We start from the raw sequence: 72,089 nt of genomic DNA, 5'->3' as shown, positions 1-72,089 counted from the left end.
CTAAAGCATAGTTCTACATATCTTTACCTCATCAGCAATGCCTTGGTAAGGGCCATCCACTTTCAAGTCTTTTGGCTTTGCAAACTCTCCTTTATCAAAGGGCTTTTTCCCTTTGTAGTTAGGATTATAACTGCTGCTACTCGGATTTCTGTTGCGGAAGTCAGGCATTTTAGTAGCAGGGGTATAAAGGTCTGCTATTTTCTTTTTATTACTTTGTCCAAGATGACCATCCTTGTTTAGTTCATAAGCTGCAGGGGCCCTAGCCGCCAGTTCTTTAAAACCCACCCCCTTGATTTACTGGACCCATGGACAATCTTAAGACTGGTAAAAGCCCTTGCATATAGATTTCCCTGAACTCTGGTGTGTTATGCATGGCAATCCTGTTTACCACAGGGGAAAGTCCTATTAACCAATATAGGAGTCTTTTCCTGCATAAGTATATTTCTGGGCATTCAGAAGGCTTCTGCTGCTCTGAATACAACTCCCCCATTAGATTTTCATTACATCATTACAGCTTAATGATACCCATATGGATATCCACCATTTCTGCCACATTACCCATTGGGATTTCATTTGGTAATGCATTGAAATCTGTACCAGTACCCTCTTTAACCACCATAATAATATCTTCCTTGCTAAGCCCAGGAGAGCTGCCAGTCAAGTGGGTTTTCTCTATTGAGAGGGCCCATTTGCTTTCCGACAGCTCTTGCCTGCTCAGGTGTCAACATTTTAATCTCATACCTGGTCTCAGGTGGCCGATTTGGGCCATACTGCACTACAGTGGTAGTGATTGGGACAAATGGGGGGCATTGCCTTCCCTCCAGGCTCTCCTCGTGGCTAACAGGGGCCGATGGTATAGAGCCAATACCACTGACACGTGGAGAACAGCCAGGTGGTGATGTGGTTTTTCACCCTGGGAGCCTTCCCCTTCTGACTCCGACCCATCAGTAGTAAATCCAGCTAGAAGAATAGCTTTGATTGCATGGATGACTCCTTGAGACCTTTGAAGCTGATCTTTGAGCTTCTTTAACCTTTTTAAACAGGGGTCATGATTTACAATATCTTCCCCAGACAGTTTGGCTTCTTTAACCAGCTGACACACAGCAGCCTGTGATTCCTTCAGCTTTTTACTGAGGTTAAATCCTTCCCTTTCTGATGTTACCAGTCTTTTGTTTAAATCCCTCAGCTGTTCTTCAAGCTGAGTCAACTGCAGAGTTTGCTTAGTGACCTGTGCAGCAGCTGCACTGTGTTTAAGTGACAGCTGTTCTAGTTCAAGATCTTTTTCCTTTGCTTGGGCTTGGCCAGCTGCCTCTTTTTGCAACTTAACCTGCCTATCAAGTTCTTTCCTCACCATAGCCAGCCCATACAACAGTGCTCTCTTTTGTGCCTCTCTCTTGGGCAGCGGCTTGCACATCATATACTGCTCCTAAGTATGTCCAAGCTTTTGGAGGGCATCCTCCCTCGAGAACAACCCCTCCTCCCATGGGTTATGTCCTTTCCCAAATAAGGAGACACTATACTCCAGGGAAGTTTTACTGAGCTGCTGTGTCCATCCTGAGATCCTGAACACCTTCTCCATGTAGATGGTCACCTTACCACCAACCAGTACAAGGTACTAACCGGTAACTCCAAGACACTCGGGCCTACCTGATCCCACCAGACTCTTACAGCTGGGGCACTTACTGCCAACCCCCAGCCCCTATTGGAGAACTTTGGTCTGCAGTCCCCTGGGCCAGGACGCTTCACAACAGCACTGCAGTGGGAGTCTCACCCAACCTGCATCATGGCTCACCAAGCTCCTATGGGCAGTCAGGCTGGCCAAGCCTACTCCCTAGGACCCAAGCCTGTCCAAATCCAAATTGGCCAACACCCGCCAGCTACTACCAATACGAGCCTGTCAGCTACCAAGGCTGATGGGACTGTCCCCCAGCAACCTCAAGGGGTGACCAGATCCAATTGCGTATCCAGTAGGAGAATGGCAACTACCTGGAGGTTCACCGCAACTGCCAACCCTACCATGGTTTCCCTCCCTGAGTTGTTGGACTACATGCAACCACAAAGCAGACAATAAGGTACAGAAAAAACAAAATAAAAACAAGCAGACTGGCAGATACTTGGATAATGCCGGAGCTTACTCCTCTGCCAGTCCTGCTGTGGTTGCCACAACTGTTACATGCTCTTCGGTAACAGGGACAGGTTCTTGGACTGGCAAACCAGTATTTCTACCACCTAGGGAATAAGTAACCAATAATCCTCCCACCGCCCACCAGGTAAGTAACAGAAGACTAGACAGAATGATGTACTTCGAAAACAAAACTGGGGCTTATTGAGGGAATGTTAACAATATAAGGAGGGGATGGAAAAGCAGATAAACAGTAAAACAACTTTGTGGCTGCCCCAAAATGGGCTTGAAACCTGGTCCCCAAACGACCTTTGGCAAATACAAAGTAATACCCTAAAACTGTATTTGTAGGTCTCCTCTGGATCCTTGAGGGATGAATGGATTAACTGGATATGAACACAGCTTCTGATGGTAAGTAACTGTCTGTCCTTTTGCTGCTAGGGTGCATTAAATCCTGGACCTGCAACTGCCTTCCAGCGGCTGCTGGGGAAAGGAGGAACACAGGATCTTCACATCTGGAACCAGGAATTGATGATATAGGCAAGTTTCTGGAATCAGGAACTGGTAAGTAGACTCAGGTGTTAGATGTCTCGATTGATGATATGGATCAGGTGGCCGGTGAAGGAATCTCTGACACCCACGCCAAGTGACAGTTACTGGCTGCCTATCTGACGGACAGCCTGACTGAGAGGGTGTGCAGTCCTTTTGTAGCCTCTATGGTGTGAAAGTTCCAAATCCAACTGGTTTGAACCAGTCTTCTCAAAGACAGTCTCTGCTTTCCACCAAAAGAAAAAGTGTGAAAGTCTGTGAAGGAGGGTAGTAAAGATGGAGGCTATATTATTATTCACTCCTTCAAGCCAGACACCATCTTGGAAAATGGAGTCCATTAACCACAACATGTTACAACCAACTACATTATTACAAACAACACTATAAAACACAGTAAATTCAATGTAAGCCAAGACACAAACATGAATAGGCATACATATAGGGAAAACTTCCCTACAGTGTGATCATGCTGGGTTCATCCATACCATTATATAACAGTATAAAACAGTTTATATCCAGCAGTTTTGCACACTCATCAAAATTCCACTCATTAAAGTGAAATTTGGCTAAGCATCCAATTCTAAGACAATTATGTTCAATCACTGTATTCAATGTTTATGTTTTATTGCTTTAAATCTACTAAACTGTTTTTCTTCAAACTTGGCTTGTTTTAAATATCTCATTGAGACTTAAAAGCAAATATGTCTACAAGATTTATTTGCTGCAATGGTTGCTGACTGTATAAGGCTTTATAAGAAAGTCCCATTTCTATTATATACTATATTAATTGATAAATTTAGAATGATTGTCATATTTTAAAGTATATACCAATGTATGATGTTGAGGATGACTGTTTAAGAATTTCAGATGTTTTTCCCAACTCTTGCGTGTGTTTGGGTTCTCATTTTTAATGTAGCATTAATGCTGGTATTTTTACAGGGTGCATATGGTTATAAAACTATAGTTTGGTCGCTTCAAAGGCCACATTTTGCTCTAATATGCCATGGAAACACATTGCAGTCAGACTGAATAAAGTGTAAGTGAAGTCATGATTTGGCCCTAAATCAATTTATTACAGAAACTTAAAATCAGCAACTGGGATTGTACCCCAAACAATCAGATTAGCATAGCAACATGTAAATAGACTACACTGATGCCTATTTACCACAGAAGTCTTTTCTGTGCTTGTTAAAAGAAATTAATCATAAACCTGAATGAGTTTGAGTACTTATTACAGCCTTAGATAATAATTTCTGACAGTTAATCAAATATAAGAACTTTAGCTACTAAATAAAGTAAGGAAAATAAGCCTTGGTATAAACACATCAGACTATGAGCAAATCAAGTCAGGTCATAAAAACAAGATTTGTAGAGTTAGTGAGGAAGTAGTTTTGGAGCAAATCCTCTTTTCTATCATTCTGAATATCCTGCTTATCATGTATATTGTTATTGCACTGCTAGCTACCTTAAGGGAAAGGCCTGAAGGATATAATTGCTTGAGGAATTATTGTGATTACATATTTACCGTGTCATTCTTAGCTCTGACCAAAAAAAGAAATTTTATTAAACATTATTGTTTTTATTATTAATAATATTATTATTATTATATTATTTTATTAATATTTTCCTGGAATCATCCAGACCAAGAGATAAGAGAAAGCCCAACTATGCCCAGTGTGGTCAAGTGGAACAGGATTTGCCTCACCATGCAAACTTTATTTATTTTAAGATACAGGTTGACAAAGCAGTACTTTTGAATTCAGATAAGCTGGGAGTCAAGTTCCAGAGAAAAAAAATTGTATATCCAAAGGTATTACAATTTGTGCTATATTTGGTTTGAATATGATATTTCATGCACTAACTTGTGTATTGATTAAGACACAAGACTTTAGAACACAGTTGTCTCAGGATACAGTTTGTCTCAGTTTGATAACTTCTCCATATTATCATTGTTAAAATAATGATTTTGAAATGTAGTCTGATTATTTGCATTCTGTTGTGTCTGTTATATTTCAAATTGATTCCCTTTTAATATCCATATTTCTCCAGCTCTCCCTACTTTACAAAAGCTATGTCAAGGTGATTTTAATTATGTTCAGTTTGGCCCTACAGTTATCATATCACCTCCCACATCCCTCTCCATCTTTTTTTTTTTTTTAATTGGATCCCCCAGTTCGCACTTATCTGTTCTAATTTTAAGGAATTTAATTTATTACATTGACCTGAGCCTTAATGAGGGACTAGAGCTTTATGAATAAAATTATTACTAATAGTAGTACAATATTTATCGAGGACTGGTTTTACACATATAGACATCACAATGTTGGCATTAATGGTGTAAGGTACATAAGCAGAAGAGGTTAAACAGTTGTCGCTGTTAGCTATTAGAAAACAATAGATCATTTTTTATCACTATGTTATTCAGGCATACAAAAAGCCACGTTTTACGAAGTAATTCTATCAGAAAAAACTACATGCATCCTACAGGCCTGATCTTGAGGGGTGCTGTCACAGCCTCTTGAAAGGTTCTGGACAATTTTAGCCCCAGTGACTCACTGGGAGATGTGGATGTTAAGCATTTCTGAAGAACAGGCCAAAGGATTGTGAAATGTCAGTGGGAGTGGAGGGATTTAGGGTTCTTGGAATTTCATAAGATAATGCTCTGACAATGCCAATCAAGAAATATGGACCAGGTTTTGCTCTTTAAATTGGGAACCATTGTCAATAAAATTACACCAGTGTAAAACTGGTGCAAATGAGAAATCAGGCCCATACACATGCATGCTGTGGCTAATTGCTGTATCGGAGGTGGGTCTAAGCCTATGCCTTTTTGGGGATGGGGGAAGAGGATTCTTTGGGTTTTTGTTGTTAATTTGATGTTACTGGTTTGATTAAGTTAAATTCTTTAAAATGCTTAATTTCCAGGGCTCTAATGTTTATATATTATTTACTTAGTTTAGCCATAGATCCCCTACTGAAGAATATTCAGTTGGGCTCACTGTATAGATTTCCATTAAAAATGTATTATTAACCTCTCTCAAAAAACACCCCCTTCACTGGCTGCACTGTAGAAAGTGACCTGCTTTCTGTGCTATAAAAAGCAACTATGAATATGATTGTAGTGCAAACAACCATTGTATCATAAAGTGCTAGAGATGTGCCCAGTGATTCTAAAGTACTGCAATTTAGGCAGAAGTCAGTGTTCAGGGATTATGGAGAAGCGCGGTCATGATTTCCAGTGCTCTTTTTTCCATTCGCTTGACAAATTCAGAGAACACTATGACCAATTTCCTATAACAGCCAAAAAAGCTGTTGGAGCAAATATACGTAGGGGACCCCACAGTTCCGAGAGCTATTATATAGAGTCTCATACAACTAGTAGAAACCCATTTTCTTGTAGTGATTTTATTGGAGCTTGGCAAACATGAAATGCCCATCATATTGAGGCATCAGGGGAACAGAGAACACAGACTATAAAATGACAAAATGTTTGACTTTTTTGAGTATTTTGGATATTGACTGTGTGTTCAGATCTTCCATTGATGCCGACAAGAGTTTTAAATGTGCAACAATTGCAGGACCTGGGTTTGTTTAGTTTTCTCCCAGGGCCAAAATGGGTCATCTCATATGTGTTTTTTCCAGGTGTCCTGGCTATATATTTATTTCCACACTAAACTTCCTATTTATAAACAAAAATTTTGATATGGTCACCAGCAATTCAAACACATTGCCTCAGGAGATCATTGAGGCTAACAGCTTAGTGGAATTCATAAAAGGACAGGATGTTTATATGGATATCAAGCATATCTTAAATTGTAATAGCAAAGATTAAAAATAAAAACCCTCAGGCTTCAGAGCATAAGCAAGCCTCTATGGAGGTTAGGAAGTAACATTTGGTTTAGTTTAATTTTAGATAACCTTTGCCTAGCATTCTTCTTTCCACGTAGATGTCACGTCTGTCTGTGGTTAATTTGTTCACTCTCCACAGTCAAGAGATCCAATATGAGTGTTTGTAAGCCCCAGGAACAGTTATGTTGTAGTGTGTATTAAATATCTATAATTCTGTGTTGGAGCTACAACTTCAACATTAGATTTTGGGGAAAATGCAAATTATTTAAGCTTCATTCTTATTTTGACACTGAATCTCCATAATAGACATAATTTATAGTTGCTTGCAGTATACGATCATGTGGATAACTAAGAGGGAAGACAAAATGAAATTATAGTCCTGCTCCTTCGGTCTGGCCAAGCAGGACTTGTCATAGGACCTAAGGCAGTAGTAGAGATGGCTCTACACCACCTTTATGCACTCCTGGCCTTGAGGCAAGCCAGTTTAGCCCCCCAGCAGAAGTTAAAGCAACTTACTGATAGTTGTAATTTAAACCAATCCGTAACGGGTGACAAGGGGCTGTTACAAGGCCAAAGATCATGCTAATGAAACATGCCAATCTTGCCTTCTTCCTGATCATACTGACCTTATGTTGAGGGCTACCAAGGCAGGGGGAGGAGGGAGGGAGGGGACAGCTATGCTAGTTATATACCACTGCTACATAGGTGGAATCCTCATCTTCCTGTTTAGGGCTCCTTTATGGCCCCTTGTGGTGCTGGAGTGTTGCAAGTGGGTGGAGCGAGCCTAACATCTGGTACCATATGTGTTCTTATTTTTCCTGTAATATAATGAAAAAGGTTCCAATTCTCCCCTTGCACCACTAACCCTAGCACTAATCAGATCCAAAATGGGGATGGATCATGGAAATAACAGCCAGAACAGAACTCATGTAGTCTCAGCTCAGTACAACAAAATATGACATGTAACTGACATGTTTTCATGATGTGTGCTATAAGTGTTACATAGCTCAAGGATTGTTTTCCAAAATAGCATAACATGGAAAATATTTACATACTAAATGAAATTGGGCATACCAGTATCACAACCCATATAGATAAAGGGTTTCAATTTCCCAAGTTGTCAAATTAACGCTTTTGAAAACAATATGGTAGATAATTACCTGCATAGTGAAATCTTAGTAAATCTATTTTTACAAATAAATTGGTATTGAACATACAGTCGATTTCATCCTTTTTATTTCATCCTTACTTTACATTCAGACCTCAGTGGCCCAGAAGCCAAATTAGCAATTACATTATCCATAAGAGCCACAGTTGTGTGAATTAATTATTTCATTGAGGTTCACTGGGGTTTCATTTTTTATTAATTAATTATTTCATTAAGGTTGAGAAAGAAATAAGAGACAGACTTGTTGAAAGTCTCTGGGTAAGGATAAAAAGGGTAAAAAACAAGATTAAACTAGCTAGGGACATAAAGGGTAACAAGAAAACATTCTACAAATGCATTAGAAGCAAAAGGAAGACCAAGGACAGGGGAAAGACAATAACAGAAACTGTGGAAATGGCAGAGGTGTTAAGGACTTATTTGTTTTGGTTTTCACCAAGAAGGTTGGTGGTGATTGCACATCTAACATAGTGAATGCCAGTGAAAATGAGGTAGGATCAGAGTCTAAAATAGGGAAAGAAAAAGTCAAAAATTATTTAGACAAGTTAGATGTCTTCAGATCACCAGGGCGTGATGAAATGCATCCTAGAATCCTCAAGGAGCTAACTGAGGAGATATCTGAGCCATTAGCAATTATCTTTGAAAAGTCATGGAGGACTGGAAAAGGGAAATATAGTGCCCATCTATAAAAAGGGAAATAAGGACAACCTGGGGAATTACAGACCAGTCAGCTTAACTTCTGTATCCAGAAAGATAATGGAGCAAATAATTAAGAAATCAATTTGCAAACACCAAGAAGATAATGATGTGATAAGCAACAGTCAGCATGGATTTGTCAGGAACAAATCATGTCAAACCAACATGATAGTTTTCTTTGACAGGGTAAGAAGCCTTGTGGATGGGGGGAAGCGGTAGATGTGGTATATCTTGACTTTAGTAAGGCTTTTGATACTGTCTTGCATGACCTTCTCATAAACAAACTAGGGAAATACAAACTAATAGAGCTACTATCAGCTGGGTTCATAACTAGCTGGAAAACCATTCCCAGAGAGTAGTTATTAGCGGTTCAGAGTCATGCTGGAAGGGCATAATGAGTGGGGTCCCACAGGGATCGGTTCTGGGTCCGGTTCTGTTCAACATCTTCATCAGTGATTTAGATAATGGCATAGAGAGTATACTTATAAAGTTTGTGGACAATACCAATCTGAGAGGGGTTGCAAGTGCTTTGGAGGATAGGATTAAAATTCAAAATGATCTGGACAAACTATATAAATGGTCTGAAGTAAATAGGATGAAAATCAATAGGGAAAAATGCAAAAGTACTCCACTTAGGAAGGAAGAATCAGTTGCATACATACAAAATAGGAAATGACTGCCTAGGAAGGAGTACTGCAGGAAGGGATCTGGGGGTCATAGTGGATCACAAGCTAAATATGAGTCAACAGTGTAACACTGTTACCAAAAAAAACAAAGATCATTCTGGGATGTATTAGTGAGAGTATTGTAAGCAAGACACGAGAAATAATTCTTCCGCTCTACTCCATGCTGATTAGGCCTTAACTGGAGTATTGTGTCCAGTTCTGGGTGCCACATTTCAGAAAAGATATGGAAAAATTGGAGAAAGTCCAGAGACGAGCAACAAAAATGATTAAAGGTCTAGAAAACATGACCTATGAGGAAAGATTGAAAAAAATGGTTTTTTTCTAGTCTGGAGAAGAGAAGACTGAGAGGGCACATGACAACAATTTTCAAGTACATAAAAGGTTGTTACAAGGAGGAGGGAGAAAATGTTGTTCTTAATCTCTGAGGATAGGACAAGAAGCAATGGGCTTAAATTGCAGCAAGGGTGGTGTAGATTGGATATTACGAAAAATTTCCTAACTGGAATAAATTCCCTGGGGAGGTTATGGACTCTCCATCATTCGAGATTTTTAAAAGCAGGTTAGACAAACACCTATGATTTACTATAGTACTACATATTCATATTCAAACAGTATGATGGGGAAATATTTATATTATATATTATTCTCATAGAAAAATTATTGACTAAGTATTTTTATTTTATCAGCTACAATTGGTTAACATAATAAAAGCATCCTGACTGGTTAATAATTAAACACGGTGTTTTAATATTATGCTCAGCAAAGAACCACAGAAGACACAGCATAGAGCTAATTGCCACTCCTGAGCCTCAGTGTAAGTATCACTATTGTACAATTAATAAAATAAACCCCTTACACTCCACTTTAAACTACCCCCCCACCCCCGCCCAGCAGCCTCCAGACCCTGTCCATGTCCCTGGTGGAAGCCACAGGACGGGAAGGCCTGCCTCCTCAGCAGCCTCATGACCCCATCCCTGGCAGAAGCTGCGAGATGGAGAAGCTCCTCCACAGTGGTCCCCGTAAGTAACCCTGCACCCGTAAGCAACAACAGCCCGACGCTATTGCAACCAGACTGCAATATCCCTGCGTCCATCAGCAGCCCCACAACAACAAACCAGGGTGCACAGAGCAGTGCTTCATCTCTACAATCACAGAGGGACAAGGGGAATTCCCTGTCTGCAACAGACTAGGGACCCAACCCCGAGGGACGGGGAAGCCTCCCTTACCCCAGCAGCCCCTGACCCCATCCCGAGCTGTGGAGTGGCAGGGCAAGCCCCCGCACCCAACCCCACTCTCCAGTAGATGCACCAGGCAGGTGTGGCAGGGGAAGCCCAACACCTGGACCCCCACTGCAGCCCTGGGACTAGAGGAGCTGTCTCTCTCTGCTGTGTCCTGGGGCCATGGCATGGGGACAGAGCATCTCTGGTCTTGGGGTCACACTGTGTGAGAGAGGCAGAAAGGAGCAAAAGGAGCTGCAAGGCTGCGGTGGGGGGGCAGAATAGGGGAAGCTGGGTGGAAAAGGGGCAGGCCCCAGGGAAGGGGCAGAAAGGAGTGGGGCTGCGGAAGGACCATGGGAAAAAAGGGCGGAATGGGGATGGGGCTGCAGATGGAAGGGCTGGGAATGGGGGCCCCATTTGCTCTGACCCAGGGCCCCAGGAAACCTTAATCTGCCTCTGCTCACAGCAGTCTTCAAAGTATAACTAAGCAAAAAATTCTGTGGTAAACTACTAATGTATGGAGACTGGTCTTTTAGGCCTTTCCCTGCATCTATGCCTCTTACTGCCACAATCTCAGATCCCAGTCTTTCAATCTGAAGTGCGTGGGACCATACACAGGTATCAATTTGCAAAATTAGGACCAATAAGACAATGCTCAGAATTCCATATTACCACTGCAGTGAATGCAGGCCGTGGAGGGCACCTTTGTCCATTATAATCTTCTGTTACAATAACTTGAAACAAACAAGATCTAAGCCAGTGGGTACACTTCCAAAAAAACCAAAAAACAAACACCACATTCTAAAAACTTTTTTACTGATGTCTGCTAGTACTACTGTAGTTTAAAAATGATCAAAAGTTTCCCAGAGGTACATTAGCAAAGACCTGGTTCCAATGTATTTTGATGGACCCATTTCGGCTTACTAGCACATTTGAGGCACATCTTTTGTTCAATACTCATTCTTCCCTGCCTTACTGTGCTTGTTGCTCATCAATTTGTTTTCAGGCTGAGATACAGACACGCTTATTCATTGCTCCAGTCAGATAGCACAGTCTGTGTTTCCAAGCTGCATAAAACTGCAGTGATCTAAACTGATTTTATAGAAAGAATGATAATTTTACTGCATACCATTCACCCATGTTATATTCACAGTTAGATGAACTGTAGCAAGCAGAGATGGTTACTTTAACTACTAAGACCAACTTTTATTTTGTGTATATATATATGTAATCTGTGTGCTTTATTTTTACTTACCCTCTATTCACTTGTTAATCTGCTCTAAAAGTTCACTGCCCTCCCCTACTAGAATCTCCCCTCCTAATTCCACAACCCTGGTTGACAGTTGCTGCCTCTTCCCTCCACAAATGCACCAGAGGACTGCTCTTTCCAGAGTCAATATTTGGAGGGGTTGAGCTGATAAGTGCAGAGTTCATCATAAACTGTCCCTGCTCCCCCTGCCTCTTACCTTTCCCTCCCCAACCCTCTCTCACTGATAGCAGCTCTTGGCCTCAGTGTGCTCCTGTGGCAATGAGCTTTATGGTGTATACTTTTGACCATAGTCGCTCTGTGCCTCAGTTCTCCATTGTAAAATGAGGTTAATATCCCTCCTCTGTCCCTCCTTCATCTGTTGTGAAAATAAATAAATGTTTGTGAAGCACTTGGATGACATCACTATATTGATGAGCACGATAGAAAAGTCCATGAGGAAATTTATTGTGTCTTCAGAGCAGGGTTTGAATAGCATGAAGTAAATAGGGCCCAGGGGCAAACACTGAACAAGGAGGAGAAAATAAATTATTGAACAGCTGCTCATAAGGTGAGCACTGTGTATCCTGTGCACGGAATGAGATGGGTCCAGTGGAATAAATAGTAAGTGATCGTGTAATTAAAAATTGTATCTTACTATGTACACCACAGAGATTGAATTAAAGTTGCAGAGGCAACCTCAGTTCTGGCATTTCCTAACATTTGAGTGCCTACTTTGCAGCCTTAATGTTCTTTGAAAGTCATTTTGTGTGGTGAGGAACATCACAGAAAATGCTGTTCAGGATGTCATCAAGATGCAAAATGACAGGACCCTCTCCAACCAAGATGTTGCCATCTTCCTGAGCTGCTTACTGGAAGGAGAATTTGGAAGAGGGGAAGAGGGTGAGACTTTGCTTTGCTCTGGATTTGTGCCCGCAATGCTATGCAACAACTGGAGAAGTGTATTGGCTGCTGCTGGATGTGGTGTGAGGAACACTAGGAGCTGGAAGTCCTGGTGCCATGGGTGAAGAATGCAGAGCACACACTCATCACTTTGAGAGCTCGAACCATGCTGGAGAGGACTCTGAAGGATGCCATCCACTGCTAATAAGTGGAGAATCTGAAATGGAAGCCGGACAGGGGCAAGGCGTTCGAGGTGATGTGCAAGTGGGACAGTAACCACTTCCTTCCTGGGGGTAGCTTCACACAATTTGCCAACTGGAGGTTCATCCCCAGGGCCCAGCTCAACTACATTCTGCTGAACAGAGCCATCCACCATGAAAATTGGGACAAGTGATGTAGGAAGTGCGGCTATGCCAATGTCCTGTGTAGCTGCAGGACTCATTCCAGATCCTGGCAGCTGCGACATAATGTCATCAAAGATCGCCTAGTCAGAGCCATCCTGCCACCTGTAGGCAAGGTGGCCATGAACTCCACCATCCCTGGAACTGACAGCCAACTATGACAGGCTAGTGAGGAGGGATAGCTCAGTGGTTTGAGCATTGGCCTGCTAAACCCAGGGTTGTGAGTTCAATCCTTGAGAGACCCATGTGGGAATTAGTCCCGCTTTGAGCAGGGGATTGGACTAGATGATCTCCTGAGGTCCCTTCCAACCTTAATATTCTATGACATAGGCATCACCAACAAGGCCCAGAAGAAGATCATGATGGTGGACATCACAGTGCCCTCCAATACTGTTTTACAAAAATCCTGGGTCCTATCCATCAGGTGGCTTCCAACACTACAGCAACATGTACTCACTTCAGCAAATGTTTCTGCCCTCCTCAAACAACATACTCCATATATTTTACATAACATCTTCTAAAGGCCTCTTTAACACTGACTAAATTCACACCTGAACAGCGTTTACTCAGAGCAGAAAAATGAAAAGCTTCTCTGTCCTGGAAATGCAACATTCTTGTCCTTTTTAACTAACTATTCATCCAAGGAGGAACATACAAATTTTGTCTCCCTCATTCCTTAGTGAAGAAAACAAAGGCAATATATGAGTAACATATGCCTTTACACCTGACATCCAATAAAAGCTCAAACCAATTAGAATTCAACTTTTAATAATGTTCAGAAACTTTCATCAAAATCGATGCTGAAACTCCAAAACAGCATATTAACATCAATAAATTAGTCAATTTGGCCCCACTTTCTCGAACACCCTCACAAATTTACATAATTTGGACCTATCGGTACCCATACATTGAAAGCCTTTAGCAGCATCACACTCTCATCCATGCTATTTAAAGGAGGATATATCAAAGCTAAAGCTGAGCCTTAAGGCCTAATCATCAAATTAGATTTTCTAGCTGATAAGGAGGAAGAAAAAACTAAGTGTCCATTTCTTGAAATAAAACTATTTCATGCTCTATTTGTGGACTTTTTTGAGCAATGGTTTCAGCTTTAGAGCAAGAGTTATTTCCTTGAAATAACTCTGAAGTTTTCCTGATAGAACATGCAATTAGTAGAATGCCTTTCCTTGATGCATTGTTTCTTTCTGCACCTGCATCATCTGGATGTCTCTGCAAACCCGAAGTGTAATCAAAACTGGAAACATTGCCTGGATGGTCAAGTTTTTTTTTCTCATCACTGTCTCCATATCTCCATGATTACCATTTTAATTAGTAATAGTTGTTTTTATAAATGTAAATGTAAAATAAATACAACTATCAAAATACAGAGCATAGTATACAAGGGAAAGCTTACTACAAAATACTTCATTCAGCCAAACTACTTCACATACTGTAACTCACAATATAACTTAACAAGCCCATTTAGCAATTTAAAGTCCATTTTTTATATATCTATATATATATATAAAAGAAAAAAACCTATAGGCTTTCTATGTAAATCTAACTCTTCAATGTAAAATATTAGAAGACTTAACATCAATTCTAATAAGTCAAACTAATAATCAATCTATAGATTTTATTTCTAGAACTTCCATAGTCACTTCTGGAACTGTTCAGAAAATGCAGTCTCCATCCTCTGAGAAATTCTGATATTATGAAAAAAAATTAATCCCCAAACAGGATAAGTTGAAATATCAACATTTTTCACAAAATAAGGAGTTCTGAAAAATTTGTATTTGGAAATATCAAGACTATTTTTTTGATTCTCAATCAAAATAAAATGTTCTCTTTTGAAATGTCATTTTAAAAAAAGTTAATTTTTCAATGAGAAAATTGTAAGACAATTTCATCAAAATCCACGATTTTTCCATGAAAATTTTTGATTTTCATCAGGAGAACTTCTCTTGAAAAATTTCCATCAGTTCCAGTCATTTGATTTTTCAGGTGCCCATCTAAGGGACTGTTTAAAGCATTAAGCTTTGTAAAGAATGCATTTGATATTGTGCTTTGTAAAACATGTTGTGTGGTAGAGTGTATGTTCTGTAAAAGGTGTATCAATCATACCTTATTTGCCTACAAGGCATAACTGGCTGTTTGTTCCATTGTTCTAGACTTTTCCTCAAGTTTAGTACTGCAGTTTGCATATTCTGTTCATCCCCTTGCTCTCTCTATATTTCTAATCGGAATAAATACGTTGGGAGTCATCTTTTAAAGGAAGGTTTTTATTATTTTCATTTTTGTTAGTGGAGGGACCTCTTCTGATTTTGACTAGCTGCTGGTTAGTCCAGTTAGTGGCATGAAACAATACATCATCTGCTTAGAACAAGGTAACATTTAGTTGCCTTTCATAGATATTGTCTTATGATCCAACCTGGTTATAGCGATAACAAGCATTAACTGTATTAATACAATTCAGCCAATGTACTATGTTTTAATACAGAATGTACTGATCAAAACCTGGCCCCTGAAATGTTTAAAATGATTGGGATGTGAGCAGCTACAGTACAATATAATATGAGACAATATAGTGTACGTATACTGTATACAAACAGAATGGCTTGCAATCACTATAGTGTCAATATCAGTGGTTTAATCACAAAGGCAAATAGCAAAGTTGATTGGGGACTCTTCCCTTTTACCAGTCTAATTCAAACTAGGTTACCAAATCCATATTTTGAAGGTGTTCAGTTTCAGAGCATTTGGTTTGGGCCCATCTCCAAAATGCCACTATAGGCAGGGGTGAGGTGTGGATGTGAGTATCTGAATCATGGAACAGGTGTAAATTAAGATATAACTGAAGATACACCAGCCCTGAGATGGTATGTAGCAAATGTTCAGTAGATAGAACAGTAAAAATGTATGACTGGAAGGGACCTTAAGAGATCATCTAGTCCTGCACTGAGGCAGGACCAAGTATACCTAGAGCATACCAGACAGGTTATTTGCCTAACCTCTTAAAAACTTGAAGTAACTTAAAAACTTGGAAACCTGCTTAACTACCCTTATAGTTAGAAAGCCTTTCCCAACATCTAACCTAAATCTCCCTTCCTGCAGGTTAAGCCCATTACTTCTTGTCCTACCTTCAGTGGACACAGAACAATTCTTTATAACAGCCCTTAATATAGCTGAAGACTCATCAGGTTCCCCCCCCTCATTCTTCTTTTCTCAAGACTAAACATGCCCAGTTTTTTTTTTAACCTTTCTTCATAGTTCTGGGTTTTCTAAACTTTAATTATTTTTGTTGCTCTTTTCTGGACTCTCTCCAATTTGTCCATATCGTTCCTAGGGAGTGGCAGCCAGAAATGGACACAGTACTTCAGCTGAGGCCTCACCAGTGCCGAGTAGAACAGGAAGATTACCTCCCATGTCTTACATACAACACTCTTGTATATTACAATGTCTTACATATGATACCCAGTACATTGGCCTTCTTCTCAACTGCATCACATTGTTAATTCATATTAAATTTGTGATCCATTATATCCCTCAGATCCTTTTCAGCAGTACTACTACCTAGCTGGTAATTCATGATGCACAAGAAGGAATATAGTCAAGCTCCCTCTTCCCCTACCATAATGCCTGTTCAGGGCTAATAGGATTTAAAAAAACATAGGAAAAGCTTATTTTTTCTCACTAAAGTCAGAAGTTAATCTATTGCCAGAGGTGCTGTTTTTAGACAGATACTTTTCAGAGTAGAACTATATTGAAATCGACTTGCACAAGGTCACACAGGAAGCTGGTGGCTGATCTGGGAAACATTCATTTTTCCTAATTCCCAGTTCTGCGTTTTAGGCATAAGAACATCCTCCCTCTCCTTGAGTGTCTCCCAAATGTATACCTATCAAATAGTTTAGAGAATGCCACTGCAAGTCAGGAAGTGGGCGGGGGGTCCACCATTACAACCTTACTGTGAAATAATATAGTGAGGGTAACTGCCTTTTAAAATCTGAGAGAGAATTTAAGAGCTATGGAGGATGAAAAGGAAACATTTGCAGATGAGATTTGAATACAGAGAAAGAGAGAGAGAGACAGCAGCGCATCAGAGCCCCAGGCATAGACCAGAGCTCACAATCTAAATAAATGGAGCTTCACTGACTTACACCAGCCTGGGATCTGGTGTCTGTATGTGGCACTCATACATACCCTATAGAATACAATGCAGCTTTAATTTGGACAACATCTGTCTATATGCCTGGGGCTCCGACGCACTGCTGAAATACTGATTTACGTCACTTCAGGATCTGCTCCCATATTAAGAAAAAGCTTTCAGAAAGAATTATTCTTGCATTGAACAACAGCAGCGGCTCCCTGATTTCCACTACCTATATGAAGACAAGTATCAGAGGGGTAGCCGTGTTAGTCTGGATCTGTAAAAGCAGCAAAGAATCCTGTGGCACCTCATAGACTAACAGACGTTTTGGAGCATGAGCTTTCGTGGGTGAATACCCACTTCGTCAGATGCAACAAGTGGGCATTCACCCACAAAAGCTCATGCTCCAAAACATCTGTTAGTCTATAAGGTGCCACAGGACTCTTTGCTGCTTTTATATGAAGACAGGGTCAGTGGTAAAAATTGTACCAAAAATAAGTTTTAAAAGCATACACTAGCTACAGGCTCCCAAAATAAGCTGCTTGCCAATATGATTCAGGTGAGTGAGACTTTCATAATGTACATTAGAAATGGGCAACATTGCAATATCATGCTCTTTGTCATTATCGTTATTTAAGAGCCAATCCTGCAGAAAAACATGCTTGGTTAGACAGTTATTTTCTTAGTAAGTAATATAATGAACACACGAAGGGAATTAGGAATACTGAAGATCTAAAATCATTAGATTTCAATACAGCTGAAGTATTTGCATAAATCTCATTTGGTGCCAAATAAGCAACTATATATTGATGCTGGTCTCTAGGGGCTGAGGGGATGCAGATAAATTGCTTTTAGCATGTGAAACTATTAGAAGGATCATCTTAGAGTGCCTAAATATGACTTGAAAACAGGCTGATACAACATTCATGAGGTTGCAGAACTGTATACTTCAGGGTTGAGGGATTTACAAATGTAAGATTGTTGCATTACTCATCATCCTTCGTGATCATCAAGCTAGTAAAATCAGAAGCAATTTAAAGTGAGAAGCAAGGCCACAAGTTTATGCAAACACCACTCTTGGGAGGAGTGCAAATACATCATTTAATAGGTAAAAGTTTCATTACAAGCTTCTCCCCTAACAAATGTTGGCTTGCTCTTGCAGCTAAAATCTCATGCATTATGTGAAAAGCTCCAAGAGCTCATTCAAGATTTGAATATATAACCATGCCCATTACAGCAACCTCAACTTTCTTGTGGGCACAATAAGTTGTCTTCTGGCACAAGAGCCTCATATGTTATTTTTCAATCTCATTACCTTAATAAAATTATATAAAACAAATACACATTTAAGTAGTCTGTTTGAATTATGATTCCTTACAAAAGCTACATTAAGTAAACGGTTAAGTAAGTACTCAGAATTCAGTAAATGCCAAAGTTAGGTTTGCATGAGCAACCTTAACTATGCCCCACAGTACCAGCAACCGCAGAAGCGTGGAGGAGAGGAGGTGTGAGGTTATGGGTAACCAACCCATCCCCCACACTGGACACAGCTGCAGGACAGCAGGCCATCTTGACCCCACCCACAGAGTCAAAAGGGGATGTAACTTTCTAACAGGCCTATAAAAAGGCCCAGAACCTCATATTCATGATTGAAGCAACTGAATTAAAAAGTAACCTTCAGACAATTCTGCCTCCTAGCTTTATGCCACAAATCTTTTCTTGGACTTTTTTATTTTAAGTCTATAAACTCTGATTTTTCCATGGTCTCTTTCCATCATCTCTTCCCTCCCTCAACATTGTCCTGCCTCCCATCTCTTTCTTGATCCTTTCCCTCCTTCCTTATTCCATCATTGTTAGTCTCTCCTCACCTCACCCATTTAACCCCATTATCCACTTACTTTCCCCTCTCCCTTCCAACCCCCCCACCAACAAGACATGTACATCACCTGAACCATTTTGCTACTTTGCTGTTTGATTATCTAGTCTATTTGAATTGAAATGTCTTTGGAGTATGTATTGTCCTGTCTTGTTTGTGTGGGGGAAAACTAACACATTTTAAGTTTAATGCAATACAGATAATAGGCCAGATACATTATGATAAAGTATATTATTAAGTGATCACATACATTGGATTATTTCAGAAATGGTAATATTATTCAGGTTTTTTTACAGACTTAGGTATGCATGATTATGTACCTTAGTGGGAAAAGTATCTTCATATTTCAAAGCTATTGTACCTTTTATCACTTTTATAAATGTCCCCTCAGATTACAGATTAATTCTTGCCACTTATCTAAAGCAAAAAAATGTATTTGTGTCTAAATCAAAATATTTCAAAAATAAAATTAGGTTACAATCATACCTGTGAATGGGCATATTAGAATAGGGTTATTCATTTAAACCAAACTCAGTGAGCAATAACTTAATCTGCCTCCTTAATTGAGGGCTTTTATGTTTGGTTTATGTGCAAAAACAAATTATCCAAGAAGGCCCATTCTTAACTTTAAACAGCTAGGTAAAGCTAGTCAAAAATTGGAATTTTCATTCCGCAGGAAATTCCAACATTTTGAAATTGGTTTTCCTTCCAAAATAGGAACAAAACCAAAAACATTTTAGAAATTTCCCACAAAATAAAAACGTAACACATCTCATTTCAGGTCAACTGAAACACTGTTCCAATTTTTATAAAAAAATTTAAAAAGTGATAAAAAAATTTAATTGAAAAGTTGTTACAAAATGAAAAACCTAAACATTTCATTCTAATAATGTTGATAATCATTATTTAAATACCTCACATTGATGATTTTCTATCAACAAAACAAAATTGTGTTGAAAATGGACACATTTCTGCACAACATTTCTATTTAAACAAAATGGCACTCTGAAAGAAAATGTTCCACAAGAAATTTTCTGACCAGTTCAACAGCTAAGCCTTTCCTAACACGACTATTTTATACATAATAGTACTCTAATATTGCATCTGTCATCTAAGGGTAATTAAAGCTCTATGAGCACTAACAACAACCCACTTATGAGGTGGATGAGTATCATTACCTTCATTTTACATATGGGAAAATTAAGGTACACTTCTTCACCGAGATCAGGATAGAACTTTAACTCAGTCCAATGCAGTGAACACTAGATCGGGCTCCTTTTCTTTTCCTCATATGAGGATATTATGGGCCAAACCATAGTGAAGTAATTTATAGTACCTGCATTGTCTTTGATAGAGGTGCACCAATTTACACCAGCTGATAACTTGGCCCAACATCTTTATATAGCTGAACTGTTCTTTCCTAGCCTGATTTCCTCAGCTGCCTCTCTGAAGATGATTTAGAGACAAAATGGAGCTACAAAATTCAAATGTAGGGAGTAGAGTTGGTCAGAATATTTTAGAGAGAGTTTCATTTTGCTGAAGCTGAAATGTTTTGGCTTTACAAAGTTTTTGGCCTAGCATTCTCTAGTCACTAAGAGTATCTATATCTGATCAGATAGCCCTGGACTCAAAAAACAATCCCAAATCGAAAAGCTTATGTTTTGAGCTAAAACTGACATTTCAAACATAAATCAGTTTTGGTGAGAAAGTTTTAAAGGTTTTGTTTTCATTCCAATGCCAAATGAAAACAAATATTAAATCCTAAAAAGTTGCAGAAGAATGGAATGGTCATTCCCTGGATGTCAGGTAGGGAAATGCTCTTGGGTGAGGTCCCCAGAAGCCTGTTGCTTGTGTGTCAGAGAAAGGGAAAGGATCATTGTGAGGTACCAGAGCCTATGGAGAAGGACAGGAGAGTTATGTAATGCGAAGAGCCTGCTGAGATATTTGGAGAATAGAGGCTTCAGCCAATACTCATTGAAGTCAATGGGAGGCCCTGTCTGAGTAAAGTGAAGTCTGTTGTGGGAAAATGGAAGACTTGTGGGGAGGAAGGATGACAGTGTATGAGGGTTTCATGTGGATAGAGCCTCAAAATATCTATGTCTTGTGTAAATATCTGATTGTGTTTTAGATGAATATTTAAGATTCTGAAGAGAGAGATATATAAAATGTTTATAACAGCATGAGATGAATATATAAATCATTAGATTTCTGAAGGGATAATTTCAGTTCTGTAGGTTCCAGATAAACTTTACACACCACCATTCTCCAGCTAGTGTCAATCTAGTGTGAGGACAAACACAAAGAGCCATGCTTTGAGCAGCAACTAGAGAACCTCCTGAGTGGGAAGTTCCTAAGTTCCCCACTGCAACTTCAGCACTGGCTACTCCTCTCTGGTAACTTGTGGCGGTCCAGGAACTCTGTAACCACTGCACAGCAAACTTATATATACAAAACTTCAGAACAGGATCTCAAGAGATCACCCAAACCAGAAAACATACAATTGGATTCTAGTATTTTCTAGGATTGTGATGCTGTGCTGGTGAACTTTAGGATATGATGCAGCAGATGCTCCAAAATAACTAGATTTTTAGTTTAAAGTCTTAATATCAATGGAAAATAAATTGACATAAGGATTTTAAACACATGGAGTTAAGTTGCTGAAAACCTGAGCTGTCTCTGCCTCTCAGAAAGACAGGCTTTCCCCTCATTCCTTAAAGATACTCCCTTAGAACCAGAGTCAGGTACCTTTATTCCTGTTGCATAGGACTGTACTCCATGACTGTTTCTTTTACTCACACCCTACACTTAAGTCTCCTATTTTAAGCCTGCTCACAGGTTTCTGGCAGTAACCTCCTCCATTTATAAAGCTTTTTCTCCTTGAGTATTACTCAGTTCCCTGATATTGGAAAGATGCACAAGAATGGAAGATCATCAGACAGGCAACAAGAAAGGCCTAGAGAAAAGTCAGTTAAAATGTAGCAGACGCAGTTCTTTAATCAGTTTAATTTAATCTTGCCCCTGTGGCTAATTCACCAATAAAAAGACTTATCTTTTTATAAAGAGTGGGGGAAACAGCCTTAATCTTTAATTCTTCAGTAAGAGTTAGTGCGGCCACCAAATTTTTTTAAAAAAGAAAAAACAGCACGCAATGAGATTCAAAATTGGGTTATTTTTAAGGTGATGAAAACTGTGCTTGTGTGACAAGTGTACACCACTAAGCAACATTTCAGTGATAAAGATGTAGTGGCTTTGATACAAGCAGGAGTAGACATTACAAAGAGGTATGAAAAGTTACTCTTCAGCATAAGATACTGGAAGACAGGCCTGCCTAATGTGTCTTCCATCCATTACTACTAGCTATGGAATCTCCACCAGCAAGCCACCTTACAAGTTACATTCAAGAGGTTTTCATTTTGAAATTAGTTTTAAAAGTTACATGCAGAGTTTATTGGTGTTTAATAATGAGTTTAAAATCTAGGATGTCACGGAGAACCAATGCATGAGGATTGTTTTATTTAGAGATATTTGGGATATACTTTCCCAGGAAAACAATTTATAAACTACAAATGAAATAATCAATTTTAATATTATTTGGTAATAATAATATTAAATAATAATATTTATGTGTTTTGATTTATACACTCATGCAGTTAAAAGGACTGCCTATCCTTTCCCCTTCAGTTTCCTTTATATAGTTTAAAAAATCCCCTTTGTTGCCTGCTGAATGTTTGGCTTTCCCCATGTCTTTATCTTCTTTATTCATTTGCTACTTTTCTGTACTTTACTCTCATTTTATTATTTTTCTCTTCCTCTTTTCTGTCTCTCTCTACATATTTCTGTCCCTTGAGGACCAACTCTTCATTTTATTTTTCCCTTTCCTCTTTTACACACTTCTCTCTGTCTGCCTCCATACCATCTTTTTTTCTTTTCTCCTCATGCTTACATCCAACAGAAAGCTTTGTATTCGTCCAATATCTGAAATGGATGGTTCCAAAGAGCATATTTGTTTGTTTACTGAAGGCCTGCTCTTTTCTTGTCCTGGCGTCTACATCATGATCTTTCCCCAAATCCTGGTTCTTCCAGCTTCATGATTTGCTGGAAGATCCACATGAATCCCAGGAAAAAATGTTGGTATTTGATACATGGCCACCCAAGTGCATTTCTGTTGATACAGCTGTATCTCTTCCCTCTCCCCTTCTTTCTTGATGTTACAGACTTACTATGCCAAACCTCTCTTCTTTCTCAGCAAGCCCTTTAAGTTTCCCAGGTCCAGCTCCACCTGAGCTGAACACAAATCTTCCAGAAAAAGTTCTCAAACATAAAAACCTAATAGCCAAAGTCCTCCCTCCCTGTGATTTTTGAGGTCGAGGGAGTTCCATCCCTCTTCCACAGCCTGGAAAGGAGAATCGGGTCACCCCTTTTCCTCCTGGAATTATGAAGATGCCCTGGTAAAGGCACAAATTCTCTAGGTCTCTCCCTGCCACACCTAGTGAAAGCAGGGAGCCCTTTGTGCTGTTCTTCGTTCTCTGCGGTGTATCTTGATTGTTTTGGTGAGTGAGTGATTGAGAAACCACAAGCCTTTTGTCCTGGGCCCTTAAAGAAATAGTAACCTGCTTTACTCCTAGGAACTAACTATCCCACCCTGGGACCAGTTCATCTCTCCCAGCAGCTGTCCCTGCTATTTTTAAGGCCCTCATCTTCACCAGAATTCCTGGAATAGGGTAGTCTGGCCTTAAAGGACCAGTATACCCCATTACACTCAACATTATGCATTTTTGATCATTTTCATCCTCATTGTATTCCTTGGCATCCATTTATGGGGCAATATGACCCAGTGTTCAGGACACAACACTGGGAGATAGAAGACTTGAGTTTAATTCCCAGCTCTGCCACTTACAGACTATATTACCTTGATCAAATTTTGCAGCCTATTTATGCCTCAGTTTCTCCATTTGCAGAATGAGGACAATGATACTAACCAATCTTTGAAAAGTCCTGTGGAATCGATCATTTGCCATTTTTCCATATTCCTCCTATTTCATTTCATTTTTCTGTAAGTTTCATTTTCTAGCCTACTGTCTCTCTTCTGCTTGTTTGATTTTTTTTCCTTTGTGCCTTTCCTTTACTGTCATTCTTTGTCATTACTTTGTTCATTTATCTGCTTCTCAAGTCTTCCATCTCCTATATCAAGGGTTAAAGCTTTCCACTTATATCCTAACAAAACCAGTTACGTACCCTGGATGAGAGTCAAACTTGAGAACTAGAATTATGTTCCAAACGAAAATTTTTGCTAGTCTCTCAGAGATCTTACAGATGTCCCAGCAGCTCAAGCTCAACATGATTAAAACCTCTTTAATCTTTCCCTCAAACCTTCCTCTCAACCTCCTTTCTCAGTTACCATGGACACCACCACCATCCTGTCTGTCACTGAGGCCTATAACCTGGGGTTATCTTTAACTCAGACCTCTTGCTAGATCCTCACATCCAGGCTGTCTCTCAATTTTGTTGATACTTTAGGCAGAATATCTCTAAGATACTGCCTTTTCTATCCATTATAACCCACATCTGTCTCGTCTCAGTTTCTTCCTCTCTTCCAGCACTGGCCTCTGCCACTTCCCAGGACCCCTCAATTACTGCAACATCTTTTTTCTCTTTCCACTCCTATTTGTTCAGAATGCTGCTGCAAAGATCATTCTCCTAGCCCATCACTTTGACCACGTCACCTGTCTTAGAATCCACTGGCTCTCCCTTCTGATCACTTCAGACATAAGCTGCTTGTTTTCACTTTCCAGGCTCAATCATCTCTCATTTGCTATTAAAATGTTAACTTTTCCTTTCAGTATGACCATGGTGCCAATCTCCGTCACTCACTTCTTACATTTTCAAGCAAGCATCTTCATGCTTTGTCTCACACTACCCATCACACTTGGGAAGAGCTCCCCATAAACATCTGGAAAGCCAGTTTATTTTTCGGCTCTAAATCCTTCCTTAAAACTTTCCTTTGCCTTTATGCCAACAAAAAAACATAACAGTCATGCCACTGGTGTGCTGATACCACAGCCTATCATGCTGACCAATATTGTTTCACTGTTTATTGGACTCTACTTTTGGTCAGTCTCCATTTATCTGTTCTCTCATCTTATATTTTGTTTTCTAGCTTTTTGTTCTGTTTGTACTGCACTTAGCACAAAGGGGATCCATCGCTGGGGCCTCTTGTTGCCACATTAACACAAATGAGTGAAATCTTTTGAAGCCAATGGGGCCAGGATTTCACCATCAATCCAATGCAGCTGTGACCATTTACATCAGCTAAGGTTCTGGCCCATGTATTTAGGATGCACTTCAGTTTAACAGATAATAATATGTTTCTCTCATTTAGTTAGAAATATTTATATTAAGTCATTGATTAATTGTATCATGATCCTATGTTCAATTGCCGTGTTCTATATATCATATTAGTGGTATATGCCAGGTGGTATCATCATAACATTAGCCATTAGATGCACAAAGAATCCACTCCCACAATGCAAACAGAAGGGAATGATTTCAGGAGATGGCAACATTTGTCAGTCTTTTACTGAGTTTAAATGAGGGACATATTCTTTGTTATGGCCTTGGCAATGATTTCCAGAATTTGCAATACCTACTTTAAGGAAGCATACGACATCTCTAACTGAAATACTTCAAAATACATGTGAGTATTTTAATTTAAAAGAAGTCAGTTCAGAAAGTACTTGGAGTCAGAAGTAAATGAAAAACAAGACACTACAAAGCCTAAATGTTGAATGAATTTTGTAGACTATGCATATAAAAATAATATCAGGTTTTCATCTGACAGAAAGATCCATACACAAAAAATTTTATACAAGCCAAAAGAAGATGGTGCGATGGTCCTCAAGGCACCCAACTCTGAGTTGCCTTGTTACACCTTCACCCCATCCCCGCCTCCAACATGAGGAAGGCTTGCTTGTGCTTATTGGGATGTCAGCTCCCTGACACCACCAGCCTGTCAGCCACACAAGCACTCTCTTTGGGCTATGCCAGCCCTTACTTTACCATGCAGGTTATCAATCAATGTACCTCAGACCCAGAGTCTCTGTGAAACATTACCCAATATCGTCCAGCCCCTTCTCCACTGAACTGTCAGACATATCAGATGTGTGGTCTCCAAGGGAACAGTGTTCACACCAGCTTGTAGGATTCAACTCAGGATCAGCCCCGTGTTTAATGACAGGACTGAGATATCTTTGTAGTGAGAACAAGTTTATTATCAAAGGTTCAAGATTCCAAAAATAGTGACTAAGAATAATGGAAACAAAAGGGTTTACATTAGAAAGCATGTTATGATTTTGCTTTTATGAGACTAATCTTAAGTATTAGGTTAATCTCCTGTCTAATGAAGTTTATCTCTCTCAAAGCCTTTTGCAGCACCATCACTCAAGGCTAGTTGTGATCCCATTTTAATGAATGGGAATACACTGTCCATTCACTTCCTAGACACAGGATGCTGGGAAGTCTTTTTTGTTCCCTAAACATATTCCAGCAAACCTTGAAGTGAATCCCAGATAAAAAAAGTTCTCTTCCCCCATAGTGTGCTCTCTCTTAGCGATCTCTGTTGACTTTGTATGTCAATGTGCCTCTCTCACACAGTTACATGGGTTTTACAGGGCAAAGAGGATTAAAAACAGTAAAAAGAAATACAAGAGAGAAAATCTGTCTAGGAAGAAGATGAACACAACCTCAGTTTACCTGATTTTAAACTTCTCTATGGTACTGGTGAACCTAAAATTGAAAATTCCATTCAGATATGCACCTAAGGATGGGATTATCAAAGCATTCAGTATAGGCCTACTTGTTCCCACTGAATGATAGTTTCTTAAGCTAAGAACATTTGAAAAAATGAATAAATATTAAATTATCTAAACCTATTGAATCTGCACAACTGGACCGAAAAGCCTTAGGACAAGCCCTGTCATAAGATTTCCCAGAACTTTCTAACTCTAACTTTGCAGAAAATATCAAGAGAACAGATTTCCTTGCAGTATATGTCAGCATTTTGTCTCTTAATGATTTTTAATATGTTTATTTTAGTTTCAGAAGTCCACAGTCCTGTAATGAAAGCTGGGCACATTTTTTCAGTGAATAGTAAGTTTGCCAAAAAAAATGAATTTTTGAGGCCACCAAAACCAGTTACAAATTCAGGCCAAATTCAGTAAATAAGCTTTGATAAAAACTGTAAATTTTTTTAAAAGTCAAAATGATATGTCAAATTATTTGTTTTGAAACACATCATTTGGAACTTTAACTATATTTGCTTTTTTTGAAAAGGGGAAAAGACGCCTCAAACTTAACAACCCCTTCCTTCATTTTCAAAAAAACACACAACAAATGGAACAAAATTATTTGCTCAACTGCACTAATTACTGAGTAGTAGTGTCATTGTTACTTTAGACCCAGAATGATCATTTTAAGTTTTAGTCTAAAATTTCTAACAATTCTACAGTTAAATCTGAAATGTAAATAAAACATACAAATGAGTAGGAGCAGGTTGCTAGTAATTCACCTTTCGTCTATGGTACAGGAAAGCAACACATCAGTAGGAATGTCTATAAAATATACATCATGGTGCTTTTATTTTTAGAAAACTCTAGTGCATAGAAGTTAATGAACTTACAGCAGGACTTATTTGCAATTTCATAAAAGAGTTGCTTCCTACACTGGCAAATCTTTGAATCAAGTGCACTTTCCACTTTTCCACATTTAAGAAGACCTCTCAATAATACTGTAGGTGAAAGGATATACATTTCAGGACCATAATCTCTCTTTTTTCCTTTCTAAAGAGGACATCGCTGTGTCACATCTCAGCACAAGTCATTCCTCAAAAATGCTGCTTCTATTAGATGAAAAATACCAGCAGCGGGGAATGGTGGACACTTACCAGAGTGAAGCAAGCACTGGGGCTTCAGCAAAAAATGATATGTAGCAATGATACTTTTATTTTTTTACTATTGCAACAGTCTTAGAAAAAGTATAAAGGCTTCATAAATGTCACAGTTCTGTAGTAAACAGTCCTAGAGGTTGTAAAGTCATAGCTAAATAATAATGATCCTTATTCTTGGCTCTGAGCCTCAAACTCGGATTATTGAGAAAACGATCTTATTTTTATAGATTTACTGTTCCTTCACCCAGACAGAATACAATACTATTTCTGAAGTCAACTGGGGAGTAGTACATTCACCTTAAAGTACCCCCTGTAAGCTATACAGTCACTGTGCTCAATTATGGTCCACATATTTATGAAAAATGAGGGAGAGTACTTTGCCCTTAGAGAGAACTTCTCTCAGAAAAAAAGAATAGTGGCAAGCTACCACAATTCTGATTCACCCAGATAGCTATTTCTGTTAAAAATAAAAATATAGTCTTGCACGGATGCCTCCAAATATCTATCTTGCGGGAAGCTCTCAACAGCATCCTGCTGTTATAATAAATGTGAACAGGTGTGTGCACACTGGAGGAGTCATCATAGTTATGTTCCTATTTAATTGTACCTTGCCTTCTACTGATCATGGCTGAGGCATATTAGCAGCATAAAGAGAGGTATCAAGTTACTAATATTGGAGTGGCTACATAAATAAAATAAGATACTGTTAATGGGGGAACATGTCCAATATGATATATACATTTCCAGAAGACTTAGCAGACTCAGCTACATTTGAGTGCTCACACAGCTAATAATAGACATCACATTGATTGGAGCACTAAGCGCTCATTAAACCTTACGTGGAACCAAAGAAGAAGCTGTGTTAAGTGCAAGTTCACTGGCTCTACACAGAAAGTGCATTGGTAGTTTATGCAAGTTTCATCATGATATTAATAGCAACCATGGACCTGAAAATCATGTAGGCAAACATTTGTATGAACAAAATTTTACTCCCATGAATGTTCACGAAAAGTCAGTTGAAAAGGGTTGCACACATATCAGATTTAATGTGCACAAGATATTTACCCATATCTGGTGCTACAAGAGTCCCTGTATGTAACCTTCTTCCTCTGGATCCCGCTATTCCCAACAACTATTAATAGCTGTGTAATGTGGCATGCAGTAATCGGATGGAAGCAGTTGTTTATCCAGTCTCTCCAGGATACAATTCTATCTATTGGGGATTATCTCGCCTACTGTGTTAAAATGTCACTCACAGGATAAAAGCTTGAGGGAGGAAAGTTCTAGGTATTGAAGAGTATAAACCCCTGCGGCCAGTGATCCACTTGTCCTGTGGCCCCCCCATGTCCCTCCCTGGACCCAGTGCTCTTTTACCTGGGGTGCTGCCCCTAGTAGTAACTCCTCAGTCTTAGAGATTCCCCTCCCCAGGGAACCCCCACCCCCTATTCCCATCTCACCTCAGTATACAGCTACTGCCAATCATGTCTAGCCCCCACACCCTGGGGCAGCCTACTCATCACTGGCAAGGTTGTGTTTGGACCTGCTGCCTTGGCATACCGCCGAGCTGCCCTCTGCAACCCCCAGTACTTTTTTAGTCCAGTGCTAGGCTGCAGCCTGGGGCTTTCCAGGCTGGAGCTCCCCGGCTCTTCAGCCTTTCCCTAGCCCTGCTTCACTCAGGTATCCTGTGTCTAGCTTCCTGCAGCCAGGCCCATCTCCCTCTACAGGCAGAGGAAGACTGGCTGGGTATCTGGCTTATAGCCTCTTATAGGGGCCAGCTGGGCCTGATTGGGGCATGGCCACAGCTGAGCCTACCCTCCCTAATCACCTGATGGTAAGGAAGCTCTTGGAGAACCCGGCTTACAGTGTATGACTGGTTGACACATGCAGAGATTCAAGAGCACTCTCTGCTTTCACATTATTTACAGATGCCCTTCACCAGTAGGTGGAGGCAATGAATGAAGAAAGTTATACAGGAGTAAAAGCAGGTGGGAGATCTCACCACACCAGGAGAGAACCAATGCCATATCCTAGTCTGTTTCAAACCCTTGCCTCAGGGCAAATATTTTGTTGGTTAAACAGAGTAACATCAAAACAAATCAATTCTTGCCAAATATGAGCTGCCGTCCACAGAGGCTTTGCCCTTGCCTTTCAGCCTAGGGAAGGATGACACTGCCTTTCTTTCAATCCTCTGCTGGGTTATGTGACAGGTAGTTAACCCTTAACCTTTTTTCTAACTGGTTTCCGCATTCACAGTGGGCAAAGGGGTTCACACACAACCTCCCCTGTATTTTGCCCACAGTCTACTGTTATAACCTGAGGAAGAGGAGGAGAGTGAGAGGAGGCCTTCTATGGTAGCATGCCATATATTTCTTCTCAAATGTAGGAAACACCATAAAACTGTCCTATCACAGCTGGGTTTTTGGCACTATCTATGTTTAGAGTAGGCTTAGTTATATGTAATCCCTATTGCATTCTATTTCTGAACTGGGGAGTACCCTCAGTTCTCATTGCAATCTGTTGGGATTGAGGGCACTCAGTACCAAGAGATGCTCAGCACCTAGTAGAACATAGCCTCTAAGCCACACTGCTTAAATCTTTTTGTTAATTAGTGAAGATGGGGAAAAAAATTGCACTGTTTCAGTTTCAATTTAGCCTTCCTAGCAAACTCATAGGCAGATCTTAATATAAGACTCTATATCTTTATATTTAAGTCTTCTTCCCATTTCACTCGTGAGCTATTCAACTCTATTCTGTTATTAATGCCTAACTGGCTCTTTTTTTCTCTGCTAATTAAGCCTTAGGGAGACACAAGAATATTCTAGCAGAGAGCTTGTGTTGGTAGTTAGTAAGTTACTGAACTACTTTTTAAAATCTGGCTTCACCAAGAAAGAAAAGAGTTGGGATATTAGGAAATAAGAAACACCATTTAAAAATAGCCATTTATAAAAAACATATAAAGGACTCCTTTAAAATATGAAATCAGACATTCCAATTAGTAGACATCGTAGGGATTAAGAGAAGTGGCAAGTGATTTTGCTGAACCTCAGAATTATTTTTGAAACATCATGGAAACTAGACAAAACATGGAAGATCTGAGAAGAAAGATAGCATCGATCTTCAAAATAGGAAGGAAGAGTTAACCTGAAAGTTATCTTCACAAAAAATCTAACCTGTCTCTAGTAAAATATCAAGGAAAAAAATGCCTCGGGTGGTTGGGGTTTTCCATCTAAATGGTTTTCTGTCAAAAAATGTAGTTTGTACAAAAGGGAAATTGTCCATGGGGAAATTTCAATTTTGACAGAAGTTTTCAATTTTCCATTGGGAAAAATTAAATTGAAATATTTGGTTGTGGGTCAGCCAGACTCTCATCAAAATATTTTGTTTTGTTGAACTGATCTAAAATGTTTTGTTTCAAATCAGTTCAACAAAACATTAACCTATATTTCCCTATCAGCATATTGCCTTATGGGAGTTGTAGTTGAAGTCTCATTCTCTCCTAAGGGCAGGTTGCTTGGATGACTCAATGTGCAATAATGCAATGCAGATTTCTGGTTGACTGAGCTGCATGGTGCATCAAGAAAGTCTAGATCGTTAGAGAAGAAATCCAGCCAGGGAACCTGGTGCATAAGGCAGAATGGGGACATCAGGCTCCTGAACTACAGCTCTGATGAGGGAATGTGCCACAAGGAAAGTACAGTTTAATACTGATATGATTTGAAACAAAGTAGATTACTGACTTTGGTACTGAGTATCAGAGGTGTTGCCATGTTAGTCTGTATCCAGAAAAACAATGAGGAGTCTGGTGGCACCTTAAAGACTAAGAGATTTATTTGGGAATAAGCTTTCGTGGGTAAAAAACCCACCTTTTTCAGATGCATGGAGTGAAAATTACAATCAAAAAGTTGAAAGATTTCATTTTGGGTCAACTAAAACATTTATGTCAACCTGAAACAGATTCAATTTCCACCTATTATTATATATTTTTAACTCAAATAAAATTGAGGGAATTTGTAAATGTAAAGTTGTTTCAAATGAAAAGTCAAAACTTTTGGTTTAAAAAATGTCTAACTGAAATGTTTTGGATTTTTTTCTGATTATTTTAAGGTTCCTCCTCTCCCCCACTGAAACAATTCTGTGAATTCTGCACAAATTCTCAAAATAGTTTGGTCGACCCAAATTTGCATTTTTCTCTGAAAAAATGTTTGTCAAAAATATTTTGTCCATCTTTAGTAAAGAACTGTGAAGGAGATGAATTATTTAGCATGATAAAATAGGTCATAATGCACAGATGAAATTAAAAAAGGAAAAATGTAAGTGATGTTGCAAGGCACTTCTTTCACCTCATCGTGCTCAGCTTTTGCCCCTCTGGTGGGGGCGAGGGGGCAGGGGCTGGAGTAAATCAGTCTGGAGAGTTTATATTCCTCACTTGGATTTATTTTCCAATATTTACAAGGTGGGTCTTAGGGTAGGCCCAAGCAACACTCTTCAGCCAAAGAAAAAAACATTAATAACCAAAAAAGGAATCTCTTTCCCTGCCCCATCTCCAGGGTATTGCCTTATTACGCTGGCTTCTCATTCCCAATTCTTCCCCAAACAGTCAGCTAGTTAGGTTCCTACTGCTCTAGGGAGGCGAGAAGCCTTCTGTGCAGGCGATACAATTTTCTCCCTATTGCCATTACCCTTGCTGCAGCTTGACTCTCATTTCTCCTCCCTCTCTTTCACTAGAAGAAGGGAATGTAAAGGGCACAGGCAGCCCTTAACTGGAATCATGTGTCCCTAGCTGACCTGAGTTAAGCTCTTTTCAGCTCATAGGAAAAAGAGACTTTGCAATTCTAGGGCTGATATACTTGCCTTCCATCACTCTCTTATATCTGTCCAGCCTGGCTTTGGCACAGTGAATATCAGGAAAAACTTCCTGATATGATCTATTAGCCTACTGAACACTCAAAGGAGTAGAGGCAGCCCAATTGCTTGAAGATATAAAGCTAGACTGCAAGTAATGCTAGTAAATAGGGAATGATTCTGCATTGGCAGCGTGGTCAACCACACAGACTAATGGATCTTGTCCATCTCTAGCTTCCACAAACCAGCTATCTCTGGACAAAAAATTACTGCTGACAAGTTTTGACTTTTATTTATTCAGATTTCCATTTACAGAAATGGGATCAATGGAGATCAGGTATTTCAAGCTACTGCAGATCTGCTGCTCTTCCGCTACTGTAAACTTCTCCTCAGGACTGGACCAACATCCTACTATTGAGGATTAGGTGGGTAGCACACATCTCTGACAGTGCCACAGTACAGAAGAGTTGGCCTCCAGGATCTCATTTATGTTAATATGGATTCAGATAGCCTGTGAGCCATCTCCAGAATACATGGCCCATGCCTCCTTAAAGGTGAGTCTACACTGCAGGATTCTTTTTGTCAGCATGTAGTATACACAGATATCCCCCGCCCCCCAACACAAGTATAAATGGCCATGGATTAAGCCAGTAGAGTAAAGACATCCCTGAAGGGTGTATTCCAGGTACATACCCTCATACCAAGCCATGCTTCCCCATCTGCACCACCATTTTAAACAGTGTAGTGTCCCACTGCTGGACCCTTTCTCCACCATAGGGAAAGGCTCTGGCAGTAGGAAGGCAGTAGGGCATGGGTGTCAGCTCCCTGATGGAGCCCTTCACCACTGCAGGGAAAGACTCTGGCAGTGGGGAGCACATGAAGCTTTTCCCCCCTGCCTCTCCTTTGCTTCAGCCTTTCACTGACATGTACAGCTAAACACTGCAGTGTGGATTCAGTGTGCTTTTCACTGCAGTGTGTAGCTACACGTTCGCTACATGTCACTGAAAGTGGTGTATAGTGCAGACGTAGCCTAAATCAATCTAGTACTCTAGAACTGGCTCCTGTATCTAATTCTTCAGATATGTCAGAAGATGGCTGTACTGGCTAGTGTTTTATTAAAAGCATTAATATTGTTAATTTAATGTACTGGTGCTTTAGTTCCACATTAACTCTAAACTCTGATTATCTCAAAAGAATATTGCTCTTTAATAATTCAGTCTCTATTTAACTAAGCTTTCCATAATTTTGGATGTGACTGTTATAGGCCAACAGTAATTTGCTATGTCTCAGTTCCTGCCATAGTCTGGCTTTTCCCCATGAGAAGAACAATAGAAGAGAATGTGGAACTATAGCACCTGAGTGGATATTCCCCAACCCATTGTGCCTGTGCAGATAAAATGGCTCTGTGAGCACCTGAGGGTGACATATTCAACCATGGCCCTTACTTACCATGTATACTTTCCCCTACAGCTGCTGCCAGATGAAATTAGAATATTTCAAAGATGCTGTGTGGCAAATTCTTTGTATCCAATTCTTTCTTTGTTTGGGTTAAGGTAAGAGCTGTGATACTGACTGATGAACTGACCACTTTTCTACATTATAGACTGCAGAATGTTTTAGTAATTTACTCTACTTTGTTAATAGGTGCAGTGTTTAAAATCTCTTGGATATTACATGTGAGTTTTCCTTTAAAAGGCTTCACAAGTGAGAGTGACGTTTACATTTTTGCAAATATAGTATGTGCAAATAAAGAATATGCAGGGCTGCCCAGAGGATTCAGAGGGCCTGGGGTCTTTGGCGGCAGGGCAGTGGGTCCCAGGGTGGAAGGAACCCCCCCATCGCTGAATTGCCTCCGAAGACCCGGAGCGGAAGCTCCAGGAGGCTGGGGCCCGCGAGAGTTTTCTGGACCCCCAGAGCAAGTGAAGGACCCTGCTCCAGAAGCCCTGAAAAATTCCCATGGGGGCCCCTGCGGGACCCGGGGCCTGGGGCAAATTGCCCCAATTACTCCCCCCCCCTTCAGGGTGGCCCTGAGAATACGGTATCAAATTCTTCAGAGCCTGGTGATTTTTTGAGACAGAGTTACGAAGCTCAGGAAGAACACTGGCTGCATAACAAATTTAAAATTACTAGGGCTGTCAAGCAATTAAAAATATTAATCGTGATTAATCATGTAATTAATCATGTTAAACATTAATAGATTTATTTACATATTTTGGATGTTTTTTACATTTTCAAATACATTGATTTCAGTTACAACACAGAATACAAAGTGTAAAGTGCTCACTTTATATTTATTTTTATTACAAATATTTGCACTGGAAAAAGCAAAAGAAATAGTATTTTTCTGTTCACCTAATACAACTACTTTATGCAATCTCTTTATCATGAAAGTTGAATGTACAAATGTAGAATTATGTCCAAAAAAACTGCATTCAAAACTAAAACAAATGTAATACTTTAGCTCCTACAAGTCCACTCAGTCCTACTTCTTGTTCAGCCAGTTAAAGTCTGTATACATTTGCAAGAGATAATGCTGCCCACTTCTTGTTTACATGTCACCTGAAAGTGAGAACAGGTGTTCACATGGCACTGTTGTAGCCAGTGTCACAAGATATTTATGTGCCAGATGCGCTAAAAATTCTAATGTCCCTTCATGTTTCAACCTCCATTCTAGAGGGACCTAAATCCATGCTGACGATGGGTTCTTCTCAATAATGTCCCAAAGCAGTGCGGACTGATGCATGTTCATTTTCATCATCTCATTCAGATGCCACCAGCAAACAGCTGATTTTCTTTTTTGGAGATTTGGGTTCTTTAGTTTCTGCATTGGAGTGTTGCTCTTTTAAGACTTCTGAAACCATGCTCCACACCTTCTCCTTCTCAGATTTTGGGGTGAGTCCTCTAGTTATCTTTAGAAATCTCACAATGGTACCTTCTTTGCTTTTTGTTAAATCTGCAGTGAAAGTGTTCTTAAAATGAACATGTGCTGGGTCATCATCCAAGACTGCTATAACATGAAATATATGGCAGAATGTGAGTAAAACATAACAGAAAACATACAATTCTCCTCAAGGAGTTGAGTCACAAATTTAATTAATGCATTTTTTTAACAAGTGTCATCATGGAAGCATGTCTTCTGGAATGGTAGCTGAAGCATGAAGGGGCATAAAAATGTTTAGCATATTTGGCATGTAAATACCTTGCAATGCCAGCTACAAAAAGTGCCATGTGAATGTCTGTTCTCACTTTCAGGTGACATTGCAAATAAGAAGGGAGCAGCATTATTTCCCATAAATGTAAACAAACTTGTCTGTCTTAGGGATTAGCTGAACAAGAAGTAGGACTGAGTGGACCTGTAGACTCTAAAGTTTACATTGTTTTGTTTTTGAGTGCAGTTATGTAACAAAACAAATCTACATTTGTAAGTTGCACTTTTGTGATAAAGAGATTGCACTACAGTATTTGTATGAGGTGAACTGAAAAATGCTATTTCTTTTATTATATTTATAGTGCAAATATTTGTAATAAAAATAATATAAAGTGAGCAATGTGCACTTTGTATTCTGTGTTGTAACTGAAATCAATATATTTGAAAATGTAGAAAAACATCCACAAATATTTCATAAATTTCAGTTGGAATTCTATTGTATAGCAGTGTGATTAAAACTGTGATTAACAGTGATTAATTTTTTTTGAGTTAATCATGTGAGTTAACTGCAATTAATGGACATTCTGTTCAAGCCTCTTTGTTTAATATTATGCTTTGTCACTAGGAATATATTTTTAAATGGTAAGTCCATCATATTTAAAGACTTGGCCTATGATCCTTCCTCAGGCGAGTAACTGACTTCATACTGGATACTCACATGAGTATGAGTTGTGGGATCAAGCCCTAAATCCTGATTGGGTTTTTTATTTGGAGTTTGTTAATATTAAATATTTAGGGCCTGATCTAGTGCTCACTGAAGGCAATGGAAAGACTCCTTTGACTTCAAAGGGCATTGGACCACTCCTTCAATTAGAATAATTATTTTCTCCTACCTTCAGATCCAGTTTGAAAGGAGAGGCTTTGCATGTTGCAGGTAGGGCTGTCAAGGACCAAATAATTTTTTTAAAGTATTTCTAGGGATGACAGTCATCCTTTATATCTAGTGTCAGACAAATCAGAATTCCAAGCTTCATCTTCATACACAACTCTGACTGGAATGATACTAAAAAAGTCTCTACCATCTGTTGCTTCTCAGGGACTACCAACAGCAGTTCAAGCTGAAAGTAATTGTAGGCAAACGAAATGAAGTGGGTTTATTTTCATTGGATTTAATATTCTAAATGTACTAGGAGTATCCTGAACCCTGATAGGTATTTATTTGTAAAGAAATATATCTTTGCACAAAATCTTGACCTCAGTTCTGTTCATAATTTTGTTAGGTATTTGTCAGTAAATCAGCTTGAACAGCAAATAAATTCAGAAAATTGTAAATTACTCTCAGTGCCGCAAGATCAGTTAATCTAATTATTATTATTTCCAATTATTTCTGGTATACTTAGAAATTAAGCGAACCGCTTCCAATTTTGTAGGTCATCTCCTTTGCAAGACTGAACTATGCAAAAACCAGCCAACAATCTGGGGCTATATTTGTTTCTATCTTTAAAAAATGTTTTTAAACAATAGCATAGAAAAGACACATTTCAAAGTTTCTTCAGCTGATGGAATTTAAAATTCAGTGCCACGTAATTCTCCCAGGAACTTTTAGAAACACCTAAATAACTAAATTTGTTGACACTTCTGTCATATTTTTATATAGATAGAACACAATGTTCACTTAACTACCCTGACAAAAACATCCAGATTTATATACCGAGGAGTTTGCAAGGATTAAATAAATTAAAGATGAACTCATGGAAATGTTTAAGACTAATTAGTCATTACTGAACTAAGAAATATATATGATCAAAGGAAAGTTTAACTAAATTCTTAGATTTATTCATGTCCTTATCCAGAACTCCAAGCAGATGAACTATCATTAGGATAGGGAGTAATAAATTCACAGAATAACTCTCAGTTAATGAAATGCCAGAGTATGGCTTCATAAACCCATAAAGAAACCGGTTTTGGATGAATGGATGTTCACAATTAACAGTTTTAGTTTTAGAGATTGCTTCATCTCTCAAAAAATAGCCATTTTATGGGGGCTTATATAAATTATGAGTCCTCTAGAGGTAAAAGAATTAGCTATAGGAAAGATGGCAACATCATTTATCTACATCTATATATTATGACCTCACTTGGATTTATTTAACGAAGTTTCAGTTATATCCAATGAATATGGATCAGAGGTATAAATCTAACGCCAAAATTTTCAAACTTGGATGCCTAAAGCTAGGGACCTAAATCCGTATTAGATACTGAGGTGCTGGTACAGGATTTAGATGCAGTTTAAATCGCCAACATTGAAAATGCTGGTGGCAGCAGCAAAGAAAGTGGCACGGTTGGAAAAGGGACTGAGTGTGATTGGAAAGCACGTTTAGCATGTGCAAATATATAGCAATATCAGTAATATCTCATATGTCAGCCTTAAAAACTGGTCAGCAGCCATCTACGTAGGCTCAGAATACCTAGACAACTAAGAAGGAATTTGGCTCTGCATGGCTCAGCCAGGCTCCAAACAGCAGTTGGAAGGTTTATCATAAGATTTATCTGAGTCAGCACATACATAGGTGCTGAGGGGTGTCTGGTGAGAGTCAGCCCCTGCTACCACATACTTTTAAAAAGATGTAGCATATGCTTTCTCCAGACCAGCCATCCTCACACTGTGTAACTTTTGGTGGGACTTAGGGCATAGCCACACTGTGATTAGATGTGTTACTGCAACACACAGACATTTCTGAACTAGCTTTGATGTAGCTTGTTCAAGCCATGACGGCAGTGAAACTGAGGCAGCGAAGCCTGCCTGGGGCCCTGAGTATGTACTTGAGCACCTAGTGTGTGCTGCTGTGGTTTCAGTACTACAGTTAATCATGCTACCTAGATCAAAGCTTGCTCAGGTAAGTCTATTCATGCTGCAATCACATACCAATACCCTAAGGCCACTATGCTTTCCCGCCCCATAGCAGTTTGCTATTGGCCACCCACAGCACTAGAAACTAAACTGTCCTGTGCATGTGCACTACAGGAGAAAGTGCTCCTTATGCCCTCTCCTTTTGCTTTATCTATACAGGAACTGGCACAATTTATCACTAGTCATATACCTTAAAACTTAAGGTGCCTGGTCCTGTACTCTGACGTACCTGCAGAAAGCCAGTTGACTTTGGCAGGAGCTGTATGCCTGTATCTAAGGGTAAAATTAGGCTCCCAATATGTGCAATACGGATGAATTAAGGTTGCTTAGAACCTTAGCTTTTGTTTTTAATTGACCTCTAAGTGATTACAATTATAATCTTAAATATTGCAACAACAACATTTTGGTATTTGATAAGAAAGTGTCATGAACTGGCAGGATCATTTAGGATGCTGCAAGGTAGAGGAACTTCTGTCTTATTTAGTATTTTCATGTATTGGTATATTCATATTCCATGGTACCTCTTGTTCAGAATACCAGTCTATTCAATTATTGCTTTGTTTTCCACTGCTTTCTATGGCACCAGTAGCCTTCTTAAATCTATCACAGAAAGCAGACAAGATAACTTACTTTATTCTCATATGAGATTTGGAAAGATGGATACTATCATAAAAGAAACAGAGCTTGTAGTGAAATTCTTGCTACAGAAAAACCTGTTGCAATAAAAATGCTGTTATTGTAATAAATTTAGCAAAATAACTCTGAACAAACAAACCATTTTACAGTCAAACTCAAAAGTTTAAGGGCTAAACTATGGAATTTAGCCATTGGCCTGGTGAAATGTTAGTCCCTTGGCAGTTCAGAGAGGAACTGTGCCTAAGACAAGTAAGTTATATACCAGCCATTGCTCAGGACACTGCCTGTAGTTAGATTCTAACCCTGTATTTATTTTGTTAAATTATAAGATAATGTTACAGAAATATGAAAACGTTAATGTAGCAAGGTGTTAACAAATGTGGACAAGGGGAATTCAGTGGACATAGTGTACTTAGATCTCCAGAAAGCTTTTGACAAGGTCCCTCACCAAAGGCTCTTACGTAAATTAAGTTGTCATGGAATAAGAGGGAAGGTCCTTTCATGGATTGAGAACTGATTAAAAGACAGGGAACAAAGGGTAGGAATAAATGGTAAATTTTCAGAATGGAGAGGGGTAACTAGTTATGTCCCCAAAGGTCAGTTCTAGGACCAATCCTGTTCAGCTTATTCATAAATGATCTGGAGAAAGGGATAAACAGTGAGGTGGCAACGTTTGCAGATGATACTAAACTGCTCAAGACAGTTAAGACCAAAGCAGACTGTGAAAAACTTCAAAAAGTTCTCACAAAACTAAGTGATTGGGCAACAAAATGGCAAATAAATTTTAATGTGTATAAACGTAAAGTAATGGACATTGGAAAAAATAACCCCAACTATACATACAATATGATGGGAGCTAATTTAGCTACGACTAATCAGGGAAGAGATCTTGGAGTCATTCTGGATAGTTCTCTGAAGATGTCCACGCAATATGCAGCAGCAGTCAAAAAAGGAAACGGGATGTTAGGAATCATTAAAAAGAGATAGAGAATAAGATGGAGAATATCTTATTGCCCCTATATAAATCCATGAATATTGCATACAGATGTGGTCTCTTCATCTCAAAAAAAGATATATTGGCATTAGAAAAGGTTCAGAAAAGGGCAACTAAAACGATTAGGGGTTTGGAACGGGTCCCATATGAGGAGAGATTAAAGAGGCTAGGACTTCTCAGCTTGGAAAAGAGGAGACTAAGGGAGGATATGATAGAGGTATATAAAATCATGAGTGGTGTGGAGAAAGCAAATAAAGAAAAGTTATTTACTTGTTCCCATAATATAAGAACTAGGGGCCACCAAATGAAATGAATGGGCAGCAGGTTTAAAACAAATAAGAGGAAGTTCTTCTTCACACAGCGCACAGTCAACCTGTGGAACTCCTTACCTGAGGAGGTTGTGAAGGCTAGGACTATAACAATGTTTAAAAGAGAACTAGATAAATTCATGGAGGTTAAGTCCATTAATGGCTATTAGCCAGGATGATAAGGAATGGTGTCCCTAGCCTATGTTTGTCAGAGGTGGAGATGGATGGCAGGAGAGAGATCACTTGATCATTACCTGTTACCTGTTCACTCCGTCTGGTGCACCTGGCATTGGCCACTGTCAGCAGAAAGGATACTGGGCTGGATGGACCTTTGGTCTCACCCAGTGTGGCCATTCTTATGTTCTTAGAATAAAAAGAAAAGAAAGTAAGTTACAAGATTTATTATTATTATCAGCTATTTTATTTCAGAGTACTTTGTGCCCCTTGATTTTTTTAGTTTCTTTTTTAGGGATGGAGAAAAGGAAGAAATGAATTTTGATGTAATTTTTTATTTAATTTTGATTTAATGGTAAAAAAAAACCACATAAATGGAATGTTTGTAAGAGAGATCATAATTTAATTGTAGCCCAACACATGTGGCTGCAGGTGCTCCAGCTGTCTGTTATATTTCTGTCGATCAGATTATTCATGTATTCCCTATTTGAACCGCAATTAAGCCTGTTTGTTGCTCTCTTGTGGTGAGCATCTACTACTACAAAAAGGCACAATTTTAATTCATTTTTTTCATATTACATTAACTCTAATATTGTTTGCAGATACTTATAAAGTTACTTTACCTGCAATTGAATTTATACTGAGAATATTACTTTTATAGGTTTTATAAGAGAATTTTACATTCATGTGTTCTCCTGGATGCTTTTTATATCTTGTTTAGAAGTAGACTTGTTAAAGCCTTGGTTTTTCTCTGATGTTGCTGCTGCTTGCAACAGCAGGCATGATTTTAATGTGTTGCTTTAACATTTTGCATGAGTTGAATAAAGATTCTTTTTAAGCCTTCATTGATTTCTACATATATTAACTACCACCACTCAGAGAAGTGACTCCAGTCCACTGGAATCAAATCAAACCACTGCTTTTAATTTGATTTACAAGGGCAAAAAGTTACCTGATATTTACACATGCCCATCCCCATTTTATTTCAATTTTAAAATTTGGTTCAAATTTATATTTCAGAACACACAACAGAGAAATAAATCATGACAAAATTATTTTAAAACATCATTACATTGCCATCCTTATACTGTGCAATCCTTAATAAAGGTGAGACAGATACTTTCTCTGGTCCATTTTCCTGGGATTTTGTTCTGAACAGAGATAAGAAAATGAAGAGATTTGAAGAGCTGGTTAAGTAGCAAGAATGTTATAATGATTGGCAGAAGGAAAACACTAAAAAGTTTACAGCCATGATGAGGGATTTCCTATTTGAAGCCACATCCTCACAAATGAAGACATCAGTCCACAGTTCAAAATTTCTGGACTCCTCACTGACAAAGATTTTACATCACAGCATTCACAAGAAACATGTTCTCCAATCTATAATCAGCTAGGAAGTTGCATGCTAAGCTGGAAGATGATGACCTGGCCTCCACAATACATACCATTGTTACCTCCTGGCTGGACTACAGCAATATATTACACTATGGCAGCAAGTAGGGTATAGGAACTACACTTGTGGCTACACAACACAGCGACAAGCAGGCTTTGGTGTGTAGCTACATATGGTAGTGAAAGGCTCTTGCAAAGGGAAGGCAAAGGGAACTACACTGCTAAAAATAGCAATATAGACAGGGAAGATGCTGATCGGGTATGTAGAGAGCGGTGAAAGTATGTACCCTAAAGTTGTGGGGTGCCTGAACTCTGCTCACCTCAGCAGTGCCTCACTTCTGCTAAGGGGGGCTTGAAGCGTGGTATAGATATATTCTAGATGTTCATGAAAGCTACAACCCTAAGAAAACTGCAACTGGCACAGAATGCATCTGCCTGGCTCCTTAGTAACAAACCTATTCTCCACTAGGGCACTCCCAGTAGGATGCCATGTTAAGTTTCTCCCACAGGGAAAAGAAATACCTCAAACCTTTGCTCTGTACCAACTGCAAAGTCACTGTTCTACCAGAACATAGCAAATCATAAAAAGAAGGAGAAAATTCAAAACAATTTTTCCCCTCTTGAGAGAGAAATGGAAGACTTCTTACCCATACTTTCCTCTCTGCTACCGGTGCCTCCCACAGTTCTGAATGCCTTGCTGCTTTCCTCTCTACAGTTCACGGAAGCAGACATTGTTTTGATGCCATTGTCTGGCCATGCCCCCTCTGTTCCTGCTTGCTGCTAGATGAGTTGTTCCCAAGATGTAATACATCATTTACAAATATTCCAGAGATAACTAAATAACTATGCGCATTAGACCAAGGAAGACAGTCATGTGATAATGATTCCACTTAACAACTTTCCAGGCTCCTGGCTCCTCAGCCTGCACCTCCCTTAGGCACAGACCTACATATCTCTCCCTGCTGACTGAATTTTTTGCAGACTGCACAGTTCCCTCCATGTACTATGATATTCCCAGTCCCAAGCCAGAACATTCCCAGCTGAAACAGGCCTGCAAAAGACATAAGAGTCACCATACTTGGCCAGACCAATGGTTCATCTAGCCCAATGTTCTGTCTTCCAACGGTGAGCAATTCCAGGTGCTTCAGAGGGAATGAATGGAATAGGTAATCATCAAGTGATCGATCCCCTGATTTCATACCCGGCTTCTGGCAAACAGAGGATAAGGACACTTCAGAGCATTGTTTTGCATCCCTGCCCATCTTGGCTAATAGCCATTGATGGACCTATCCTCCACAAACTTATCTCGTTGTTTTTTGAACCCTGTTATAGTCTTGGCCTTCACAACATCCTCTGGCAAGAAGTTCCACAGATTGACTTTGTGCTGTGTACAGAAATATTTCTTTTTGTATGCTCTAAACTTGCTACCTATTAATTTCATTTGGTGATCCCTAGGTTTTTGTGCTATGAGAAGGAGTAAATAACTTCCTTATTTATTTTCTCCATACTAGTCATGAATTTATAGACCTCTATCATATCCCCCATTAGACGTCTCTTTTCCAAGCTGAAAAGTTCAGTCTTATTAATTTCTTCTCATACGGAAGCGGTTCCAAACCCCTAATAATTTTTGTTGCCCTTTTCTGAACCTTTTCCAATTTCAATATATTTTTTTGCAATGGAGTGACCAAATCTGCAATACAGTATTCAAGATGTGGGCATACCATAGATTTATAAAGAGGCAATGTTATTATCTATCCCTTTCCTAATGATTCCCAACATTATGTTAGTTTTTTTGACTGCTGCTGCACATTGAGTGGATATTTTCAGAGAACTATCCACAATGACTCCAAGATCTCTTTCTTGAGTGGTAATAGCTAATTTAGACCCTACCATTTTATATGTATTGTTGGTGTGATGGGGTATACCAGGTATACTGGTTCAGCAGTGGTTAATACCACTCTGTGGGCCGAGGAGACCATGCCTCCTCAGCTTTGCTGGGCATGCTCCAGCTGGAACCAGGAGAAAAAAGAGAGCAACTAAGCTCAATCAGGGCTGACCACTGAAGAGACTGGAGGTGCAGTGGAAGCTCCTGCAGAGGCAGTGCCAACACTCTACAATGCAGAGACCAGACAGCTGGCGATGACCAGCAACCCCCAGGCACCTGATGCCTCAGAGAGACGAGATGCTTGGGACCCCCAAGACAACTAGCCATAGAGGAATGGGTAGGAAGTACCACAGGGGAATTTAACATTGAACCCGGGATTAGCTTAGTGTGTTTCAGCAGGATCTCTGCTGAGCTGTTGGCGGGCAACCCCACCACTGCCAGGGCCCTGGGTTGGGACCAATGGAGTAACCAGGGCCTGGGTCCCTCTATCCTGACTGCCACCTGCCCCAAGGGAGTAATCTATCTCACCAGCCACTCAGGCCACCAGGCTATGCTGCCCTGCCACTCCAGAGCTGCCATATTGACTCTGGCAACTAGGCCATGCAGCCCTGTAAAGGAGGACACCCTATAGACCCCAACCATTAATCTATACTGCTCAGAAGCCAAGGGTAGTTATCCAGACTTGGACGTGAGATTATAATGCCCTTCCACCCTTCCCAAATGGTGCCTTCTGACAGTTGGGATTATGTTTTCCAATGTGCATTACCTTGCATTTATCAACATTGAATTTCATCTGCTATTTTGTTGCCCAGTCACCCAGTTTTGTGAGATCCTGTTGTAACATTTTGCAGCCTGCTTTGAACTTAACTATATTGAGTAGTTTTGTATTATCTGCAAACTTTACCACTTCACTGTTTACCCCTTTTTCCAGATCATTTATGAATATATTGAATACTACTGGTCCCAGTACAGACCCCTGTGGGACACCACTATTTACCTCTCTCCATTCTGAAAATTGACTGTTTATTTGTACCCTTTGTTTCCTATCTTTTAACAAGTTACCAAACCATAAGATGACCTTCCCTCTTATCCTATGACTGCTTGTTTTGCTTAAGAGCCTTGGGTGAGGGACAATGTTAAAGGCTTTGTGAAAATCTAAGTACAGTATATGTACTGAATCATTCTTGTGCACATGCTTGTGGATATCCTTGTAGAATTCTAGTGGATTGGTGAAGCATGATTTCCTTTTAGAAAAAGCCATGTTGACTCTTCCCCAATAAATCATGATCATCTAGATCTCTGATAATTCTGTTCTTTACCATAGTTTCAAATAATTTGCCTGATTCTGAAGTTAGGCTTATTGGCCTGTAATTACCAGGATCGCTTCTGAAGCCTTTTTTTAAAAATTGGCATCACATAGCTATTCTCCAGTCATCTGTTACAGAAGCTGATTTAAGTGATAGGTTACATACTGCACATTTGAGTTCCTTAAGAACTCCTGGGTGAATAGCATCTGATCCTGGTGACTTATTACTGTTTAGTTTGCCAGTTTGTTCCAAAAGCACCTCTAATAACACCTCAATCTGGGACAGTTCCTCCGATTTGTCAGCTAAAAAAAAAAATCAGGTTAGGTAATCTCCCTCACATCCTCAGTTGTGAAGACCGATGCAAAGAATTAATTTAATTTCTCTGAAATGGCCTTATTTTCCTTGCATGCTCCTTTAGCATTCTGATTGTTCAGTGGCCCCCACTGGTTGTTTAGCAGGCTTCCTGCTTCTGATGTAGTTAGGTTTTTTGCTGTTACTTTTTGAGTCTTTGGCTAGCTGTTCTTTAAATTCTTTTTTTTTGGCATTTCTAATTATATTTTTACACTTCACTAACCACAGTTTATGCTCCTTTCCATTTTCCTCAATAGGATTTCACTTCCAGTTTTTAAAAGATGCCTTTCTGCCTCTAACTGCTTCTTTTACTTTGTTGTTTAGCCATGGTGGCATTTTTTTGGTCCTCTTACTATATTTTTAAATTTGAGGTATACATTTAAATTGAGCCTGTATTATGGTGTCTTTAAAAAGTTTCCCATGAAACTTGCAGGGATTTCATTTTTGGCACTGTGTCTTAATTTCTGTTTAACTAACTTTCTCAGTTTTGTGTAGTCCCTCTTTCTGAAATTAAATGCTACCATGGTGGGTTGATTTGGTGTCCCCTCTCCCCATAGGGATGTTAAATTTTGTTATATTATGGTCACTATTACCATGTGGTTCATTTATATTCACCTCTTGGACCAGATCCTATGCTCCACTTAGAACTAAAACAAGAATTGCCTCTCCTCTTCTGGGTTCCAGAACTAGATGCTCCAAGAAGCAGTCATTTAAGGTGTCAAGAAACTTTCTCTCCATCCTATCCTGAAGTGACATGTATCCAGTCAATATGGGAATAGTTGAAATCCCCCATTATTATTGAGTATTTTATTTTTATAGCCTCTCCAATCTCCCTGAGCATTTCACAGTCACTATCAGCATCTGAGTCTTTTATTTCCATAAACAGCATTCTTTGATGAAAGGAAGTATTAATTTTACTTTTCATCCTGGTGTGTGAAAGGCATTCACTTCTTCTGTTTTTAACAGACAGGGACAAGGTGGAGGAGAGACAGAAAATGAAGGAGATACAGTTTTGGGGGTGGGGTTGATGTTTTTGAAACACTGGGTGACTGGTCAGTTATGAATGAATGTTTTGATTGGCAGGTTGACTCTATCTGTTGCTTTGACCTTGATTCTGATTCCAGTCAGGGACATCATCTGGTTGGGTCTTTTCTGCTTAGACAGGGTAGGATTATGGCTATCTCATATTGCTGTGCTGATGCATCAGAATTCGATGAAAAGTTGAGAGAGTCAGAGAAAGGCTCGGAGGAAGGAAGTGGGGTAGAAAGTAACACAAAACAGCATCTTACATGTTTTTGCAGTTCTGGCAATTAGGTATCCTCCCACTGATGGGCTGAGGACTGGATGTCATGATGACTTTCAGAACTCACAGATGAAAAACAAAGAACAAGGCCTGATGGCCTTCCTCTAGAGAATGAAATCCTTCAGTATGGTCTGCTCCCTCTGTCATGGAGTTGAGGAAGATGAGTTTAAATCAAGATGATCTGGGATGCATTGAGCTGAGATGTGTTGGGAAATGAAGAAGTTCTCCCCTCCACCCAAAGGCTATCTTTGAGAACCTCCAAAAAGGAGAAAGATGGGTGGCATAGTTTGTACCTAGTTTGCACTAGTTTGCACTAGTTAGGCCTAACATCCACCACACCAATTTCGGTCCATTAGTATTCAGACCCATATTTTCTTGTTTAATAAGTCCAACCTCAACACAGTCCTTGAATCATGGTAGTAGGCTTTTATTTGAATTAATTTAGCCTCTGTCTGGTTTTCTTGCACTTGTTCATAACATTCATGATTGAAAATAACTTCACATATTTTCCCTGGATAATTTTGAAGCAAGCAAAAAAAGTTATAAGATGTCACAGCCTATTAACTTTTACATAAGTTATACATTTGAGCTTACAGTTAGGGTAAGTTTTAAGAACAGCTCTTTGCTGAAGTTGCTAAGGACAGCAGCAGCCTCTAAATAAAGCTGAAATCTCAATCACTGGGTTAGGTGATGGAGCCTTGGGACAGGACCAGGCAGCATTTCTGAAGGGACTGGAGGCAGCCCTGCCCTTGTGGACCTCAGGATGCTGGGACTGTGTTAGTCACTGATACCAAACCACAAGTGGGGTTTAGCAGATGGGCAAGGGAAGTGACGGGGTAAAGAACACTTGTCTAACTGGATTCCAACCAGAAGGTGGGGAACTGAATTAAACTACTGACAAATGTACCACTGTTTTATTTATCATTCATATAGATTGTTGCTGTATTTGACCAAGTTGATCTGTGTTCCCTTCTCCCCCAGTAAAGGTGTCTTTGTTTCATACACAGACAAACTCTGTGCTTGCAAGTGAGGAAAGTATTGCCTATTAAGAACACTTAGCAATCCCAGAAATTCTGGTTGGGGGCTTGAGCTGGTAGTGTTTGTTACTTTTAAGAGGGACCCCTAGCTATTTGAACCTGGCCCATGTTGCATCTGAAACCATCTGTCAGAGGGTGTGTACCCAGGACTGTGCCTAGAGTCAGTCTGGTCCTGAGAAAACTGGAACACTGCAGTTTAGGTCACTCTTAAGCAATTCTTTGTTTGCCCATGTCAGCTGATATAGCCAGGGATTAATAGTTCTTTTTTTTTTCCCCTACCACCTCTTTCCATTTATAGAAACTCACAAGCCACCTTTGTTTTTTTGTTCTCTATTGGTTCCTGCCAATAATCTACTGTTGCTGGAGCCACATGGGACCTAATGTCACCCAAACAAGAAAAAATATCTTACAGTTTTAGAAAAAATGCTGCTGGAACTCCCCTCCCCCAAATTACAGCTAACATGTAAATTACATGTAAATATTAATAACTACATGTACACTCCTATTAAATACTCCTGCAGAGCACTGAGCAACAGCCATTGACTCCATTAGGAGCTCAGGGTACTTTCAGAAATGTCTTTGTAAGGTGATTCCTACAAGAGAATTTCCTTTGCTATGTTTTTGCAGAGTCCTCCCTGGCGGAGCAGCTTTAATCTCAGGAGCTCCATAGGAGCCTCTCTAGCAGAAGCTGTTGAGCAGATGCACTAACTCCTGACATCCTTTATTTTTAGCTTCTTACCGTGGCACCAGTGATTCTTTGAGCAGTGCTGCTCCCCACAGCTCTTCTGTCTGCAGGAACTTTTGACAATTCTATCTTGGGAGCCTTCAGGCAGAGCAGCTTTGGCCATAGTATAGGTAACTAACACAGTTGAACACTTACTCAGAGTTATTATTAATCAGCTCACAATGGCAAATATTTGAGTGCTCTGGACCAGCCTGCACCCCAATCACACACACACCAAAAACCAGAAGTAACAAAGTACTGGGTTTGAAACTCTTTCTACAGCAATAGATTGCAATTCTTATTGTAAGCTGTTCAGAGCAGGGACATCATTTGTGTTCGGAAAATGCCTACCACACTGTAGAGATGCTACAAACTCAGTATATATCACATTCATAATAATAGCAAACAAATCTGAGAACTTTCCTATGGAATTGTAAGGTAAGCAATGCGTTCTCCATTTTTATCCTAGAAGGATAGCATGAGGAATATTTAGTTGTGGTAAGTGATGATCTACAGCTATTGCATCAACCAAATTTTTCTTCTCCAAGTTTACAAGGTAGTAATAAGATTGAGGATGGGGAGGGTCCCAGGACCTGAGGGGCATAATACTGACATTTACAATCCATTTAATTCTACTTGACATATTCCATTACTTTATGGAGTGTCTCAGTCTCTCTTCATATGATTCTAACCCTTATTCACAGGAAGTAATATTAAGCACTGGGCTTAACAAAGACCATAATGTAATCAGCAGTGCTGTGTGACTATTAAGTCAAAGACAGGAACCACAAGAGTGTAGTTGTTGTTGTTGTTGTTGTTGTTTTGTTTTGTTTTAAAGTCTGGGAGCTAAAAAGCCAAGCTGAACTATAGGATTCTGTCTGTGTCCAGTGTAGACTCAAAGACTTCCCTTATACATATCCCATAGCTTTCTATATATAAAAATTGTGCCGCGCACTAGTTGTACTGACCAGTATACACGTATTAAGAACTTGTAAAATAATGTGTACACCACTTACCAATTTCTTGTATTCAGAAACATGCTAGAAAGATGCAGGCATAAGTACAGTTTCTTACAAACCCTTCAGCCATGTTGAAAGGCAGTTTCTCTGCAGGCTGGAAAGATTTATTACATGGCTAATTACGGTAATACCACATTACCCCTCCACAACCCCAGCAGGGAAGAAAGACAATCAGGAATGGGTCTGCTCCGAGGCGAATAGCTGGGTCAGAGAGCATAAATTTCCTGGCTCCTCATGTACCTCATGTACTTCCCTGCTGGCTCGGGGTGGTCTCCTCCTCTCAACTTGCAAAACAGGTTCAACCATACTCAAAATTGTTCAACCCATTGCTGAGCTGATACGCTAGGCCATAGAACATATATGCCGTTTACCATCATATCAGCTACGGCCCAGATCTGGCACTTTTTCTACAGGACAGTGATGGTGGGTGTCTATTCAGCACCATGAGTGACTTCGCATATACAGGATGACATCTGATCCATACATTAATATATAAGTCGATGGAGCTGAAGTATACTCCAGACAATAAAAAACCAACCAAACAAAAAAAAAAATCACAGAAAATAGCATTGCCAAAACAGCACCATGCAGAGTATAAGGTACTGAAAGACTTGACCAATGAAACTGGATACTGGTGGCTATGTTCTCCTTATCTTAGCTAAACATGCACAGAATCTGGCATGCTCTGATCCAGGGTTTGGCTTGTGACTCTCTCTAGTGACAATAATTCATAAATATACAGCTAAATTAGGATTTTTTTTAAATGCAGGCTTTGCCAGAGGGTTTCAAAAAAGCACCAAAAGATTCAGTGTCAGCCCATTAGATTTGCCAGTAGGCTGATCCCAGATATGAAGATATAGAATTTTGATTGACACGATAGAATAGCAATGCATATGTTTGAGATAATGAATCTGGTACCACATTTGTAGCAAAAAGGAATGTAATAAAACAATAGATCCTGTATTTAAAAACCTGCAATAATCATGCCAAGTCTGATTAGAGCTGCATAATCAAAATATATAACGCAGACACTGAATGATGTGGTTTCTGTAACAAAAGATTGAAATTGTTAACTAATTTGGAATTCCAAGCAGGATTTAGATAACTAAATGCACTAGTCAAGAATTTTACAGCATAAAATGGGATATTAAATCTGAAGTTTAGCATCAAATATATACTAGCTTAGATAATGTTCTCTTTTAACTTACTAGGCAAATGCAATTAATTGTAACTCTTTTCTAGAAATTATGTATTGATCTTGCAAAAACTACCCTGGACTATTTGGGAGCAGATTTTAATGATTCTTTGTGCTCATCAGAGTTTGAGACAATTGCATTAAGCAATTTTCCTTTAAAGAAAGAGGAAAAAAGATAATAATTTTTTTTTCTATTATTCTTTCAAGGTGAAGAATTAGTGTTTAAATTCAAGACAGAAAAGAAACATTTAAAAAGGCAAAAATAATCTGAACTAAATTAAAGATGGATTGTACCCAAAAACCAAATGAATTGCACCGCACTGACAAGAAAAAAAAATCATAGCAAACAGCATTACTAATGATTTACTGAAAAGACCTGTATTCCTAGCCTGAATGCCTCCTGTTAAGGTACTGAGAACCTTCAGTTCCTATTTATCCTGGTGGATCTAACAGCCCTAGGCCTCCTGCAGAATTGAGCCCAAAACAATAGAATATATGATTAAGAAAAATAAGTTCTGCCTTGATGTAACAAAGTATAGCTTATTAACGCCAAACAAGTACAATCATCTTCATTCTATTTAAAAATAAAAAGGAGAAGTCAATGAATGTTTTTAATAAGGCACCAGGAATTTAAGAATTATTTTACTAAGGGTATGACAAGAGCTAAACTCACAATGGAAATCATACAGGAAGTTTTGCCATTGACTTCAATGGGGCCAGAATTTCACCCAAAATATCCGCATGTGGTCCTATTCCTGAAATTCTGGATGTGTAGGCTGCTGAAGTCAATGGGACTCTGTGTGAGATACAGCAGTCCAGCCATGTGCAAAAGTGGCAGGGTTGGGGTTTAAGTATATTGACTTTAATATTTTAAAATTAAACAATGTATGCAATTATAGTAGGATACTTAAGTAATATTAGTTCATGATCATTTGAATTTAGATTAGAGAGAGTGATTATGGAGATAATGTTTTAATCAGGCAATGTTTGTATGGTAGCAGATATTTTACAATATTCAACACAAGCTTAGAGCACCCAGGGCGTAGCAAAAATACCCCAATACAATTTAGAATTAATTTGCCCCCACTGAATAATTACAAATACAAAAAAAATTGCACAAAATATTGTAAACTCCAATGTTACCTCTTTCAGTGAGAGGTTACCTTATCTTCTTGTGTCTCTCAATTTTACCTCTTGTAAATTTAAAAGTGCATGCCAGTTTATTCAGAACCCATCAATAAGTGTGTGATGCATACTAAATGTGTGTTAAAGCAAACTTTACACAACTAAGTATAAAAACATATGCCACATTGTCCTCTTCACTGCCTACATTGATAAGGGCTAGGTTGTTTTCAGAATTTCCTTGCAATTTTGCTATCAACTGGACAGTATTTACCCATTCCCATAGAACAACTTTTTGCTTTGAAATCTGTGAATCTTGGGACTCCACTAGAGGCCACAGCAATCTTTGTGGAGGTCTCTTCCAGTCCTCATTACACATGGCTCCATTGCTCTCCAACTGATATTGCTCTCCACATCTGGCAGTGGAGCCGGAATCCTTACAGATCAGTAAGGATTAGCTTGTGTTGTGCTATGGTGAACTGATATTTTGGAGATATTACTATTTGAAAAAGAGGTATATGGCAAAGTGAAGAGACATTTCAGGCTAATGAGGTAGCTAGAATTTTGCTAATAGTCTGATATGTGAATTGCCTTGAAAAGTGATAGGTATAATATATCTGAATGTTTTAACTGGGCTCAGGGAAAGAGAAGGAAGTGTTAGGGAATTGGGCAATTAAGTGACTAGGGGAAAAAATAGCAAATTTAGGAAAGAGAAAAAAGTTAAGTCAGCAAGAAGCTGGACACAACATAGAATTAATCTTTTAGGAAAAGATTAAACCGTCCTCTCATCATTATTTTTGGAAGGTAGCATTAGGCTGGGAGGAAGGGTGGAGAAGACATTAAGGCAGGGATAGGCAACCTATGGCATGCGTGCCAAAGGCTGCACGTGAGCTGATTTTCAGTGGCACTCACACTGCCCGGGTCCTGGCCACTGGCCTGAGGGGCTCTGCATTTTAATTTAATCTTAAATGAAGCTTAAACATTTTAAAAGCCTTATTTACTTTACATACAACAGTAGTTTTGTTATATATTATAGACTGATAGAAAGAGACCTTCTAAAAAGATTAAAATGTATTATTGGCACATGAAACCTTAAATCGAAGTGACTAAATGAAGACTCGGCACCAAGTCGGTTGCCAACCCCTGCATTCAGGAATAGTTTCTGCCAGCCTTCTTCCCCAAATCAGGAAGTAGCTTAAATACACAATTTTGCCTTAACATTAAAGGACTTCGGGGGAAATTATCGAAGGCACAATGGACAGTTAGGACCCCTACTCCCTTTGGAAGTCAAGGGTGCCTAACTCCTGTTTGTACCTTTGCAAAATCTCCCATGCAGATTAGACATAATGGTGAACATTTTCAAAAGCTGAGGTGAGACTGCACTGACTTGGGGTTTTCAGCCACCTCTGTTCTCACTTGATCTTGGGCTTCTTCACAGTCCACAGCATTATTTAGGCACACAGGATTGTCCAAGTTACAACAGCCTGTCCCCTGCTATCTATGGACTCCAGCACCTTCTGGAATCTTTGCAGCATCATATGCTGCAGTTTCAGCTTCACTGTGCCCCTGGTTCGCTCTCCACACCATGGCTTGCAAGAGTCCACAGAAGGCATTCTTATGGCTGTCTTCCTCAGTTTCTGAACCAAGAGAATCCTCTGCTGGCCAGATCTCGGGCTTTGAGAGACCTTTAACAGAGCTCCGGCACTTTTACCTGGCATAAAAAAGGGCTTGAGGATCTTCCTCAGATGCCTCAAGGCAAGCATGTAAATCAATATTTAGGCACCTAATTTAGGGGCCTGATTTTCAGATGTGATTTAAATGGGAGTTGTACAACACCTTTAAAAGTCAGGACACTTATTTAGGTGCCAAAATACGTAGTTAAGTGACTAACTTTAGGCACTCTGGTTTAGGAATTTTAGTCTAATGAGATAGTGACATTGTAGTGGTGGATTGCTAACATCTGTACATTGCTTTTTCAAAGTGCTTGTTGATGTACCAGGTGAATTTTGTTGTACAATGTTAATGGTAAATTGGAAATCAATGAGACTAAATTACTTCTGAGACAGACATGATACTGCATATTTTTTGTAGTTTCTTGTTTTTTTTTCCAATGAAAAATAAACTTCAAAAGTCAGCCTCATTTATTTGTAGTACACCTTTGCCCTTCAGCTCTCCATGGATAGGAGACTTGATTCAGGAACACATCTCTGATCAGGGATTACTTAACTTTTCAGCAAGCATATAGTTAAATTCAATGGAATTGACTTCAATGAGGCCTATGCATGTGCTTAAGTACTCTCCCAAATAGGGATGGACCTATGCATGTGATTAATGGTTCTCCTGAGTCAGGATATAGCATACATCCATAAACCTCAGTGACCATATGCGGGAATTCAAGGTGTTTAAGATTGATTTCTACCAACAAAGGTTTAAAGTAGTTGTTAATCAGTTCTTGTGAATATGGCATAAAATGTTCAATAACTTCATTGCGATAAGCCATAAAATTTCTCTGCTGAAAGATAAATACAGAAATATGAAATTTCTAGAAAACAGGTCAGATAAAAACAAAAACTAAAATTCAGAATGCCACCATGCAAATTGTTAGCACTTCAAATCAATTAAAATAATGAACTATTGGGGCAGATCAGATCCAAAATAAGCCTAATGATTTCATAGGTGTTTTCTATCTTTTGTTCTGATGTAACACCGTTTTTTCCATTGGAGTTACTCCTGATTTACAAGAGTTGAAAAGCAAGGAGAACTAGGCCCTAGAATGCAATGGAATCCAAAAGTTTTTGCCTAGATTGTTACATTTTCCCTATTCCATACACAAGCAGTATTTTTAAGAATCACTATAAACAGCAGAATGCAAGTTGGTTTAAGGGCTGTTCTTGACTGGTGCAAGTTAGAGCTGGCCAATTGTATGTAATCCTAGATTTAATAGAAAATGTTTTCTCCATTTTGGGATGATATCATTGGCATCATCATTGCAGTGGATACAGTTCTAACAAGTAAAACACTTAAAATAATTATAGACAGAAAAATTTCATACTGGATGCACTAAATGAAATCAACCCATGAAAGAATAATCCATGGACTGTTATATTTCTCCTGGGAAAAAACGTGGTTTGATGAAAAACATGGGCAACTTTTTGCATTATTCTGTAACATGGAACAAATCCAGCTTTGGTGTAGTTCCTCTCCAGAAGGCGTTTGATGAGATGGCATGGAGGGGGCACAGGCTACAATGGATACAAAGCAAAGGCAGTAATCATGGTCCTGAGTGGCTTCATACTGTCTCTGGCTCAGGGAGGAGACTACGTTCTACTTCAACCCATGCTGAATACGTTCTACTTCAACCCATGCCGAACTGGCTCATGATTTGCCTCTAAATGGCAGTGATTATGAAGATAGGCTTATAAAGAACTTACGGCTTGACTGGGACATAAATTTTATGTTCCCCTTATCTGGGTAGTACTGACTGGTTTGGAGCAGGATTTTTCTGCTTTGAGGCAGAGGAAAAGAATAGTGAAAAAGTTTAGGCTACTGTGTTTATGAGCAGTACTTACCCCTTCCCCCACCTACTGGCCGCTTGTAATCTATTAAGGGGGGGTCAGCCAGCTTTCACACCATGGGAACAGTGTTTTTTCCCTACAGTTATTCATCCCTTCTACTTACCCAACCAGTCAAAAATTAAAATGCAAACACACACATGTTAATCAAGTATGCAAATACATTTAATTCCATTTCAGAGATGAGCAAAGTTTTGGATGGGTTATTTTTTATTTTTAGTTATCAGACTAGGGAGATGATCCTTCATCCTCACAGCAATTTTTATTAAAAGATTAGTATCTAAATACTAAAAAGGAACACAAGGTGAAAGAGAAATTTGATAAATTTTTCCATATTTTTGTGAAAATGTGATTCCCAACTCTGAGAAGGTTTTTGGAGGCCTTATCTGCACTGCACTGTGCCTAATTATATATATATATATATATATCCAAATGCTTTAAAGGGTGTTTCCACATGCAAGGCATCAGTAGTGTATCTATAAGCACCAGATGTCCCCAACATTTGCATTTACTACTTCAGTTTCTGCAGTTGATTTAACAGCCAGCATGCTTTACAGCCAAAGTTTTCAAACTAGACTCTCACAAATAGATGTCTAGTTTCCAACAGAAGCCTTAGAGGGGAGAGGATTAGAAATCTTAATAAAATTCTGCAGACACTCTGCTAATTCCTAGAGTAGAAGCATGTGTTAAAATCTTCAATGATCTCTGTCCAATGCTTCTGATTGGCCTTAAGCAGGGCCGGCTCTTAAGAAGAGACGGCTCTAGCCATTTCGCTGCCCCAAGCACGGTGGCACGCCATGGGGAGCGCTCTGCCACTTGCGGATCCCACGGCTCCGGTGGACCTCCCGCAGGTGTGCCTGCAGATGCTCCACTGGAGCAGTGGAACCAGCGGACCCTCCTCAGGCACGCCTACTGGAGGTCCACCGGAGCCGCCTGCCGCCCTCCCGGCAACCGGCAGAGCGTCCTGCAGCATGCCGCCCCAAGCACGCGCTTGGCGCACTGGGGCCTGGAGCCAGCTCTGGCCTCAAGTTTTCAAGTTAGGATCCTATTTGCTTTATTCACTTCCTTATAAAACATCCATGGCAAGCATTCATGGAAATTGTCAGTCTTACACAATAAAAGAATTTAATTTGTCCCTCACCTCTACAATTTTTTACACAGCCTCCTTTTAACTTCTTTTTATGCTCCGTTTCCAAAGCTGTTACTCCTCCATCTACTGATTTTGTTTTTCTCCTTTTCTTTTTATGCAAACAGTGTTCATAAATTTCCCCTTTATTGCAGACTTAGTAGCTTCACAGACCATTTTACTATTCGCTTTCTCCACTATTGTGTATCATAAAATATCAAATGAACTCATTCTGTATTATCTCCATCATCTCAGGATCTTCAGGTAGGCCTGTTTCTCACATTTTCTCCATGATTAACCCAACACTTGAGTGTTACACCAGTTTGGGTATGATCAAACCATATAATTAGCCGGATAACTACATATCTGTCTCAGATCCATACTAAGAAATGGACACATATTTATAATCAGTTCCAAAAGATAATATATGTATGGAGTCCTAGAAGATTATACATGTATATGCACACATCAGCCAACATTACTTCATCCAGTAATTTAGATAGACATTGATTGAAGGCCCAGTCAGATAATGAACACTTTTAAATCCTACAGACAACACTGGGAGAAGGAGCCTGGCAACTCAAGATCAAGGTTAACACACTCAGTCATTCTAGGGGCAGTTCAAGAACAATTTCTGCAAAGTGGATAATTAACACTCACGTCTTAATCTCCCCTTGTAAATCTTACTGTTTTGGAGAAAAAACTCATTATACTGATTAACTGAAGGTGCATTTGTAGACCCAGTACTTACTTCAGAGTCCCTAGTGGATTCTCTAATTAAAACATCATTCCCAACTTTGTTGTTGTCAAAAGATCGTTTCCAGACCAGATGAAACCAACTTGGAAATTAAATGTGCATTTGCTTTTAAATAAGCTAAGAAAAAGAAAATTGATTAAATTGTTCTCATTAGATTACTTCCATTATTATGTGCACCTTCATGTGCATAAAAACATGCAGGAGCTGAGACTGCAGTGACAATGCAGAAAACCCAAGCCATATCACCTGCATTTGTTCATTTCCTTGAGAATTATAGACTTGTATAACTCCCCTTCACTCAAGGCAGGACTAAGTATTAGCTAAACCATCTCTAATAGTGGTTTATGTAATCTGTTCTTAAAAATCTCCAGTGACAGAGATTCCATAACCTCCCTAGCCAATTTATTCCAGTGTTTAACCACCCTGACAGTTAGGAAGTTTTTCCTAATGTCCAACCTAAAACACTCTTGATGCAATTTAAGCCCATTGCTTCTTGACCTATCCTCAGAGGTTAAGGAGAATAATTTTTCTCCCTCCTCCTTGTAACAACCTTTTATATACTTGAAAAGTGTTATGTCCCCTCTCAGTCTTCTCTTTTCCAGACTAAACAAACTCATTTTTTTTCAATCTTCCCTCATAGATCATGTTTTTTTTACCTTTAATCATTTTTGTTGTTCTTCTCTGGACTTTCTCCAATTTGTCCACATCTTTCCTGAAACATGGCATGCAGAACTGGACATCACATTCCAGTTGAGGCCTAATCAGTGTGGAGTAAAGTAGAACAATTACTTTTCATGTCTTCTTAACAACACACTGCTGCTAATACAGCCCAGAATAATGTTTGCTTTTTTTTGGTAACAGTGTTATATGGTTGACTCGTATTTAGGTTGTGGTCCACTATGACCCCCAGATCTCTTTCTGCAGTACTCTTTCCTAGGTAGTCATTTCTCATTTTGTATGTGCGCAACTGACTGTTCCTTCCCAAGTGCAGTACTTTGCATTTGTCCTTACTGAATTTCATCCTATTTACTTCAGACCATTTCTCCAGTTTGTCCGGATCATTTTGAATTTTAATCCTATCCTCCAAAGCACTTGCAACCCCTCCCAGATTGATATTGTCCACAAACTTTATAAGTATATTTTCTATGCCATTACCTATATCATTGATGAAGATATTATACAGAACCGGAACCAGAACTGATCCCTGCTGGACTCCACTCAACATGCCCTTCCAACTTGACTGTGAACCACTGATAACTACTCTCTGGGAATGGTTTTCCAACCTTATAGTAGCTCCATCTAGGTTGTATTTCCCTAGTTTGTTTTTGAGACACTAATGTGAGACAGTATCAAAAAGTCTTACTAAATGTAAGATATACCGCATCTACCGTTTCTCCCCCCGCCCTCTATCCACAAAGCTTGTTACCCTTTCAAAGAAAGCGATTAGGTTGATTTGACTTGATTTGTTCTTGACAAATTTATACTATTACTCCTCACCTTATTATTTTCTAGATGTTTGCAAATTGATTGCTTAATTATTTGCTCCATTATCTTTCCCGGTACTGAAGTTAAGCTGACTGGTCTCTAATTCTCCTGGCTGTCCTTATTTCCCGTTTTATAGATGGGTACTATATTTTCCCTTTTCCAGTCCTCTGGAATCTCACCCGCCTTCCATGACTTTTCAAGGATAATTGTTAATGGCTCAGATATCTCCTTAGCCAACTCCTTGAGTATTCTAGGATGTATTTCATCAGACCCTGGTGACTTGAAGACTTCTAACTAACTTGTTCTTTCCCTATTTTAGTCTCTGATCCTACCTCATTTTCATTGTCATTCATTAAGTTAGATGTCCAATTGCTACTAAAACTTATGGGGGAAAACAGCAAGAAAAAAGTAATTTAGCACTTCTGCCATTTCCACATTTTCTGTTATTGTTTTCCCCCTCATTGAGTAATGGGCCTACCTGTCTTTAGTCTTTCTCTTGCTTCTAATGTATTTGTAGAATAATTTTCTTGTTACCCTTTATATCTCTAGCTAGTTTATACTCATTTTGTCCCTACATACTTGCTATTTGTTTATATTCATCCTTTATAATTTGACCTAGGTACCACTTTTTCTAGGATTCTTTTTTGAGTTTCAGATAATTGATAATGTCCTGGTTAAGCCAAGGTGGCCTCTTGCCAAACTTCCTATCTTCCTATGCAGTGGGATAGTTTGCTCCTGTGCCCTTAATAATGTCTCTTTGAAAAACTTCCAACACCCTTGAACTGTTTTTCCTCTTAAACTTGCTTTCTAAGGGATGTTACCTACAAACTCCCTGAGTTTGCTAGCGTCTGACTTCTTGAAATCCATTTTCTTTATTGTGCTGTTTTCCCTTGTATTATTCCTTAGAATAATGAACTCATCATTTCATGATCACTTTCAAGCTGCCTTCCATTTGGAAATTCTCAATCAATTTCTTCCCTGTCTGTCAAAATCAAATCTGGAACAGCCTCTCCCCTAGTGGCTTTCTCTAACTTCTGAAATAAAAAATTGCCTCCAATACATTCCAAGAACTTGTTGGCTAATCTGTGCACACTGTGGCCAGCATGCACCTAGCAGTGTATCAAGACCTTATTTACAGAATTATTAATGAAAATGGCATTAGAGAGATGTCAGACATTGTTGAAGTTCATAATCTCAGTGGTGCAAACTGTAGCTAATTAATTGTTTTTATAATTTAATTGTGTTATCTATTGTCATAGCTAACTCGCATGTTATTTCATATATAATCAGTGTGTGATGAATAAATTAAAGTTTAAGGTATAGGTATACATTGTGATGCTGGCAGACCAAGTGCCAGTTCATGCCAAGGCCCCTAAGCCTCAACTTAACACTGACAAATACATAACTGGAAACTGATCTAGGTCACCTGTGTGTTAGTATTGGTAAAATAGGTATTAGATTTATAACAACATGTGTTTAGATGTTATGAAATGCTTTTAAATTGCTGCATGCATTAATCTCATATATAATATCTGTATCTCATGTTATAAAGTAATACTTAAGTGTTTGCATTGTAAACCTCTAACTGTGTAACTCATCAAGTAGGAAAGAAGCATTAACTAATGTAAAATGCCAGCTTCCTACAGAAGCTGTTCGGTCCTGGCCACCAGGATGGCTTTCGAAACCAAGTGAGCCATTGTGAAACATCAAAGAACAAAGACTTTGTTAGTTGCTCCCCCTGAAATTCATGAAGGGTTGACATGCATGTAGACTCATCCCATCAGCTTGAACTCTGGGGGAAGGGAATAAAAATCCATGACAAGAAGGAACTGTATTTTTATGTTGCTTGGACTCTGAGGGGCAAGAATTAGTAAGCATAAGGCAAAAGATACTTTGTCTGGGTTAGCCCTAAAGGCCAGATAGAGCTTGCTTATTATAGAATCTTCTATTATCTTTTGAAATTCAAGACTAACTCATGTGTGTGTATGTTTACTTGCTTTTACCTTGTAAATAACTTACTTCTTTCTCTTAGTTAACAAATCTTTAGTTGGTTTATTACAGGATTGGGTACCAGCCTTGTTTTAGGTGTAAGATCTAAAGTGCAATTGACATGGAATAAATAACTGGTCCTTTGGGACTGGGATTAACCTGAATATTGTTGTGTTGGTATAAGGGACCATATAGCACAAAGGCAGGTTTTCCTAGGTGGCAAGATAAACTGGAGTACTCAAGGTGACTATCTGTGACTTCATGGTTATGCTGTTATAGTGCTTGAGGAGTTCATACTTGATGATTGGTTGGAGAAAACCAAGTATAGAACTCACAATCAACCTCACAATTTGGGGTTTGTGCCTTGTTTTTTAACAGTCTGCTCTGAGGTTGGTACTCACACTCTAGAGCCACTCCAGACAGCTTGATCTAGATATAAGTAGATAGGATCATAGGAATCAATATTGACAAGTATTATGCATGGTGAGTGTGTATTAGGTATGTATGCAAGGTAAGGCTCTAATGCAAGGCCTACAAGCTAAGGCCTGTAAGATTGCCACTTAGGCATCAGCAGGGATGACATAAGTAGATGACCCAGGAATAGCCCTGGTCCATTAAAGTTACAACATTACTGTAAAGAAAGTGTCAATATGTGATGTTCAGGAAAATATGCCACAATATACCCATCTTGACTGCAAAACTCTTGATTGTTAAATCATGGAAAGTCTTGCTCTTACTGCAGGTTACCAGGAGAATAAACATGTTATTGAGATGCTAATGAGAACAAAGGATTAAAAGCAGCCTAGGAAAAGCAGGGCACCCCAGCAGTTTTGGGGTGTGGAAGTACAGATAAGGAAAAGGGGATATAGATAATGCATATGCATGAAGTGGTAGGCATGGTCATAACACAGGATAGAAAAGATTCTCTGGTATAGATAGGGTAGGAAGACCAAGGAAAGACTCCATCAGAGAAGACTCCTCTATCGATGACCCCCTGTTGAGAGATCCACCCAACTCTATGATATCTTTGGGTATGTGAGTATGAATACAGCATTGGCCATCACATGAGCTCTCTTGGGTTTTGTTTGCATTGAGTAATTTCTAACACAAACAAGATTCTTTACTTGTAAATGTGTTTGTGGTCTCTATTCATTCTTCATATACTCCTAGGTTGGCTGACTCTCAGAGAATTGCTAAGGGGGACTGTGAACCTGTTGATCTTAAAACTGTAAGAACACAGGAGTCAGACACATTGATTAGGAACACTGTGGTTTAACACAGATCTATCCATCTAGTTTAAGAAAATGCTACAAAACTAATATGAGCAAGGTAGCCGGAGGTTGAGACTGAGATGTAACCCAGTACTAATAACATCTATTGAATGGCTTTCTAGATGTGTGAGGTGTCCAAGGTAATGACTGTAAAAGGAGAAAGAATGGTTATGAAGAATCTGAGACAGGAAGGATTTAATAGAGAAATGGGGGCCACTTCTGTGCACTACATCCTAAAAGCCACATGGGGAACTGGGAAAATGCACATGCACTATAAACTATACACAACTATAAACGTTTCCTTTTAAACAGCCAAAGGATAAACTCAGCACTAGGAAGTCTAGACTACACATTAGCAGGACAATGCATATACTCAAAAAATTGAGTTGTGAAAACCTATTTAAATAATTGTTAAGGCAACCCATGGAAAAATACAGAAATTTATAAAATTCCTATCAAAAGCTGTTTCCAGAGGAACTAGGCAGCAAGTTCCATCCCTTGTATGGGGGTGGGAGGGAGGGGACAGTGTGTACCAGATAGAAGATCTGAACCCTGTGAGTGTGCTTACAGACCCTGAGATAGAGCAGTATTTGGACTCCGTTCAGGCTCCAGGAGCTTAATGCACCCCTGAGATTCAGAGGCTTGGATTCCCCTCACAGCAGTCCTAGTGGGTAGCCAGGCAGGGGTGTTTTCTAAGATCTGTACACACTCAGTTTAGCAATTAGAGTTCAGGGTGGTTCTGAAGATGAGGCTTACTGGACTAGGCCTTGGGGACACAGCTCATAGCATTACATTAGCGACAGTAGTAATGTAAACTGAAAGATTACAGTACCAGATCCAGAGAAGTGTTTAACATCTGCAACATATATTGGCCAAAATCTGAAGTCCTCACTCAATTTCTGTGAAACTTTTGTTTTTTTCTGGAAATGGGAAGTTTGCCTGAGTAAGGAATGAAAACTGAGCAAGGACCTCAGGATTTGGGTCATTGACTTCAGTGGGAGTTGTGGACACTTAGCAGGTGCTCAGGATTTTGCTTATGCATATAAACAGACCTGACCAGAATCTGGCGTACAACCTCTTATATGTTTTCTGTACCACCCATACGTTTTGAAGTTCCACCAGGAGAACAGCATGCATAAGCAATCAGATATGGGTTGGTCAACATTGTGATCCAATAGAGGCGGAAATATATGTGGGAAGGGGCAGGAAATAACAGAGTTCTTGTTAAGTTATTTTAAAAACAAATGTAATTTAATAAATATAGACAGATAACTGGGAAGTGGAGATTCCTCATGTTAAATATTTAGAGCCAGATTCCATTTTTTCTTAAACAGGAGCAAATCTGGAGTACAGCCAATGAAGTCAATGTTTTCCAGTGAAGTCAAGGGACTTACACTGAATTTATGTTATGCTTATAGACTTTAAGGCTAAAAGGGACCATCTAGTCTGACATCCAGCACATTTCAGGCCATAGAACCTCACCCACCTGCTCCTATTATGGAACCCTAACCTCTGGCTGAGTTACTGAAGTCCTCAAATCATGATTTAAAGACTTCAAGTTACAGAGAATCCACCATTTATGTTAGTTTAAACCTGCAAGTGACCTGTGGCCCATGCTGCAGCAGAAGACAAAAAAAACCCAGGGTTTCTGCCAATCTGACCCCAGGGAAAATTCCTTCCCAACCCCAAATATGGTGATCAGTTAGACCCTGAGCATATGGGCAAGACCACCATCCAGATACCTGGGAAAGAATTCTCTGTAGTAATGCAGAGCCCTGCCCATCTACTGTCCATCACCAGCCATTGGAGATATTTAGTGTAAATGAGAAATGGATTTGGCCCTCACTAGTTCAAACTTTATGCAAATACAAAACATAGAACCAGAACAACTTGTTGTATTAATGATTAAGAAAAAATAGATCATATAATCTTAGCTTTAGTAGTTGTTCTTTCTGAAGGGAAATGAGTAAGATATTCGGCAGGACTCGAAGAGCCTAATAAAACCTCAGACAGAAACCTCTGTATTTAATGAAAATTATAGGACACTTTCACTGTTTTAGATTAACCTGAAAGAAGGTGTTTTTTTTTTAATTTGGTGAACTAAAAAAAATGGTTTTGGGTTGAATAAAGTCTTTTGTTCAACCCAAAAGAAGTTAATTTCATTTGATCTATGACCCTTTTAAGAAAAGTTTAAATAAAATTGAAGTTTTGAAATGAAAAGGCATTTTGAATTGAAAAATGAAATAACATTTTGAATCAACATCGCAAAATGTTTTGTTTCAAAAATGTCAAAACTGAATATTCTGATATTTTAAGAGGTTTTCCCCCTAATTGAAACAAATTGGGAAATTCAACACAAATTTGCAAATGTTTCAGTCAACCTAAGTCTGCATTTTTTGGTGAAAGAATTTCAGCCAAACAATTTTGCCCAGCTCTACTTGCTGGTCCTTTTTCAGTTATTTACAGACTATAGATGTAAAAATAATCTAGTTGTAAATTATGTTCTGGAGATTAATGACTAACTGCTGTTAATCACCATCTGTATTGTCTCAATTGTTAATTCTTAAATGATGGCTATATACTAGAAACAATAAACCAAACTGCCCAGTGGATCACCTCAGCTTACACAGACGTAAATGTTGGTGGACAGCCCTGGCAGCAGAAACCAACTGGGCAGGCCAGATTGTGGTGGTGCAGTGCACTCTCTGATTGCTTGCTGATGCTGAGCTCTCACATCACAGCAGCCACAAGTACTGCTTTCTATCCTCTCCAGTTGACTAAGAGACTCCATCCCATCCTGGTGAACAAAGATCTGGCCTCAGTTGCTCATGCCTTCATCACCTCTTGACTGGGACTGCAGCAATGCAATATACCTGGGCATGAAACCTTCAGCACCTAGGAAACTTAAACTTGTGCAAACTGCTAAAGTGCATCTCCTCAGCAACACAGGCTATCATGAGAACCACACATCTATCCACTGCACTCTGCACTGCCTTAGAATTTTTAATCAAGTTCAATGTCTTGGTCTTTATTTTCAAAGCACTCCATATCCTGGTCCAAGGATACCTCAAAGACATGTAAAGTTCTGAGATGAAGTATTGCCGATAGCTTCACTCCTCTGGCACAATGGAATGTTCAGCAATAAAAGTAAAGCTCGGCTGGATGAGAGATGGAACTTTCTGTGTGGGTGGTCCAAAACTGTACAATAAACTCCCCTGCCCCCAGGAACTAAGGACCATCACAAACCTCACCCCTTTCTGCTCCAAGTGAAAGGCACATTTCTTTGACTTTGCTTTCTCTAATCTAAAGACATAGCAAGGGGTATATCTTTAAATACATACAAACAGTACCAAAACAAGACACTCCACTGTACATGCTTCTCTCTCCGGAGAGAGGATGAGAGTACAAACACTCTTGACAGATATGTAGTTGCTTAATGTACAACTAGAAGGCGCTCGTACTATGGTGATGATAGTGCTATAGAGATCGATATAGAATAGACATTTGATTTAAAAGTAATTACGTACAACAAGAATGTGTGTAAAGATTCTTATTCCACTTTAGAGTAAGGGCTAATATTAACAGTGTTTTCTCTCATGTTTCACTTGATGCATAACTCCTTGATGGAATTACAGCCTTGCTACATACAGCTGAGAGCACATTATTCCAAATTTAATTAAAAAGGTCCAAACCCCACAGCTTGCCAGCAAATGAAAAACTATCCACAATGCCTTTGGAGAGCTATAATTCACTAGCTCACATATAAGCTCTCCATGGACACCACTATTAGGCATTTTTGAAGTGTGAAGCAAATACAAGAACATTTTGTTCCTACATGCTGTCAGTTTAACAGTTTGACTGTCTCCCAGAGCGCGCGACTGCACTCTGAGGTGACATGTTGGATTGGCTTCTGAACTGGAGAACAGCCACATGCCTGTTTTTGAACCTTAAAAACTTTAATTTTCACTGTTGCAATCCTAGCTGAGTACTAATGCTTAACTGAAAAGTTTTCGAGGGAAAGTGAAGCTTAAAACACCCGCACACACACTTTTACAGCTTTTAAGCCAGCTATGGCATCTCTAGGAGAACAATCATCCTGGATTCCCTCGCTGAGGGTGAAGTCTTCCATGGCTGATCTGAAGCTTTAAATACTCTTTTTACTGGAAAATTCTTACAGAAATATAGTCTTGATAAGTTGGGCTAACCATAGAAAGCCCAAATTCCACTGGATGGAACACATCTAGATGTCACATCTAGATGAATAGCTGTATCTCGCTGTAAAATAGAAGAGGCACCATCGCATGTACCATACATAACTTGCAAACTGAGGCCCAGACCTTCAGCTATGGCTACGATGCACATAGCACTAGCTGGGGTGTAAAAAGATGGCTCAAACTCACCACAGTGTGCAGTGCTACTCTCTGGGCATAAGCCAGAGCAGTATAGTGGGTGTCTTAAAGGTCAGAGGTAAATTGCCAAAATGGTCAGTGGAAATCATCCCCCACCCTCTTCTTCTTCACTCACTCTCTTCCTGACAGCAGAGAAAGGAATGGCTTAGGGTCTTCTCTGCCAGTTCTATGCTACCAGAATATTCTCCTTACACAGTGACTAGTTATGCCAATATAGATGAAAATCTCCCAGTGCTGATGTGCAAAGCAGCTACACTGCACCAGAGCATCTGGTCCTTTTCTCCAAGGTGTGGAAAAGATCACACAAAGAGACTATCAAAGATTATCTCTGCAGTGACTCCCTTTTATCGAATATCCAGAAAACAGATTCCTTGGCAGTCAGCCTCTTACTTTCTCAACATACATCTTAAACTGTGAATACCTCCCCATGAATATTGTTCATAAACACTGTCATAAGGCAACCTCCTCCTGGAGCGCCTTCCATCAGCAGTCTATGGCATAACAAGCTCATCCGCCTTTATGTTCCTTTTATGGCTGGATTGAGGGGAAACTATCTGTTCTCAGACTCTTCATGCCCTTGTTCCAGGGCTCTCCTTTCCAGGCCATCCATTGGGAGAACTCCCATATTCTATTATTCATGGGGCCCAGGTGCCCTCTCTTAAGCCCATTTGGGGTGAGCTGACCAGTCAGATGCAATGGCTTCTTCCCTTTTAAAGTGCCAGTGTCATCATGACACACTTCCTTTAATGTGTGAAAGGCTACATCCAAGCAGTCAATTAAAATGATTCACTAAGCACAGATTCATAGCTCTGAAGAAAACAGTCCTGTACTTTAGCAGATTTTCCTCATTGGTTTTATATTGCTTCTTCTGTTTTCCCCCCTGCAAAGTCCTCCACAGACATTCTGAAACAAACAACTGAGTGACAGTCCCATGAGCCTTTGTACATCACCTTAACTGTATTATAAACTCAAGTCAACTGCTTTACTATGACACCTGTGGTATTTGGTGTAACCTATGAACTGAATATCATACGGCCACTGGGTAAAATAAAGAAAAAGAAGCTCTTACTGCTCAGAAATGGCTGTGTAACCAGTAGATTTCTAGAAGGAGGTTTCATCTGAAGTTTACAGTTACTACGGCTCACCTTAATTATAAAAGCACATAATTCAACATGACATTGATTCAGTGAATTAAGAACACTGAGTAAATCACACTTGGGAACTGACAAATCCTCCACGTTAAGTTGTAACATGGGTAGAGCTGGACCAAGGACATAAGTCACTGGGCTTCACGTTGGGGTAGTCGGTGACAACAGTGCTGGGATTCGTTGAGCTGGTGCTCGTGGAATTCAGCTCATTGGTTGGATCATTAGCTTCCTTGACTACAGTCAGGTACTGGTGGGTGGCACAATAAGGATGCTGATCCATTGCCCCCATGCACATAATCGCTGGCACCCTATGTCCGACTCCACTTCCATGGCTTCTAGTTCTGAGCAATGTTGCTCCACCTCATATCAAAGGAGAGGTTGCCACTGGCAAGTTACTGGAGAAAGTGCCAACCCAAGCCTGCTGCTACAGAATGACCTTTTTAAATCACCAGCTGCAGGTATGCCATTATGTCACCCATTATGGTCTCATTTGCCATGAAGGATGTTAGGGCGGAAACACTCTGGTGAGAGGAATGGATATCCTCAACCAGTTCCTCGTCGCTAACCCCACAATTTGCCTGCCTGGTTTTGACCTGCCCTACCGCCATTGATCCCTTTTGAACAGGTTCTGGACCAGGCAAGGTCTCTGTGCAGCCAACCAGTATTGCTGGGGCCTTCGTGACAGCCCTTTGTGCAGCTTTGTGCAACACAGACAATGATGCACATTGTCAAGGAATGTCTGCTGACTAGGTTCAGCGGTGGCCTAAAAGAACTGCATCATGCTACTGAAGATGCCATCACATGGCTAGACTATTATGCACATGCTAAAAAAAATAATGAATTAAGAATACAATACTCACCTATGAAACCAAAGGAGTAGTATAGGAAAATTGTGACAGCATGTGATACTACTATCTTGTTTTTGTGCAGGGCAGGTGTAACCACTAGGCAAACTAGGCGGCCACCAAGATTTGGGGGCACCAAAAAGTGGTGCCCCTCAATTTTTTTTTTTTACACTATTGCTCCCGGCAGGGGGATGGGCCGCTCACAGCCACGTTAGCACCTACCTCTGCAAGTGTCCTCTGCAACCACGGGCCCTGCAGCATCCCTCCGCCATGCCCCATATCACTGCCCACGTGCACACACCCCCTGCCAGCCTGAGCTGTCTCCTCCGCAAGCTCCCGGGCTACTGCATTGTTCCCTAGCCTACTCCCTTCAGTTCTGGCAGACCTGACCCCTGCCGCAGCAGCGACTGCTGCCCCATGGCTACCGGCTGCAGAACGGAGCGGGTGACATCAGCCCGCCTGCAGCTGGCCCTATGGACAGCAATGCAGTGGCGGGAGAGGGGGTGGGGGAAAGAAAGAGGAGACCGTGGCCACCAGTCAACCTACAGGGATGGATCATGGCCCTGCCAGAGGATACAGGGTTAAAGAGCTGCAAAAGTGTAACCTTCCTCAGCATGTGACACCTTTGAAGGCTTTGTCCCCATCCATCCCTGCAACCCTGTGGAACAGGTAAATAGAGCCCCATTTTGGGGGAAACTGAGGCAGAGAACAGAAACTGAGCCCAAGGTCACCCGGGGAGTCATTGTCAGAGTCCTGCTTTGAACACAGGAGATCGAAGCTCCTAGTTTTGCACTGGCTCAGACCATTACACCAGAGGCCTTCAAGCCCTGAGCTCTGCACCTGCCCACGCAAGATATTAATCTGGGATCCAGGGGCAGCACACTGCAAGTTTTCAGTGAAGAAACACGGCTGTCTCGAGCCCTTATGGCTACAAGGAAAATCTTTCAAAGGTGATGGGCATCTAGCCGCTACAATTCTGTCTGCCTGAGTCTGCAGCCAGCCTGGGACAACAGCTCTAGGAAATGTGGCAGTAACTGTTAAGTCTAATTATGACACCATCAGAGCCAGATTTTCGTGTAACATGGGTGACCAGTTGTGTGGTGCACAACCACTGCAAGTGTGTGAGCAACTCAGGTTAAGTGCATCTGAACCCTGGGCAGGCTGCAGCACCCAAGAGATTTTTGTTCTCCCACTGAATGACAGCAGATTCACCAGTAACTTTACTAGGTAGAAGTTTAGTGACCACATTAGGGCCATAAGCTCCCCACTCCCAGCATTGGGCTAACTGCCCCTCATCATTCTCCTGATTACTTGTATGGTTAGTGATGGGAGATCTGCTGCGGACTGAGGGATGTATATGGACTTGCCTTTGCAGGCTCAGTCCTGGCCCAGCATTCAAAATAAATAGCCCTGAGTTTCAGAAATACCCAGAACCCTGGAGTTCCCACAGACATTGAGGGAACCGCAAGTGCTCAGCATCTCTGAAAATCAGGCCCAGAATGACACTGATGCCTCTGTCCTGGGCCAGAGCTCTCTGAGTAAGGGGCTTCAGCAGCGATTGGTGTGGGGCAGAGTATAGCAACCAGGATGGACATGACGGAGGCTGGAACTCTGACCTCACCTCACACCTGTGGGGAAGACAGGCCTTCAGATGCCCCCTCCCACCTGCATTTCACTTTCGAGCCCAGGAGCTAGGAACCATTTCACACCTTAGCACTGTGGGGAGCTGAAGCCCAGAACGAGGAAGCAACTTTCCTGAAGTCATCCAGTGAGCTGGTGCCAGGTGGAGAATAGAAACAAGATCCCGACTCCCAGCTTGTGCTCTGTGCTCTGATCCACAAAACAGTTCTTTCCAGATCCTTGGGGAGGGGGGTCAGGAGGGACTCTAACCACGTGCAGGAGACCCAAGGCCATTTATTTTCATTAAATATGCAGACTAAATAATGAAATTAATAAATGTTCAAGCTGAACCTGTATTCATTCTAAAGAACAATGCCACATTATGCAGTATTCATTTCTGAAAGTTTATAATAAGCAATGCTCCGGGGGGAGGGGAGGATGGAGTGAGTGCAAGGTGGAAGTTTTGCCTAGGGTGCAAAATAGCCTTGCACCGGCCCTGTTTTTGTGGTTACCATGCTATCACCAGAACATCTTGTTGTCTGCATAGCTCTGCAATTAACTCACTATAGTCTGTACAGTAGCATCCTTTGGCTAGTAGGATATTCAGTTAAATTAAAAATGCTATGTCAGTGCACAGTTTTGTGGAAATTTAAATTAAAACATCAGGAAATGCAAAAAGATTCCAATGGTACACTTAACGTGAGCAAGAGGCACATATGTAATAGTTGAGGTTTTTGTTTTTCCTATTAATGTTTATCTTAATACATTTATTAATATAACTATTAATAAGTAATACCTAATACTGTAGCATTAGAACCTCTGATGTGTAAATGTGTCCAGATTCACATACGAAACCCTAAATTTTGTATTTTCTTTGCAAAAAACTAGACAATTGTGTCTTTAAACCTCAGGATACTCCACTGACAGAGTGCTTGTGGAAGATAAGATGAAGATTCTTTCTATGAGTTGTTGGGATTGTTGAAAAAGTTGATGGTCTAGGATGCCCAGAAACCTGATGAAGTTTTTATTTCCCCAGTTCTGAGATGCATCCTAAGCAATATCTTTGGCTTTCTATTTTCCAGACAGTATGTGAAGGAAAAATTAAAAGGCAATGGTTGAAAATCCCTGATGGAAACTCTAGCAGAGGAGGATTAGGTGGAAAGAAGTATTTCAAACAATTAATACCATTCGCTATTTGAATTCTCAAAATTACAGTGAATTGTTACTAAGCTATTGATTACGGGACACTTCAGTTGACTGTGTTACTCTTATAAAATAAATCTACTTTTCAATCCCTCTGCATCCTTCAAGCTCTTCTGTCTATAAAAGATTTAGCCATCTCTAACACATCACCAGGCCCTTCAAGCTAGTTATTCTATAAGAATGGCCATACTCACTGTTAGAAGACAGGAAACAATGGCAGGTACTTCAGAGGGAATGAACAGAACAGAGCAATTATCCAATGAAGCAGCCCCAGTCATCCAGTTCCAGCTTCTGGCAATCAGAGGCTAGGGACACCCAGAGCACATGGTTGCATCCCTGACCATTTTGGCTAACAGCAATTGGTGGACTTATCCTCCAAGAACATATCTAATTCTTATTTGAACCCAGTTTAACTTTTGGCCTTCACAACATCTCCTGGCAATGAGTTCCACTGATTGATTGTGCATTGTGTGAAGATGTACACTTCCTTTTGTAAAATTTTAAACCTGCTGCCTATT

The sequence above is a fragment of the Gopherus evgoodei genome, chromosome 2, assembly GCF_007399415.2.
Source record: "Gopherus evgoodei ecotype Sinaloan lineage chromosome 2, rGopEvg1_v1.p, whole genome shotgun sequence".
NCBI classification, from domain to species: domain Eukaryota; kingdom Metazoa; phylum Chordata; order Testudines; family Testudinidae; genus Gopherus; species Gopherus evgoodei.
The sequence above is the reverse complement of the archived record's forward strand: the minus strand, read 5'-3'. Positions refer to the sequence as shown.